This window comes from Haemaphysalis longicornis, unplaced genomic scaffold, assembly GCF_048455015.1.
Source record: "Haemaphysalis longicornis isolate Haplotype H1 unplaced genomic scaffold, Haemaphysalis longicornis Haplotype H1 scaffold_1, whole genome shotgun sequence".
NCBI lineage: Eukaryota > Metazoa > Arthropoda > Arachnida > Ixodida > Ixodidae > Haemaphysalis > Haemaphysalis longicornis.
The window spans coordinates 24,559,824-24,631,291 of record NW_027526203.1 but is presented as its reverse complement, the minus strand read 5'-3'; the positions used below and the strand labels follow the sequence as shown (position 1 = coordinate 24,631,291).

At 48.0% G+C, this 71,468-nt stretch overlaps 1 protein-coding gene and 2 long non-coding RNA genes across 3 annotated transcripts; 2 read left to right on the top strand and 1 right to left on the bottom strand.

The window, feature by feature from the left end:
• The first annotated feature begins 15,411 nt into the window (after positions 1–15,411).
• On the top strand, positions 15,412–21,353 carry LOC144175605 (uncharacterized). The gene is made up of 4 exons (XM_077704665.1): positions 15,412–15,770; positions 17,157–17,310; positions 17,398–17,514; positions 19,573–21,353. The coding sequence occupies exons 1-4, from the start codon at positions 15,652–15,654 to the stop codon at positions 20,557–20,559; spliced, it is 1,377 nt and encodes a 458-aa protein (XP_077560791.1). The 5' UTR covers positions 15,412–15,651; the 3' UTR covers positions 20,560–21,353.
• Positions 21,354–33,782: 12,429 nt separating this feature from the next.
• Positions 33,783–49,107, bottom strand: LOC144175592 (uncharacterized). Its single transcript, XR_013323660.1, has 3 exons — positions 48,997–49,107; positions 40,875–40,977; positions 33,783–33,912 (listed from the first exon to the last, which is right to left on the bottom strand). It is a non-coding gene; the product is annotated as an uncharacterized LOC144175592 (long non-coding RNA).
• Positions 49,108–49,317: 210 nt separating this feature from the next.
• On the top strand, positions 49,318–59,032 carry LOC144163395 (uncharacterized). Its single transcript, XR_013320908.1, has 3 exons — positions 49,318–49,427; positions 51,868–51,970; positions 58,904–59,032. It is a non-coding gene; the product is annotated as an uncharacterized LOC144163395 (long non-coding RNA).
• The last annotated feature ends 12,436 nt before the right edge of the window (positions 59,033–71,468 follow it).

Sequence of the window (71,468 nt, the reverse complement as noted above, 5' to 3'; positions counted from 1 at the left end):
CGGTAGTAAAGTACGCATCTGGTAATGTAATGAAGCAATATTAAATCACCCACTCTACCTAACATTGTGTCGCGACGCCTGCAGAATTACTGCGTCGACGCCCAGGTAAAGAGCCGTTGGGAGGCCAGATACTGCGTTTTCTTTTATGGATCGTGAGCACACAACAAATATCTTAGCGTTTTCTCGCGCAGGCCAGATAAGCGCCCGGCCGTGTAACTTGTAACGTCCTGCATTTCCAGACAAATGCTGGTTTCGCGGAAGTTTCACCTTTATTCATTATAATATCGTAAATGAAGATCATTGGTCAAACAAAATTTTGAGAAACTAAAAATTAGGAAAAATATAAAACAATGACGAAAAATGGCGACCTGTATAACGATTTGCATTTCCACAATAATGCAGATTTAGCTGAAATTACGCTTTTAATCGTTATCATAGCGTAGATGGAGATAATTGGTCGAACAGAATTATGAAAAACTAAAGAACAAGGACAGTAAAAAATACGGAAATGCTGAGCCTTGTTACGCCCTTCATTTACAAAAAATGCAGATTTGGCGCAAGTAAGTGATTGATAGGGTAAATGGAGATAATTGGACGGACCGGGCTTTGAAAAACCAATAAAATTGGCTCTAACAGACTTACACTCAAGAGAAGCGGCATAAAAATGCGGCGCATTGGCAGACAATTCTCGGAATTCGTGCAATTTTTTTAAGTGGCCTCGTTTCATTCGCGCTTCCGTTATTAACGAGTTATATTATTGTACGCCGAAGCGCAAGGTCGCGGTTCAGCATTTTCAATACTTTCAAGGCAGTTCACCAAAACCATAGCACTTGGGGATGAACGCACCCTAGAGCATCGAAAGTTTAAGCCGTATAAAACAATGCCACAAATAAATGGGTTGCAATGGCTGCAATTTCCCTAAATCATTTTTAATTTGTGCCCTTCTGGAACATCTTCATGACCTGTTTTTATGCAATGAGGTTTTACCTTCATAATCTCAGTATATTGCAACCTGATTTATCAGGCCTCAATGCGCATACCACGAAAAAAAACTCCCGTTATTTATAATGCCATGTTACAAGCAAAGGTGTAAAGCAAGTATCTGTATACCTAAAACCTATCCGGATGTTGAACTGATAGTTTATATTCATACAAGCTTGGGACACGAACAGAGAACTGAGTTGGGTAGGTAACTGTTAAGTATTTTGTCATTCTCGAATTCGTGAGCATGCACAAGTGTGAGATGAAAATTACAAAATGAGACCATGTCGAAGTAGCGATGTTTTCTTTTTATTTGATATCCAAAATACAAATATGAACACAAACGACTTATACTGAAATAACAAATACAAATATTAGCAGATTGCCCTTATGGAACACACAAATGAAAATATTTTTGTGCAAGAGCAAATAACGGCCTGTCAAGATAAAATTTTTGTTTTTATTTATAGAATTTTCAGCAGCTTGCTGTTTACAAAACAGGGAGGAAACTCGTCTTCTTTCAGGCTACTGACTGTATAACGCCCAACGTTTGGCCTAAAGCTGACGGGTATCTCATGTCCTTCATGCAATATAATACCAAACAAATAAAAAGTACATTCTCTGGGTTTCAATTATGGTCCAGGTACACCACTTCCGATGATGTAGATGGCCTTTGTAGAATCGCCCCAAGCAATCTTTGGGCCGGGAGCTGCTGCTTCTGGAATTTCGCACCACTGGAATCGAAACAGCGTTGTAAACATCTCAAAAACGTTGAGTCACGGGTAGCAATTTGTTGTGTTGGCATTGCGTGAAGAAACGGCAGGTGAATAAGTGACCAGGTACAAAAGGGTGGCGTTATTTATCGGTGGTAAAACAGTATAGCCTGAAGGGGCGCAGAAGTATTACCAACGCGTTAGCAGATATGCGAAAATATAAATCAGGTAAGTGCATCGCTGTAGTTTAGGCAATTATTTCTTTCTTACTGCTTGTAGATTCAAACGCACTCCAAAAGGATGTTTTCTTCATATACATAGGAAGGCCGAGCGCTTTTTCAGTGCAAAGGCGTGCGATAAAACGTTGCCATAATTTTATATGACGGAGACACGTCAATTGCACGTCGAGAAGAAAGTCTGTTCGCTGTTACATACGGAGGGTAATGTGCCCTAGTTTATTTTTATGAAACAATTGGCACCAATAGTATGGCGCAAAACATTTTATTAAAGATGGAAGAAAATTGCTAGCAATATCTTTTGATACAGCATAGGTAAACTGCGCGCACCGAGCAACAGCCAGCTCATCTGTAACAACATTAGAAGCCACAACTTCGAGCGACCTCCACGCCGGCGACGCGCCGCGTGTGCGCTGCCAATGCTATCATGTTTCTGCAAACCGCGAGTTGACACTCCAGACAGACGACAGCTGTGGCGAACACAGCAAGATCGGTGCTGGTGTTACTCATACTGCTTCATGTGAAAACTTTACCACTTAAACGCACCGTAATGAACTTTACAAATCGCCGCAGAAGCCAGACTACTCAACGCGCCAGAAAAGTCACGAGCCGAAACGATGACGCGAAAACCTAGTTATAAAAAAACGTTACATAACTTTTTGCTACGCCTACCGAAAATGGCAAGCAGTGGCCATGGAATATTGAAAAATACAAAATTCAAGCTGGGTTTTATGTGCCTTGACCTGGATAATGAAACGCATGGAAAAATGCAATTTCTTTACGACACCACGGTACTCTTTACGGCAATGGAAGTGCATCACATGTGCAAGCGTTTTCATTTTTCGCCTGGATCCCAAAACGGCCGTCGCACAGGGAAACCAAATCATCTCTATAAAGCCCTTCAAATTTACCGTACAGCCCCGGGTATCGGAGAACGGTTTTGGCGCGGGCTTCTTACGACGACTAAAAAGGCATAATTTCATGGCCTTTACTAATTGTCTGCAAACACCTATTTTTTACAGTCTGCGCCCCCCACCCCTCGGAAAAAAAAAAAAAACAAGAAGTCCAGGGATCTATCCTTTCGTGTTCAACCGGGCTATGGCCGCAATACACACACGAGCCGGCTTGAAATGTCGTCGCTGTTCGGCTTGCGTGACCGGTGGCCCTAATATTCCCATCGCATTTGCAGTTGTTTCCACTGTTGCACGAACCTCGAAGCACACATTCGATGTCAGCGGAAGCGAACGTGGTCAAGGAAACGCTCGGAACTAAGTATGAACTACACAGAGCAGGAGTCAAAGCGCGGGACCCCAACTTGCTCCGCGGTCAAATTCCTCGCACGTGCGCGATAGAGACAAATCACCGTACGACAACTCGCCGCGCGCGAACTTTTTTCCACTCCTACTGCGCATGTGCGCGCGAGACATTTTTGAAGGTTTTTCGGCTTTCGCCGCGTCGTCGGGCGCGCGTCGTCGGCCACCGCAAAAGTAGCTCGTGGGCGATTGTGTGAGGAGGAATACGCGCATGCGCCGCAAGCCACACATATCGCTCGGAGCTTCACGATTGCCCCCCTTTTTTATTTTATTTCTGGCGTCAGGCTGTCTGCTAGTTTATAGCCGTGACACTGGCCGTTGGTGCAGCATATAAGCGTGATGCAACCACCTGAGGTTTTGTCACGGAAAAGAAACCTGTCAGGGCCTCTTATATCACGGTATTGAGACTGCCCACCGCATACAACTAGGACGCCATCCGGGACGCTACTAAGAGTGTACTTCCGGAGTACAAGTACCTATTCTCGAACAGGTCGGATCAGCTGTTAAGGGAAAAGGGGTACCATTTTGAGAAACTGCCGAGGAAAGAACCAGCGGGGCTCGCTGCGAAGAGCTCGAGTAACGATAGGGTCGCCACCTCTGTGAGGAATGGCGAAACTCAGACAGAAAGCGATGATGGGGCATTTCTAGAGACTCACGACGGAGGGCAGCGTAAGTACACTGTGTGTAAGGTCCCTACGGTGAGCGGAGATGTTTCGTCGCCATGTTCAAAGTGCGCTAGATCACGGGAACCCTTGAAAACGGTTGTCGACCCGAACGCGCGCAGTTCGCGGGCAACTGAGCCGTCTTTTGAAACAGGGCAGCCTAGGTGTAGTGTGGTTCTGGAAGGAAGGAAGGAGAACGGAAACACGCTTCGGTCTTCGCGTGCCGAGGTTGTCGCTGAAAGCGCGAGGGACGACGAGGTAGTGACTGTTGGGAACTGCAAGGTGTCTAATGGGCTCGTCGTGCCCGTTTCACTCCCAGCTGATGCTCCCGTCGCTAAGCCATCATCGGCTGAGCTAGTTGAGATTCCGGTGTCGCCTGTGGCTGAACCGAAGTCGGGAACCGACCAGCCTAGAAGAGAGAACGCAAACGTGTTCCGGCGTTTGCTTGCCGAACGCGTTCGTAAAAAGGCGAGCACTGAGGAGGTAGCAAAAACTTCAGCGCGTAATTGTGGCGCGTGTTTCAGTGCGAGCAAAGCCGTGAGCTCGCATCGCGCCGAGGGAACGCCGCCTAGAAGCGGTGCGCGCATAATAAAAGCTTGTTTTTCCGGCAATTTCAGCTTTACGTTTTCGGTAGGCTGAAATCCGCAGAGTGCATTGCCAACTGTGACCGCGAAAAGCGTATGGAGGGCATCGGAAAGCATTGGGGATCATGAGGAACATGAGGGGTCATGGAAACAAAACTTTTCTTTAAATCCTTGATTACCTTACCCACCACCATTCGAGCCACAAATACATTTTTAGCTGAAAGAAAAACGCGACAAGTACTGAACACTTTAAAATTTCGCGCCACAGTCGTGTGTTATGGCCAGGAGTGACGTGATGCGGGCCAGCATTGAAAAAAAATTCCTGGGTATTTACTGCACATAATGATTCTAATCATGCGATCAAACAGAAGTGGAGTACCCAATATAATCGTGCAATAAGGGTCTTAACGATTAACTAGGTCCGTGGCCGTCAATCACACAGTTCTGTATTGTCCGAACTGGAACTGGACTGCACGCTCATGAGACAGTGGAAGAATTATGTCGAACTTAGATTTTCTTGACACCGCCACCCACACCATGTGATAGAGCGGGCCAGGTTCGCTGCGATATCGGGTGGGATCCCTAGCGCACCTACCCCCTACCAGGTGGGGGTTAACCCCCCCCCCCCCCCGAGGTTCGATACCTCAGTTAGTGTGCGCTGCCCCCGCCCCTCACCTTCCTGACTTCCTTCATTGAAAAGTTGGTAACCGTAGTCCCGGTGTGCTTCTTGACAGACAAGCGAAAGCGAAGAAAGAGACGCATACAAGGTGTAGCAGAACATACCGTGGTTGAGCTAGTATACTCTTGTTTTCCACATGCTTTCAAGTACTAGCTTGTCATATGGTGCCCCCTCATCATTTCGTACTGGCAGAAAACAGATTCCATGGATTGTCATGCCAAACGGCAAAGAAACGAAAGCGAAGAAACGATCCCAATGCGATGCTGCTAAGTGCCGCAACGCAGTTGCTTTCAAGAAACGGGAGTAGACTTAAGTGCCTCCGGGGATTGTTTTGTGTGGGATCCGGACATTTCGATGTAGGACGGACATTTCGGTTTACTGAATGTACCAGGCAATGTTTAACATTGTAGAATTAATAGTTTCATTTAGTCAGACGACACCATTTTAACAATCGAGAGTTGTGGTGGGCCGCACTGCGTGAAAACGAAAATTACACCTAGCAGGAGAATCCGTGCCTAAAACCCCGTTTTGATGGTAGAGGTAACAATTACGGAGGGTTGTTTACTTGCGTTCACGTATTTTTTATTACTTTTGATCATTCACCTGAACAGCCCCAATCCTTCAAAGTGTTCCTCAAGCACTTTGATTTCACTTTACGCTCCCCGACCCCCAAAACAGTCGCGAAAAAACAAAAAGGGAGGACACCAAGCTAGCTTTTAAGCACGTGTGCATTCCCATTTCGTGATTTTCTGTATTACCCTCGCCGTTACATTCGGTGTCGGTTCTACTTAAAAGTAATTAGCGATCGCCCTTACAGTGGCATCGCTAAGGAGCTGGGGGTGGGGGCTGGGCACTGGGTACTGGCCTCCTCGGTAGGGAGTTTATGTGGGTGCCGAAAACTAAGAAACGACGGTCGCAGCTCTCGCCACACCAGACTATTCAAATTTTCTTCCAATAATAATCCAAGAAGGCGAGGAGAATTCTGCAACCAACAATGTCCGGAGTGTCGATATGCGGGGCTTGAAGTTAAAGTTAATTGCCGATAGGGCGACCGGGGGCGAAGAAGGAGCATCCCTCGGTATGACCGCGACTGCAGCGAGCAAGCTTATTCCTCGAGGGGGTGTCGCAGGGGCCAACAAGAATGGTCATTGTGGCCTCGGGGGCCTCTTGGGCGGCTTTTTATTGAGCACAAGAGAGATTAACGTTTAAGGTACCCAAAGGCACAAAATGTTAAACTAAAACTCTCTATCGTGTCAGCTTATGTGAATGTATAGCTTTTATTGCGTGTTTGCGGTGACGCGTCGGAGACCGTCCACTCGGCCATCAGATTTGCAAGGAAAACCGAAAATAACACACTGAAAAGAAATCTGGGGGAGATAGAAATTTGAAGAAGGGGGCTGACTGCTCGGACAAACAATTACGATGAGATAAAAATAAGTGTGAAAATCTGTATTGAAGGGTTGTGTTGAAGACCTGCCTGTACAGGTGAAGTCTTGGAAGGGGGTAAGGGAACAACCAAGAGATCCAACTACGTGTGACACAATCGAGTCGTCGCAATATTTTTGAGTTACACTCTTCGTACCAACACGACGATTTTCTAGACGTGCTCGTAAAAACAAACTGGTGACGACAGCTGGTGAGAACATCCAATGCAAAACAATTTATAATAGTTTATGCATTACGGGAGCAACAACGCCTTGTTAAAAGCTGCTTTCATTAGATAGTTGGAGTGTGCTTTAATTTTTAAAAATAGTTACAGAATGCATTATACCATCGTAAACATCGGCTGATGTGCATGTGGGAAAAAAAGCGAATGTAGATTAATATATTTTAAGAATATCTGCCAAAGGATTTAATCAGTTGGCTGAATAACAGGAGTTTCCTGAACGAAGTTTCCTCAATGAGACATCAATTTAAGTATGCCATCAGTGGATTGTTTTCGTAGCTCACGTTACGCGGAAATGAAGGTGTAACAGCTGTTTCCAACAATCAAGCAGGTGATAATTCGTTTGCCTAGAAGTCCGTCCACGAAAATGTTCGCGCACCGAAATGTCTGTGCACCGAAATGTCCGTACACCGGTATGTCCGCGCACCGAAATGTACGCACCGAAACGTCCTGCACGAAACGGCCTGCACCAAAATGTCGTAGACCCGTTTTGTCTGCTTTCTGAGGGGAGATGTATGAGGTATATATGTTTGATTTGATAATTAAGTTAACTTTTGTAATTTGTTAGTTATTATATTTTTGCCCTCTTTGGTTTCTTGAAATTTAGTGCGACCAAGTACCTTCATTTACGTCATTATATCAATTAAATTTAGTACTTTTGTGCAAACGCACGGCGGTACGCGCTTGGTCCGTTTTCACCATAGTTATTATCAATTCCCACGTTTTTGGATTTTTTTTTTTAATTTCCGCATTCGTTTTCGGAGGGACGCGTAAAGATGTTGCCCGCAAAGCCCAGAATACCAGACCCTCAAGCGCATGATTCGTGTTTCACCGGATGCTGGCTGAACCGCTTGCAATTGAAAAACTATCTTCGAGCGCTTCTCGGCAGCGTGAGAAAGGCGAACGGTGGCGTCGGCTGAAAGTCTTTGCTTTAGCTTCCCTGAAGTTTATATGTTTCCTTAGCCACCATGGTCCCGGACAAAACATCCATATTTTGATTACGTAGGTTAACTTTCATAATTTTTTGCTGTATATTTGTGTTAGTTCCGATCGATCGATGAACTCCGTTTACGTTACTACCATTAAGGGGGTTAATACCGCCGATTTAGCATCTCTGTGCAAAAAAGTAAATGCAGGGCGTCGCATGAAGATGAACTTCCTTTTTTTTTTTTAATCCACGTTTCAGACGTTATTTCCCGGGACTTGTATTTTCGCCCTCGTTTTTTTTTTCTGGGGGAAGGGGGGGGGGGGGTAGAAGTCTCTCATCCCCTCTCCCTCGAATCTACCTCCTCCCCTCTTCCCCGCTCTTCCGCGCCACGCCGCCGCCGTTCCGGTGACCTCCACGCCGTTCACGCGCCGCCGCCGGAGGTGGGAACACTGGAGCGCCGCCACCAGCAATTTCTGACCGGCGCACAGGTCTACTCCCTTGACATTTTCACTCACACCCTGTGACCTGTCCTCGCAATCCATCCACCTCACACCCCATCTGCATCACTGAGCAGGAGGGGGGACGTGCTGGGCCTCTCGCCACCGGAGGTGCAGCTACTTAAATGGTTGACCGAGCCCCACCGTCGCCGTCGGCCTTCGGCCGGCGGCCACAACGCGTTTCTAAGCGAACTTGATCGAAAATAAAAGGACTTCTCTTTCTTGCCCTCAGTAGATCGCCATGCTTCACGCCGCAACAACCAATGTGGGAAAGCCAGCCTACAAAGACCAAAATTACACAGATCTTTTGAAAGTCGGCTTCACCTGTAAGAACAAATGCACTGTTAGCGGACATTATTTTAGGGGAAATATAAGCGGTCTTCTATCAAATATCGAGGGCGTTGGTTCACTTGTATGCTTTTATCATTCTTTCCCTCACTGGGATCCGTTTTCTTTTTTTCTGGGGGGGGGGGGGCGGAAAAAACTGCTCCGGAAGGAGCGTGACGCGATACCACACCCAACTGCCGTAAGGCCAGCCCTAGAACAGCTCCGCTGTTAAAGGGGCCCTAAACAGGGTTCCAAAGGTTGAGATTTTACGTGCGCAATCATTGGAGTACTATCCAAAGAACATCCTGTCGCAAAAATGATTTAAAAGCGTCCAGTATTAGCCGAGCTATCGTTCATTTAAAAGGGCCCGCAACAAGGCCTGGCGCATTCCCTCTTTAACCGCTCCTCCAAAGTACTGTGGAAGCGGAGACGCCACCGACCAGGCGCACGACCTGATCGGTGACACCTAGAGAAACAGGGTTGCGTCGAGAAGCGCGCAGCCATTGGCTCCGCTCGGCGGTACGTCACGCTTGTAGCAGACGACGGCCAAGCTCCGCCTACTACCGCTCAGCGGGGTCGGTCGGTGGCGGGCCCGCATCGAACGGCTCCTCGCGGCGGCCGTGCTCGCGTCGGCGGAAACGAGCGCAAACGAGCGTTTGAAGGCAAGATAGGGGGCTTCCTAACTGAACATGGTCGCTAACGACAATAATTGAAGATTGCCACCGACGACTATAGCGGCTCGCTTGCGGCTCGCTAGCGTTAACGTTTCGCGGTGAACTCGTCCCACCGAGGTCGGTGAAAAGGCTTAGCCTCGCCGCCGTCATCCAGACACTGCTTTGCGAGGCCGCGACGACGACGACCCCCCGCGCAATCTTTCACTGCACTATCACCCCCTTTCGCGTATTTGCAAACTGATTTTCAGCAATAGTCCCGTACTGGCGGGCGGTGACAAGTTTTAGCTGCTGCGGTGTATGCGTTATCGTGCGTACACCGCACAGTGGGCTGCTTGCCGACCGAGCAGGAAGATGCTTGCCGCGGTTGCGCGTGTAGCGGCCGTTTGTGCCCGCAGAGATTTCCCGTGTTTTTCAGCGTTATTAATACCTTGTAAACGACTACAAACTCAGCTACGCTCGTGTAACGGATGGCGACGATAAACATTCGTCCATGCCACCCGTGCAGGACGAATACGCCGTGCCGCCGGTGCAGGAGCGCTGCGCGCAACCGCGTTTCTCCCAGAGCCGGGAACGCTGACTGGCTACAGCACTTAACGGGGCCCACCAATAGCGCAGCCGTACTGTTGAGAGCTTCGTGCGTCACACGGGTGCGTCACAACCGCTCTGTTGCACGTCAGAGCGCGCAAGTGTGGCGGCAAGGAAGCGGTAGGTGAGCAAGGAAGAACGAAAGCATCTTTGTTGCGTGTTTGCGCGGCCCCTGCTTTACGCAGAGGTGTAATATTTGGTATACATTGTCGTGAAGGGGTACTCTAGCGATTGCGCGATTGAAATGGCGACCTTCAGAAACCTATTTAGGGCCCCTTTAAGAGCTACTTGCCTGACTCTGTAGCAGAGCGATAGTTCTTTTCATTGGGCCAATATTTCTGAGGGGGCGTGAACAGAAATGGACAACTTCCCGGATAACTTAGATTTGGATATTTACGTACGGCCACATGATAAAGATCACAATTCCGTTCCCGTAACTAATTTTAGGGGCTTCATTTTCTTAATGTATGATCTGTAGTTTGTGGGCATATTGGGCCTAGCTACGGGGTAGCAAACCACCCCGGCTAGCCTCGTTAGAGACGTTGAGCGCCAATTTGGGCTCGATGGTCCCTTGTGGGCCTACGTGGGGTTCAGGGTGTTCCCCCTACGCCCGGAACTGACCCATCCAAAATGCCCCAGAGAGGTACGCGGCGTCCACAAGGGAGACGCCGCGACGGGTTCGACTCACCGACACAGGTGACGACAGGCTCCAAGGGGGCCAGGACGAACCAGGGGGTTTATTGGCCGAGTGGTACAGCGCATAATAACGCCAAGGCCTGGTTAAGAACTACACTGTACCGACGCGCGCCTCAAGGCCGGGCTCTAGCGGGCCGCGACGGCTGAGGCGACACGGGGCTACCGGCGAGGTGGGGGTAGCCTACCTCGCGCGTCCGATTGGGGTCATGGGCCCCGCTCCGGACGTGTGGCGGCGAGGGTGCGATACGAGCCGCGATCCCTCGTGTTCCCTATACTCTATCCTCCATCTCCTTTCCGAGCCTCTGGAGTCAGAGAGACATCCAGAGAGCTAGCGAGAGAGCCGAGAGAGCCAGAGAGCCCGCGAAACGTGCGCGTCGCGGTTTTAAGGCGCTGAGGAGAGGAGGCAGGTTCCCGGGCGAGGAGGAGCGACAGCGGCGGCGGGACAGTCGGTGCCCGCCGGCGCGTCGGCCCGCGAGGTTGACGTCACGTGCGCGGGAAAGCGCGCTCGTTCGAACATCGCGCTCGCGGGAGGAGGAAAGGGGATCAAGCGGATCCCCACATCCCACCTCCTCAAGACCGAGCCCGGTCTGAAGGACCGGCTCGACAACAGCAGGCACAGCACATACCCTACGGGCTTACAACGGGTCCCCAGCCCAAGAAGTACGCGAATGTCCGCACGTTGGAGTCCACGCCGACACACGCCCACACTTCGAAGACACGCCGTTCCAAAGTTCGACACGACGCCAGAGTGGTCGGCCCGAGCAGGGGCCGTCTAGGTGACTCGCCAGGACACCAGGGAGCCAGGCCCAAGACCGCCAGACCGCGGGGCAGGTTCACGCCGGACGCTCGAGCAACAGGCTTGAGGGTTGAAGCTGCCAGGCGTAGCTCGACCAGCTGCAGCAGGAGAGGGCCACCAAAGGTTGGAGTGGCAGCAGCCGCAGGGTGCCGTACCGGCTGAAGGTCCCGAAGAAGCGCCCGGGGTGCGCTCCGTGGAGGCGCCAGGGAGCGGCCGCAGGGAGCGACGCCGCGCGAGGCATCGTGAGGGAGCGCCCCGAGAAAGCGCCGGAGCGCCCGAGCTGCAGAGGTGTGCCATGGCCACAGGGAGTGGCGACGTTGAAGCCGCCGGCCGATGCAGGATGGCGTGTGGCAAGGGCCGTGTGGTGCGGCAACTGAAGCTGAAGAAAACCGGGCTAGGGACCGAGCCAAGGAACAGTGCTGCAAAAAGGGAGACGAAAGGCGAAACCCAAAACTACCTGCCGGGAACAGCGATAGGGGCGTGCAAAGGCTCGGGCCGAAAAAGTGGCCGTAACGCCGGTGCCGCGAGAAACTGGGGAGAGCTAACGGCTGCGTAGTGCGTAACAGCGGTCGCACGGAAGGTAGCCGGCATTCCCCGTTTCGCTTCGTCGGCGGCCATCCTACCCCCCTTCCAAAGCGTCGCTATCGGCGACGAAGGCATGGAGGGAAGAATACTGGAACGAAGGGCGTGAGGCCCGCGTCGTTCCCTAGGCCGCCGATTGAGTGGCGTGCCCTTCTCCCGCGGTGTCTCTCCGATATCCGCCATGAGAGAGGGTCTACCTGCCGTGTCACGTGGGCTTATTGGGCCAGTTGGTGGGCCGTCGCCTGACGGGACGCGCTTCCGCCCGCCACTGAGAAGAGGGGGCAAACTCGCTGCCCCGCCGGGCGTCGCGAAGCAACCTCTCCGTGGCTGCGGCGTTGGCGCTCGCTGTCGCTCGGTAGGGTTGGTCATGGGGCGGAAACGTCGCCCCGCGCCAACGCTCCGCTCGGACGTGAGGACGCGTGATCAGGCCCGCTGAGAAAGCCAGACGGGTGAATATCGTGGTCCTTTGTCCTCCTCGCGCATGCCTAGTGCTTCCGCAGGGCGAAAATGTCGCCCATCAGGGAAGCAAACAGCGGCAGCCCGAAAGGAACCGACGGGGTGGAGTCCCCCAAGTGTACGCCGCATTTTGCCGTGGTTGCGCCTCTCGATTAGCTGCATGAAGTGGGATAACTTGCGGGATCCGGACTTCGCGCTGTGGCATGCGCGGCACGAGCGAGAAGAGAAAAGCCTCCTCGCTGTGTGCGCGGCCGGACTATTTCGCTGAGTGACACAACTTCCTAAAAGTCTTACGGTCGCTCGCTTATCCGGTCTGTCGCGAGTCGGGGAAGCTCAACGCGGCCTCCCTAGACTGCGGCAAATCGCCACCCTAGATGAGCCTCGCGGGGCATTATCGGGTTGACATTTTATCGGCAGGACTCCCATCCGCTCCTTGCAAGCACGGGTCAGAGGCAAAAAATAAAAAAACGCGCTTGCAGCAGCCTGGCTGCATAGCGCACGGGACCTACCGCAACACCAGCGGTCATTGCGGTCATCAGCCTCCGGCGACAGCGTCGCCCGCTCCATCTCGGAGCGCGACTCACACAGAGCCAAACGACGTAATATTTACATATTTACAAAGCGGACCTTACTGGTGCGTTCGGAGGAGGTTTGTTCTGCCAAAGGCGATGCCGGCGGACAACATGTGGTCCCCCGGTGCGCCTCTCGTCTGGGGATTGCCATATTCCTGGCTGCGTTCCCTTCGACGATCGCACCGACGAACACATTCGAGCACGTGGTCGTATGTTCCGTCAAGTGCGGCGCGCGTCAGGAACTCCGGGTTAGCGACGGGGGCTAATATCCGCCGCCACGTTCGCGTTTCCCTTCCTTTAGCGCAACGGCAAGAGCGAGGATAGTGGAGATCAGCTAGCTACATGCCTGGCCAGGTAGTGGAGCGGCACAACTTCGTAAAGTATTGTGGCCACTCGCCGAGCCGCCCGCGAGTCACGGAAGTATCGTATACCTTCCTCAAACTGCGGGTGCTCACCACCGTGAAACTCTGAGGGAATTTCCTTCGGTGGGATAACTTCCGGCGAGAGACATTGAGCGTGTAGCAGGTACGAATCCGAGAGATAAAAAAAAAACACGCCTGCAGCAGTACGAGCTGCAAAGCGCTCGAGGCTGACCACAATACAAGCGGTTAGCAGCCTCCGGCGACCGCGTCGCCCGCTCACACAGAGCACGACTCACACAGAGCCAGTTAAAATATTTACAACACGGATCGTTCTGATCACCGGGAACCTGCTCGTCTCTGCTGGATGCAATACCGGCTGACAATGGGTCTGCTCGGTACGCGATATCGCCCGGGAATTGCAACGTTTGCACGCTTAATGCATTCCCTTCGGGGCTCGCACCAACTGGCCGACGTTCAGCACGTGGCTACGGGACCGGTCGGGTGCTAGGCGCGTTAGGAACATTCAAGCGGCCACGGGGGCTCACGTAATGTGTCCGCCACCACGTGGTGCTACCGCTCCCATTGCGCACGGTGACGTTTTCACGGGCGCAGCTTATATGGCCAGCACGCGTGGTTCGCGTATCCGCTTAAGCCAGCTGAATGCCACGTGGTCCGTCTCCACTACGAACGAACTTTTGTCGACGAAACGGTCAAACTCGTTCAGAACGTCTGGCCCGATCTCTAAGTAGTCCGTAGCACTACGCGGCGAGCGGGCCGCCGTGCTTTGGAAACACGAGATCGTAAGGCGAGCTATGCCTGGGAAACAGAGTGCTCCCCAGTGGGCCTAGCTGTGGACTCAGCGCACCGCTTCTCACGCGCGCCGGCAAGATCGACAACAAAGCGTCGTACCAGGCCTCGCAAGCTTGGACGTTCCCTGGTTTCCCTATAGGCGGCGTAAAAATCGACGCCCCACGTGACCAATCTACAGGGCACTTTTCGACCATCAAGTCCACCAGACGGCGCAAGCGAAAGGTTACTTTTGGTATAGAATACAAAACATTCATTCCGTGACTCAAAGAGCCCACACAGTTAGCTTACAATGTGTTATTTAAAAATATTATTAACAAGTTTCACATCAAACATCCGTTGAGCAAAAATGTACGCAACTTTTTACGAACAGCCGACTGGTGCACCACCTCGTTTCTGAATTCGCAACCACAAAGCAGCCAATTCAAATTGAAACCGCTGCAACGGCCCACCGTTTCTATGTGCGCGGAGCACTGATTTCGTGACCGTTATTGCTGTTATGTGCTTTTGCGTCCATCAGTTGTTGAGAGGACTGGCAAAACACGGGAATTGAGTGCTTGTTGAGTGACAAATGTGGGAAATTCCGCATCGGAAGACAGCTGTCGAGGCCAGAATATTTGATTCTTCCAACAGAAGGTGAGTGTTATGCACTCCGCTAGAAAGACGGTGCAAACGAAACCGTTGTCGCCGTCAATACCTCATTCGTGCCCTTCATTCGAAATCTTAGCGCAAGTGAACGAGTTGTTATGGCAAAAAAAAAACTGTTGTCATAAAAGCGACGTACAATTGCAGCGATCGAAATGAAATGATGTCGTGGCCTCTGTAAACTTGCGGATGTCAATAAACGATTTGTTCTCACTTGCTGCTCACTGTGGTCTGTGCCAGTCGAGGCCATCTGATCACCTGGCGTAACATCACTTCACCAGCGCGCCGCAAGTAAACACGCGACCAGCGTGCCAGCCAGGAGCCAGCAGGAGCAGCCACGGCCGGACTCGACGCCCCTTTCGCGCGCGGGAGGAGGAGAGTCCATACCGGCCGTGGAGCAGCGAGCTGCCGCGGCCGCCGTGCGAGGGCGGCCATGTTATTAAGGAGCTCAAGCGGCCTGTGCAAAAAGCATCCGCCATGTTTACAAAGCCGTGTTTACAGCGCCATCAAGCGGGCGTACTGGGTAGTTCACGACGCCGCCACTACGCTTTTTCTGGCACTACAGGCAAAGCTAGACCTAGAGTATCGGCACTCTTTTCTCCCATTGTTCCGTGCCGCCGCCAAGATGATTGGTCACTTCGCGACACGTGACATTTGTTTACACTGCGACGGTTCATGGGCGCTGCCATTTTGTTGCTTGTGCGTTTTCAGTCGGTCAACTGTGGTAGTCCTAGCTGTTCGCCCTGTGGCTGCGCGCGACCGACGTTCCGAACGTGAACCAAACCGACCAAACCATCCCGCGCTTGGCACGCTTCGCAGCATTTTAGCTGCAGAAGTGTGTCCGGAGATGCCGTTTTGCTGCATACTCAGCTGTTACAACTCCCAGGAAGATGGAAAACGCTTCATGCGCTGCCCGCTGGGGAAAAAGGACGGCGAGCGGCTACGCGTGTGGCTGCAACTCGTCAGCCGCGATGAATTCGTGCCCACCCCGTACTCCAGGATTTGTGAGGTGAGATTGTTTGAAGTGAATTCGCGATAGTTAATAAAAGCTGGCGCCTCGTAGGCGTTGTGAGAATTCCGTGCCGAGCGCTTCGCAGCTAATGAGCTCGCGAGACCGGCCGCCGCCGCTGCGAACGTCCGACCGCGGTCTTCGGGCCGCGATATGCGTCGTGAAATTGCTGTACTCGTTCGCTCGCCAACGCGGCCCGACAACGTACGCGTCGGCCGGGTGCTGGCGGAGTTGTGCTGGAATAAAAGTAGGCAAGAGATGTGGACGCAGGAGGCGTAGTTAAACAGATGAGAATTTACAAAGTGCAGGGGGGAGAAAATAGTATGCAAGGGAAGGAAACGGTGAGAGAGTTTGGGCCACGCGCCAGCGAGCGAGTACGGCAATTTCACAATCCGGCACGCATATGACGACGCCTGTCTTAGAGTTCATAGAGGCATAGAATTCACATACGTGGAAATTGAAGGTGAAATGCGCGCATGTGGCCTCGCAGGGAATTAACATATATGTCTCAGGGTACGGGGGGGTTCACAACGCCTACGAGGCGCCTGCCAAAATAAATACCGCCATCCGTTTAAGTTATTTCGTCCCCGCCCCGGACGTTTGCATGTCGTGGGACGTTCCATCCCGTTGGGCGACTGCCATTACGAGAATCCGAAATGGTTGGATAAATTTTAATTCGGCAGTTTAACGTTCACGGAGGGGTCACGGGAATTAGTGCGGAACTTTCCAGAAGATTTTGGAAGTTTTGGTTTGATGTACACCGCGAACTGTCACGAGTGAAAGCGCTTAAACTTTACAAATCGCGCGTTGTTTCGCCATGTTCTTTCGTCCTCATTCGTTTTTTAATGTTTAGGCGCTCTCCCACTCATTTATGCGGCACCAAGTAGGCCCCACAGATGTGTTATTAATGTTACAAACGCCTTCACCCCATTCTGTTGCCAATTCTGGTATAAAGCTTGGCCTGTTCACTTTAGATAAATTCTACGAGGTTGTGCATTCTGTAGTATAACACGAAACTCTCAGAAAAAATAAGAACAAAACAAAAGCATTCTGTGTGCACTAAGTTATGCGTACACTAAAATTTTCAAAATATTTTCGCAGCCTACATTTATAATGCCACTGAGCGTTAGCATTCTGGCATGTTCTAAAATGCCTTGATCACTAATTGCGGGTATACTGCTTGCGATCTGTTGTGTGGCTTGTAAACTCGGAATTTCGACATGATGCTGCCGAATAAGGCCGTTAGACGTATTGTGGGGCGCAATTTAGCAGTTTTAATTTCATGTGAAGTTGACAGAGAGACGTTCAAGCGAGAAAGCATTCACACAATGTTCTGCATTTGATAAAACTTTTCTTGTTTGCTTATTGTATTGAATTGTTTGTTAGGACCACTTTGAAGACAGCCAATTTGAAACGGGCAGGGCTGATGGCCGAAAGCTCCTCAAGTGGAATGCTGTGCCAACAATCGAAGCCTCCAACAACCAGCAGAAACGGGCTAAGGGGAAGGTTCCGAGGAGGCCAGGCAGTGAACAAGCCCACGGTATGTCACTTAGCTGATGCAATGCTGAGCATTGTACCATGCATTATCTCGATGACATGTATGGTTTTTATTTTTTTGGCATCTCAGACACACTGGATGCCGCCGATGCACCTGCTGCCTCTGTTGCCGTTCGCCCATTCCCAGGTGAAGCACATGGAGTATGACCTCCTCCATTGGATGGCGAAGCTCAGCCAATTGAGACAGGTAAGCATATGTGTGTGTGGAAGTGAACATAGCTTCATAAGATGTTGGTACGTGTGGGCCAGTTTCAAGTTCACTACACACACAAATGGCGCCAACTCCATTTGTACGGTTGGGCAGGCACGTACAGCGCCATGGATAACGCGGCTTGCTTCATGCTATCTCAGCATCATCCCTGTGCGGGGAGTTTCTTATGTCTTGCGTTGCTTCAAACCGCTGCGGCTTGAGTTAGGAAAACGTCTCCACCCAAGGCTGCGACGATATTTTATGTGGCTCTGGCGTGTGAGATGAGGCGGTGGTTTTACATGCCACCTAGGCCTGCTGTGCGCTTTTTGAGGAGTATAAGAGACGGTGATGTGCTCTGGTGACAGTGTTCTCGGGCGTTGAATGCATGACCGTCCTTCACCTGAGCTCCCAATGAAGCTAAGCAATTTTGCAAGCAGTATGGGTGGAAGCAGTCACGAGGTATGTACAGGATGAAATTAGGCATGGCAACGACAAAGATTCAACCGAAGATTTTAATTGTTTCATTTTTTTATGTAGACGAAGCAGAAATTATAAGCAGAACAAGAGCACAATACACGCTTTGACTGCTTCAAAAATAGCCCAGAGACAATTGACAAATCATAGCGCCCTAGTTTGTCACTCCATACACCTTCGTCTCTGCGCTGTTTTTGAAATATTCAAATTGTGGTGCCGAACAAGCTTTAGTATGTTATCACGGTACACGTTTGATCATTAGACATCAGTTGAAGGTGTACCTTGCACGTGGCATTCCATGTACGTGTGTTCACCTCAAAACAACCAAACTAGTCCAGGTTAAGGCTGGGCACCTAGCCGTGCTCGTCTTGTCCGTAAAGTATGCCAGCTAGCGTAATTAGTGGAAATTTCAAGCACTCTGTTAAAGGTTCAAGCATGTGATGAGGTCTGAGGTAAAAGCTTCAATGCTGCATCGTCCCAACCTGAAATGAAACAGGTGCCACTGATTCATTACTAATTAGCCCCATCATCGGCTAATTACTAATTAGCCCCATCATTACTAATTAGCCCCATCATGCTTTTAAAACCGGGCAAAGCTCTACTTTTTACAATTATTACATTGGTCAGTTTATGCCTGTAAAGTTTTTTTCGTCATTTTTAGCTTGGGGACAGCGGTATTCGTCGTTTAAGTTGACCCACCGCTCCCTGCCGCATCGCCGGAAGAGCGAGAAACAGCGGCAGCGACCGGAAGTAGCGTCATATTCGGAAGACGGCCAGCGACGTGCGCCGCCGCTTCGCTGTGTCCCAGTTTTCTGGGCGAAGTTCCAAATTAAGCAGGCGTGTAACCTGCACTTTATTAATCATCATTGTCTAGAGTTGCTTCTGCGTCGATTTTTAACCGTAATGCTACTGCGTGATTCCCTAAAGCGGCTCCTAGATACCATGGAGATTTCCTACTCGAGCGCCCGTGGCTACTACATTGCCTTCACGAGTAGTCGCGGGGCAGGCCGTGTCGTCGGGTGCTCTGTGCTTTGTACGCGAAGCGACGGGCTCAAACAAATACGGAGGTACCCCAAGTTCCTGATCCATTATTATAAGGGAATTAGGAAATTTGTGGGACCACAGCGCTCTAGGCTTTTGTTTTCCCGATCAACGTTGTTGGCTGTGACAACAGCTTAGCTGAATAAGATTTTAAGAAGAAATCAAGCAAGCTGAAAGCATGAAGCGTTTTATGCGCGCGGAAGCGCTCCGCACACTTGCCGGTCGTGCATGCCTGTACGAGGCACAAAACGGCTAGCACCACACATGCCGCGGCAGGGACCGCCCTTCGCTGCCGTCCAGAATCAAGGCCGGCGCGAAAAGCAAGGTAAACGTGCAAGAGAGGATGATAGTGGGTGAAAAATTGTGCTACGGATTGTCATGCAAGGTGATTTCAAAAGAGGTGATCGAACGCAAGAATGAGCGCAGCAACGATCGCTAGAATGATTATCAACGTAGGGATAGTGTGTTAGTGTTTGAGCTGGGGGATTTTAGTGCAGTTTAAGCTAAACCATTTTCAAATATGTTCTGTGCATCTCGCAGGTGTCAGTCAAGCACATCAGAAAGCTGGCGGATATTGATGCCAAACGCGACCTCAAGTTGGCCCCCCACCTCAAGCCGGCCTACCTGGACCAGGACCATTTTGCCAAAATGAACGTGGCATCTGCGGTTGCTGTCCTCAACCATAGTGTTGGCGCTGCTATACGCGTACTAGTGAGTCTTGGGCGGATGGAGGAGGAGGCCCTAACCACAGCGTGGTTTGTTGAGCGGGTGTACCGGTGGTTCACCCTGATGACGTCGCGGTACATCGGCACCGCTATGAGCATGTTTAAGCCGGACGCTCATGATGAGGCAGTGGCGTTCCTCAGGGAGTTTATGGAGATTTTTGCTCATGTCTCCATAAAGAACAACCGAAGGGACCAGTTCAAGCCCGTACAAGCAGGTGTACTCATTAGTACAACAAGTGCTCTCCAAATTCAGCACCAGCTTCTGAGTGTGCACAAGTTTAAGTTCGTGCTGCTGTGCAGGCTGACGCAGGATGCCTTGGAGAATCTGTTCTCCTGCATTCGGTCGAGGCACCCGGTGCCGAGGGTACTCGAGTTCAAGCTGATGCTCCGCCTCATAATGTTGAGCCAGTTTTTTAAACCGAGTCGCAAGGGCAGCTACGACATAGACGATTCTGTGGACCTCCTCGAGTTTGTCGAGATGAAGAAGGCAGCTCAGAAGAACAGTGTGGAGGCAGCAGAAGTTGAGCTCCTAACTGACAGCCTTCTTTTCCGTGCACACAAACATGACGCTCTAACAGTTTCTCTCGCCTCACTCACAAATGCTGCCTTGGACAAATGCCAACTCGCGAACAGCTTTCCACATTGCCACGACTTGCAGAAGCGCCTAACACAGGCTTTCCTCATGCTTCGGTTGCGGATCACCCTACGAAAGCTACAGCAAGGCAAAGACTGCAAAGGCAAAATGTGGATCGAAAAGTGTTGGAATGAGGGCAGCTGTCTCTCAGATTCGTTAGTGTGTTAACTGGCAGCAGTTTGGAGAACAAAAGGCAAACTTAAAGGAGCCATGAAGAGAAAATGCAAGTTGGTTTTATTCGAAAGATTTCGTGTTTTATAGTGCCCCCAGCGCTTGTCCGGATACAAACGGTGCTTTATTCACTGAGAAATTAAACAATTTAGGTTAAAATTTTGATTTTCCCGCTCAATCGTGCGTTTTCGTGGTCCCAAGTGACATCGCAGGAACCGACCGCTCTGCAGCCTAGAGTACCTTCATTCACGCATCCGCCGTACAGGGTAGAGACACGTAACGCTGGCGCCGCCATGTTCTGTTGCTCGCTCGCCGCCGAAGCAAGTCATTGTGTCAAAACCGTGCTAAAATTATCGCCGCAACGCGGTTTACTGAAGAAGTTTGAATCATATTGTCTGTTTCGCGTTGCTAGGTCTCGTGGGAAACGAAAAGAATAACGCGTTGAGCCCGTTGGCCCAATTGCGGCGGCACGGGACCGTTCAAAAATTGTCTCCACCCTGTACAGCGGTGTTGGTTTGTTCCCGCGTTTCTTTACGTTCCGTAACCTAGATGGCGCCACCATACCGTGGCAAGCGTTTGGTTTGTTTTTGCCCGCATTTAAACCTGGCTTGTTTTTGTTCTGGGAGAAAATATTCGTTCCCTGAAACAGTGCTCGCTCGACAAATGGGGTCACGTAAGACACCGTTGCTTGCGTCAATCGGCCAGTGTCGTCTGCGACAACCCCAAGCCCCGTAGTGCTGTGCAGCTAAACCAAAGCATGCTGTGCGCAGTACGAACAGCAGAACGCATCAGTACTTCTTTGTTTACATGTGCTTTCGTAACTTCCACTGTTTGTCCCATCATTCTTATTGCTTTGTAAAGAATGTGCCCTAAATTTAAGCGCAAATTGCTCGTTCGTCTAGTTTGTAAGCTCTACCTAATTTGCGTCTGCTTCTGCCAGCCTCCGCCAATCGCAGAGCTTAGCCCATGTGACATCACAGGTTCTGTTGCGGGAAATGAGCTGGTGGGTCGCATGACCATTCCCGTTTTTCCTAATTATGTAGCTTATTTGAGCGAAGTTTACGTTAAAAGTGGTGTCAGTATGATTCTAACGAGACAATCTTTTGAATGAACCAAACTTGTGTTTTCTCTTCATGGCTCCTTTAACCCCTTAAGGGCTCATTAAACAAATATATTATGCACCAATATGGCCAAATTTTTTAATGATGTGATATGCTTCAGAAACGTGTTCAAAACACAAAAATATTTGCGAAAATTGTTTATAGTCGATAATCATGTTTAATTGGTCATTCTTTACCCCATATAATACCCTATATTTGGGGCATTTCTGGTGTATTCACAAATTAATTTCTGCAACTCCAGAAAGCACGGGTCGGGTTTGAATTGCCTTGCAGAAAACAAACAATTTCTTGATAGTTCACTTGAAGCTAGTTGAGGCTACCATCCGTGTGGTAGCGTTCAAAGCACGGCACTGCGCAGAGAGCCTTCTCGCACCACCTGCACCAGGTCCTGGTTTCCTTGCGGATGTTCTTGCCATTTACATCTCGCTTCATGTAGCAGACTACGCAGCGGCGTGTCGGTTCTTGCTTCTTCTCTGTTGGTGGTATGTGCGATGGAAAGTGGCGCTCACCAAACCGTTTTGCGTTCAGGGGGCGCCCTGGCCGTCCTTTCTTCTTGGTGCCGCTGTTGGGAGAGTACTTCGTGATGATCTCATCAATAAGCCGTAGCCTATACTCCAGATGAGATGCTCGGCCTCCTCCTTTCTGGTACAGAACGAATGAATTGTAGGTCGCCTCATCCAAGAGGTGTTGGAAGATCTTCTTGTAGGAGATCTTTTTTCGTTTCCGTGGCACTGAGTAGCTCGCCAGCATCTGATCTGCTCTGTCAACTCCTCCCATTGTATGGTTATAATCAAGTATAACTTCTGGCTTCAGGGTTTCCTTGCCCCTTTTGTCAATGAATCGCGCCATTTCAGCACTATGTACTGTAGATAGAACCGTCACCAGTTTTTTGTCCATCCACTGGACAGCCAAGCACTTGCCCCTTTGAAAGGCAACCATCTCGCCTTTCTTGAGCTTTGCCTTGGCGAAACCAGGCGGAAGGTCTTTGCGAGTGGCTCGCGTCGTGCCATAGATGTCAGTTGATCTCTTCAAAAGAAAGTCAACCAGTTCTGGTGAGGTGTAGAAGTTGTCAGTTGTGACGCAGTAGCCTTTGTCTAGCAGGGGCTCCAGAAGCTTCAAAACAACTTTCGTCGCCATTCCGAAGGTTGCTGCTTCTTCTGACGAGATCTCAATGTTCGTTTCTTTCCCTGTATAAATTACAGAGTTCCATATGTACCCACTTGAAGATTCGCACAGCAAAAATGACTTTATGCCAAACCTCGCTCTCTTCAGGGGCATAAACTGCTTCCAGCTGAGCCGGCCTTTGAAGAGCAGCAAGCTCTCGTCGACACTGACGTCCCGCTCCGGCACATACAATGTCCGGTATTTTTCAAGAAGTGCTTGATAAACCGGCCAGATTTTCCTCAGATGAGGTTGAGGGTGTCCTTCACAATTTTCGATTGTCGTGTTGTCGACAAAGTGCAACATTCTCATTATTAGTTCGAAGCGGTTTCTGGACATTATCTCGCCAAAGACCGGAGTCTCAACCAGCCGATTCCTAGACCAGTACATCCTTTCATTTGGTTTTTGCACAATGCCTTGCAGCAACAGGAGGCTCAGAGAAACGCGAAGTTCTTCTCGCGTAAGTGCATACCATTTTCGGAAGCGAGAATGTTGTCCCAGCTTGCTAGAATTCAGAAGCTGAGAAGCGTACCGGTTTGTCTCCACGACGATAACATCAAGCAGCTCATCATCAAAGTAAGCTTCAAAGAGCTCAAGTGGTTGAGGGGGAGAGCTTACTGTGATCTTCAGTCCCGTGAAACCCCTGAAATCAAACCGTGGAGGTCTGGCTGGGATGTTGTCGAGGTCTATGCGAAACCATTCACGGGAGCTCGCCATGGTATCATCGCTACTGTCTTCTCCTTCAGAGTCACTGTCCGTAAAAACGTCATCACTGTCTTCTTCACTTGAAGAATAAAACACTGCGGTGGCATCCTTATCACTCTCGCTTTCATCGTCTGAAGAAGGAAGATTCTCCGCATCAGAACGCCGCACGGATGAGGCCATGTTTGTAAAACGCGCGGGAAACAAGCGCACACATTCCGCCATCTAGTGTGCAAACTATAATTTAATACCACCGCCAATGACGGAACTTGTGGTGTTTAAACATAGATGGCAGCACAGGTTCTGTAAATCCCCGTTTGACGACCCGGGCTCGTCAAAAGCCTGTAGGAGCATTGCGGAAAACTCATGACGACCACAGCTCGTCATAAGCAAAATAGTGGCAACTGCTCTTGACGAGCGCAGGTCGTCATAATAGGATGAGGGTCATTCCACGCGAAACGTCCCAGGCCAAAAATCGACCATCGCCAATTTCATTGAAAAAATTTGTGCTAGGTGCCGATGAAGTGTAGGAGGTCGGCACGGAGTATTTCCCTTGAAAAAAATTTTTCCGTCGTGGGAGCGCTCCTTGAAATTTCTGCAAACACGCAAAATGTGGTTGGAGATAATAAATTTTAAATAAATAGTGAAACTATGTGTAATGACAAATATTATTTTGGATCATTCCCCTTGCATTGTTCTTTGATGTGGGACTGTGTCTGAAGCTGTGTAAGTATTTTTGGCGTTGTATTGGCTAAGTAAAAACACAAAAAATGGCACGTTTTTAGGAATTTTTCGCAAAGGCACCGTGAAAGTTTCACCCAAAATATTTCTATCGTGCATTGATGTGGCCTTTGAGTGTCGAGTAAAAATAATTTAAGCCGATTACAGAGCGTACTTTTCAAGCAAATTGCTTACAAAAATGCAAGAAAATGAGTTTTTGCCGAACTTCACACCTTAAAAAAGCCCCAAGGCCCTCGAGGTAAAATTACACGAGATGGCTCATTATACGCACCAGCACCTTGCCTTTTAATTTAGAAAATTTGATTCGAGTAAATTTTGTTTGGGGCGAGAAAAAAATTTTTAAAGTTCACAATCAGCCGCACTTGTGTCCACTTTGGAACTGCGCCCCCAACTCGGAACGTGTTCGTGCCGCCACCCCTTTTTGTGGCAGGCATGTGCACACGTGGCTCGATACTGAATGAACATTGGTTGTGTCGCTTGACAACACAAAAAATACACCGTAAACAACATGCTCCACTCTGCCATTTTTGTGGCGGGAGCTACACTACACTATCTCGGCAAGTCTTCGCGGGATGACCAGTTTTGACATTGAGCGCTAGAGGTCAACCCCCTTCCGCAAGTGCCCATCACGGAGCAGCAGACTTAGGGTAGGGACTGATAGACGGCAGGGGACAGATAGGCGAGGAGGGAACGGGAATGTGCAAGCAAGCCGCCGCCGCCACCGCAGTGATAAGCGCGCCACACGAATGGAGGCCAGCAGGCCACGTGCGGCGCAGAGCCGTGTGCGATGAAGGAAGATGAAAATCCAGCTGTGGTCACTCATAAAGTGGCCAGGCTTAAACGACGCCGTGAGGTGGAAAACAGGAAACACGCTACTGTTGCTTACAGCTTCGCTACTTTCAAGTCTTGCGTGTTAGTGTTCGTTTCCGTCATTTTTATTTTTGGGTCTTCGTACAGTGAACACAGCAAGTGAGTGTTTTGTAGTGGCAGTTATCAGCGAGCTGGACCTAATCTGTCTGATGCGGAGGAAGAACGATTGCAGAGTAATTTTGCCTGCGCACCACACTTCGCATAGCCCCAGAAAATTCAACGCACAATATTTCTCACTGCAAACATACCATTTCTTGCCACTTGTTTCTTTTGCCTACGGTTTTTTTTTGTTGTTGTTGTTCACAGATATTCAAAGCTTCATCAGGTGAATAATCACCGTCAACGAAGTTTGCCTTGTTCTTTTTTTTTACCTTCATTTCTTTCTAGCTTGATTAGGATGCAATGGTAAAAAAAAGTGTTGAAAGAGTAGCTGGTCTGAAGTGATGAAATTGTCGCGCTCCTTTGACTGGGATTGCCACCAAGTTGTGCCCTTGTTTCTTGTATTTTAGAACTTGGAACCATTATTCCTTTGATATTGTTTTAGCCCAGGCATACAGGTCCTTTCGGCTCTCAATTTGATCTTGAGAAGGTGTCTGGAGAAATGCTCTTTCCGTCAGACGTTTAAGTGCGCCGCCAACGCCGTGACATCCACTTTTGCCGTGTAAAGTGGCAAAGAAATTCTATTATGCCGACAGTTTATGGCCATACTTGTGTAGAAGAGACTCCCGAAGTTACTTTTTTTTCTTGTATTGCGAAGAAGCTCCGTCAAAGAAATAATAAAGTTCTTCATTTAGTTGAGGCTGATTTTGTTTCTGTATTCCGAGCACTGCGCTCTTAAATATGTAAACTGCAATGAAGGGAAGTGACTGGGCAAAGACTTTCAAATAAAAAAGTGGCAGAGTGGAGTATGTTGTTTACGGTGTATTTTTTGTGTTGTCAAGCGACACAACCAATGTTCATTCAGTATCGAGCCACGTGTGCACATGCCTGCCACAAAAAGGGGTGGCGGCACGAACGCGTTCCGAGTTGGGGGCGCAGTTCTAAAGTGGACACAAGTGCGGCTGATTGCGAACTTTAAAAATTTTTTTCTCGCCCCAAACAAAATTTACCCGAATCAAATTTTCTAAATTAAAAGGCAAGGTGCTGGTGCGTATAATGAGCCATCTCGTGTAATTTTACCTCGAGGGCCTTGGGGCTTTTTTAAGGTGTGAAGTTCGGCAAAAACTCATTTTCTTGCATTTTTGTAAGCAATTTGCTTGAAAAGTACGCTCTGTAATCGGCTTAAATTATTTTTACTCGACACTCAAAGGCCACATCAATGCACGATAGAAATATTTTGGGTGAAACTTTCACCGTGCCTTTGCGAAAAATTCCTAAAAACGTGCCATTTTTTGTGTTTTTACTTAGCCAATACAACGCCAAAAATACTTACACAGCTTCAGACACAGTCCCACATCAAAGAACAATGCAAGGGGAATGATCCAAAATAATATTTGTCATTACACATAGTTTCACTATTTATTTAAAATTTATTATCTCCAACCACATTTTGCGTGTTTTCGGAAATTTCAAGGAGCGCTCCCACGACCGGAAATTTTTTTTCAAGGGAAATACTCCGTGCCGACCTCCTACACTTCATCGGCACCTAGCACAAATTTTTTCAATGAAATTGGCGATGGTCGATTTTTGGGCTGGGACGTTTCGCGTGGAATGACCCATGATTGATTGATTGTGTGATTTTACGCATCGAAGCTGCACCCGGGCTATGGCACCGTAGTGAAGGGCTCCGGATTAATTTTGACCACCTGGGGTAAACTTCGTGTGCCAAAATCTCGAACACACGGATATTTTCTCTTTTCGTCGCAGCCAGAAATCAAACCCAAATCCTTGGGATCAGCAACGCAACGCCTTAGCCACTCAGCCACCGCGGCAAGTCAGTTCAGGATGAATTTAGGAAACCTCACGATCTTCAGTGTGCATTGGGATCTCATACACTTAGGAGCTTATGTTTGTCACCTCCTGCGGAAAGACAGCTGCTGTGGCCGGAGTATTGAACCTGCTATGTCGTGCTCAGCTGCACAATGTCTTAGCTCCCCCGGCTCAGTGCCATGAGTTGAAGGAAGAGGAATGCAACGAGCAGTGTGCCCGGGAAAATGACAGGGTTCATGTGATGGGGAGAGTGAGAAGTGCAGCAAAGACAAGTGCCACAAGAAGACTGCTCGAGAGTGGCGATGTGTGATGAGGAGAGTGACAACTGCGACGAAGACCAGTGCAATGAGTGGCGTATGGGCTTGAGAGTGACCACGCGTGGACAAGGTGTGTGGTGGGTAGTGTGATGGGGAGTGACAAGCGTGACGAAAAAGAGTGCAAACAAGTAGTATGGGCTTGGGAGTGACCATGCGTGTGGACCAGATGTGTGGTGGTGAGCAACAAACATGACGAAAAGGAGTGCAAACAGAGAGCATGGGCTCGGGAGCGACCATCTGTGTGATGAAAAGGATTAGTGCGAGGGCATGAGTGAGTGATTGTTTGTTAATGTCGACAGGGAAGGTATCTTTGCGATAAGCAAACAAAGCTCTCGCACAGCACAGGGTTTGAAGCCGTTTCATCACACTGCTATACAAGTCACTGTTATTTGTTGCATGCATAATCTGATCTTGGTTCTTGACGTTAGGACTCAGAGGCTCCTCTCAATGTTGAACTTTTCCATCACTTCTTTTCGCGATTCTCCTACTTTCACGCCTTCAATACTTTTACCTTCGCTGCCAAGTCCTCATTCGTACTTCGTCGTTTTGGCTGGTGTGGGAGAAGCCATTGCAATGCCGCTTGCGCGCATGTGACGCGCACAAACACAGTGTGAAGATTGACTGGACAGTGTTCGACACAAGGGCAAAAAAAGAGACAACTCCTTGGTTGTCTGCATTGTTCGCTAGATTGATGGCCACAGGTGGGCATTCTGCCTTTCACTTGGTTGTATAGCAATGCCGTGCGGTGTTTTTTTTTTTGTTTGTTTGTTCTTTTGAGATGCACACAAGCTCGTTCATTTCCCATTCCAATCTCGAAGTTTTTTAGGTGCGCCTTTGATTTCTGCTGCGAATCCGAATTAGCTGAAGCGTAAAGAATTGACGTTTCTGCTTATTAAAGTTGCGTAAATACAGTGAGAGTGGTTGAAACACGGCCAGACTACAATTTGCGCTAGTAATCCTGCAATGTTTACAAATTGCTTCAGTGTCTCTTTAATGTTCACATGTTTGTTGCTCGAATACAGGGGCTGGAAAAGCCCATTCTACTGCTGCGAAATGGCTGGGGCCAATTTCCTCATGGAAATGATGTAGTTGTGTAGTGCCGCAATTCGAAATCGATTGCCAACTTCATTTCTTCTAGCACTTCCGTACATGTACCTGTGTGACGTATATTCACTTCACAATAATCACTTTTCAAACAGTGCAGAAACTCTGTTTTTGTCAATTTTTTTAAGTTACAATAATTACGTTCTTGGAAAGGTTTGTTTTTATAGTTCAGTAGCAATGTGACTTCACTGTGAAGTAATGTGATTTCATCCTCGGGGTAATAGTTTTCAAGTGTGACATAATCAGCTTTGCACATAGATGCACATACAAAATTCTTCCTTGTGTTACTTTGGCCAAGTACTGATATGCTACCAAATGCATAGTCACTGTGTACAGAATATTTGTTGGATAAATGCGTTGTGTGTGTGTGTGTGCAAGTCATGGGGTCTTTGCATTCTACTTTTTGTACCAGTTTTGTGTTAAGTTATGCAATAAAACAGCAGAGTTTTTCTGTTTATATGGCAATCACTTTGTTTTCTTTCAGGGGAAAGTGTGGTTTTTTCTGCTGCTATGATAGTTTTTGTGATCTCGAGGCATTCTTCTTTTCATTGCGATAGTATGCCGTTTGGCATAAGTCGTCTTCGGAATCGGCCTCATTGTCCTCGGAAAGGCTTGCTAGAGTTCATAATGAATTTTTCCAGATTTTTTTGAACTGCGATTGGTTGTGTTCTTTTTTTGAGGCCGTTGTCTTCAATAAATATTTATTTTACATTCAGTTGTTCTTTTTTGCCCGCTCTGCTTTCATATGCTCATCGTTGATATCCTTCTGATAGTATTTTGATTTTCAGCAGTGAAAGAATACTCCCAGAATATGTGAGGCATTTCTGCACTCCATTAACTGGAGCTAAAAATGACCTGGGCGTTAGTGCTGAACGGGCTGAAGTGTTAAAAACTTTTCGAGCCAAATGAGAGTTCAAGCATCGTTCTGCATCACCTAGGTAGTAACGTCCATTATCAGAAAAAGAGGTGGCTGCATTACTGAATTTTTCTTAGCCGCTAAATGATAGCCGCTCACTAAAGTTCACTGAATTCAGTGCGTACAAAAACCAGCACTTATATGGGGGTTTTGTGATCAGGTAGGGTTTACTGGTGAGTTTTATTTCCTGAAAGCATCCATTTTGGCACTTGATGACTGAGTTGCATTTTCTTTGCAAAGGAAACTTGACAAATGAAACATGTTCAAGTCCTTTGAATTCAATTCATCGAAATTTAGCCGCTAGTGGTGTCACAAACTTTATATAGTGGTACTAGCTAGTGACACTAGTACAACCAGGAATGCATTTACCATGTTTAACAGGCCCTCAGAATAAATGCATACACAGACTGCAGCTAGTTAAGATACCATGCGAATCGCCATCCTGTTCCAGAAGGAAAGAGGAGGCTGTGAGGGGATAAGAGAAGAATCTTAGGTATGTCCTCTAAGTTGCAGACTAGAAAAACGTTACCAAGCTATACTAAATTATGTTTATGAGTTTCTGATATGGCTAACCGAAATTTAACCTGCGCTTGTCGCAAACAGCGCGCATTGCTGAGTAAAAGCCAGCGTTACTGCATAAGGTTATTTAGTGACTAGCAAGAGTAGGGATTGTGCCCGGAATACATACCTGCTGATGCAATTCGCAGTTTCGCCCGAAAAAAAAAAAAAAATCCAAAGCATGGGGCGGGTTCAGCTCGTCTTTTGTGTTCTTGATAATTTTAATGCCTGCTTCTTGAAAGTGATTTCCCAGGTGACTGGCAGAATCAGCGGAAAACTTGCTTTTCGGAAATCAACCGGAAAATTAGCTACATGCGCACAAACTGACGCTGCAAATCGAATGGTGACGTACACGGGCTAAGTTGCTAATATTTGGGCTTGCGGATCGTTATCGCTCGCCTCCAAGTTAAACGGTCGTTTAGGTGGATCACTCGTCATTGCACCGAGCGTTATTTTATCTTAGGCGCGGTTGCCTTTGCCGAAATAACCGTTTTTCGCTAATTCGCAGCGCCCGTATGCGACATTTCTGCCGCAAAAGTTCGGAGAAACCGGGCAGAAAAAGGGTTACTGTGAGCTACTACAAATGCTTGCGCGGTGTTGGCACTCTGTTACTATAAATTATTTGCAGTGCACTTGAAAGATTCTGCACAGGCGAAAAGCGAAAGCGACCGTGCGTTCTAGATTTCGGCGCACGTCAAAGATCCCCCAGGCTTTCAAGGTTAATCTGGAGCCCTACACTACGACGCGCCTCTTCGCCTGTCTAGCGTCGGCGTGTTAAATGAAAAAAATTGTGCGTATGAAGTATTATTTTGAGACCATTAGCTAGTAGCTTCTGACTTCGAGGCACCACCGCCGGCTGCACGGCCCCGCCAGCCCGGCCATGTTGTTTACAAGCGACCCGGTCAAAGTTAGCGGCGAGAAGGTAGAAGAGACAATCTGGCAACATTGATAAGCACCAAAATGGCCACCGCTGCTCACTTGCGTGCCTCAGTGACGGTACTCTAACCTTATTTAGTGACTCTAGAAAATGGTGTTATTTAGTGACTCTAGCTAGACCTTTGCTTCTCTAAAATCCTCCCTGTTCTGTGGTCGTACAATGCCTGCGCGGGGATGTGCTATGCGGTCCCGGCCGTGTCGTGGGAGCAAAATGCGCTCTTTTGCGACAGGGCCTTGGCGTCCGCGCGTGCGATGATGCACTCGGTAGGACGAATGCGCATTGTCGTCGTCGGAGTAGGAGGCTCCCCGACGAGGCGCAAGAGGCTCCTTGGCGAGACGCAAACTTGGCCACAAAGGCCGTTCAGCGTCTGCACGTGGAGATACATTGGCCGCAGGCTAACGTCGTCCGAGCAAAAGGTGTTCTCGTTTCCGACGTAGCGAGCGTATGGCTCTGCTCCAGGTTCAAATCGTTCGCAGGCTCAGGATCGCCACTACGTTGAGTCGTACAGAACACATGAGATGCTGGCGCGGGTCCGGCGATAATTGCCTCGGTTTGCGGGCAGTCGCGGGAGCACGTTACGACGAAAAGCGTCGTGCTCCCAAAAGCCAAATGCTGGCGCGGGTTGGGCTATAACTGCCTCGGTTCGCGGACAGCGGTGAGCGGTGGGAGCGCGTACGCCGAAGCGTCGTGCTCGGAAGCCGAACCGCTCACCTCACAGGAAATCGCACATGGGCTAAGGCCAACAAAGGGGCCTGTGCCGTCGCAGTGTCGATACCGTGTTGGGCGCCAATGTGGGCATATTGGGCCTAGCTACGGGGTAGCAAACCACCCCGGCTAGCCTCGTTAGAGACGTTGAGCGCCAATTTGGGCTCGATGGTCCCTTGTGGGCCTACGTGGGGTTCAGGGTGTTCCCCCTACGCCCGGAACTGACCCATCCAAAATGCCCCAGAGAGGTACGCGGCGTCCACAAGGGAGACGCCGCGACGGGTTCGACTCACCGACACAGGTGACGACAGGCTCCAAGGGGGCCAGGACGAACCAGGGGGTTTATTGGCCGAGTGGTACAGCGCATAATAACGCCAAGGCCTGGTTAAGAACTACACTGTACCGACGCGCGCCTCAAGGCCGGGCTCTAGCGGGCCGCGACGGCTGAGGCGACACGGGGCTACCGGCGAGGTGGGGGTAGCCTACCTCGCGCGTCCGATTGGGGTCATGGGCCCCGCTCCGGACGTGTGGCGGCGAGGGTGCGATACGAGCCGCGATCCCTCGTGTTCCCTATACTCTATCCTCCATCTCCTTTCCGAGCCCCTGGAGCCAGAGAGACATCCAGAGAGCTAGCGAGAGAGCCGAGAGAGCCAGAGAGCCCGCGAAACGTGCGCGTCGCGGTTTTAAGGCGCTGAGGAGAGGAGGCAGGTTCCCGGGCGAGGAGGAGCGACAGCGGCGGCGGGACAGTCGGTGCCCGCCGGCGCGGCGTATTCCGGTTTCGGCGACGCATCACCCATGAAAGGGAGAAAAGGAGGAGTGCGAGAGGGAAAGGCGAAGGGTTGCGGGGCTGTTCTGCCGGCGCACACACTCCCCGCTCTTGGGCCGGCGGACGGCCGGCAGTGAATACTGAAGCGTACGCCCTTTTCGCTTGCGCCAACCGGCAAGTGTTTCAATTGCGCGTTGGATTTCGCCTTCTGGGACGGCTGCGCTGTGATTCAACCACACTCCTAGATCTGGATATTTTAACGAAGTTAAAAGTGCTTCAACTGTGTCTGTGTTGGATTTCGCGTCCGCTTGTGATACCCACCGCTGTGCATTTCGAAGTGCTTCAACCGGGTCGTTTGATTAAGTTTTACGCTGCAACAGTGTTCTAGGTAATATTACCTAAATACTTTGTAATCCGTGCTGTTTTGCAATCGCAGTGTCGCATTCGCAAATCGTCGCGTGAACGGTTGCTACGCAAGCGTGCATCCACACTTCACCCTGTGATCGGCCGCCGCTGTGAAAGTCAACCTTTATTATGAATGAATTCCTGGAGTGTGACAAATAGAAATTTAGCCTAATGCCCCATAAAGTTGGGCCTAAGTCACGCTGGGAATACGCGATAAGTACAATCACTTGTAGCCCACCTTGAACATGTTGGTACACAGATTTTCTGACGATTGCTTTCAACCTTGTCACGATGGTTGCACTTTGTGCCCTGCTGCTTTTTATGCGATCGCACAAACAACCGGGTTGCTTGTTTTGTTTTTTTCTTTATCGTATCTAGCGCTCCGCCCATACGAAACGGCAGTTGGCACTAAAGTTTTGCCCAGGCAGAATTAGAACTGTAAAATACTCCTGCTCTGATCTTCGCCTCTTAGATTTAGACACGCAGGACTACCTTTGCACCGGCTCCTCTTCGCGATCGTGTGTTCACGGGTCTTTTTCTTTTTTCCTTGCAAGCCCCAATAGCACCCACATTTATTTGCGAGTTGGACTATGAAGCCTCTACTGATGACTTACGTTTGTCCACACACACTGACCAAAACAAGCTACAAGGGGCTTTGGTATCCAGTATTCTTACGCTGGAGCATGCTTCAAGGCATGTGATCACAAAAGCACTTAAGTTTACAGCAAATACAGGTTCTCAAATTGACTGAAAAACTGAAACATAACATTAAGCCTTATAAATATTTACCTAGTATGTGTGCTAGTTCTGCATCAATTGCTAAAAAAAAACAAAAAAACCCGCAACACATGCTAATGAACTGATCATGAAAAAGTGACGTAGTGAATAGTAAATCTGTTTGCTGAAAACAATTTTTTAATAAAACTACAGATTTGAATATAGATTTACATGTTGCAATGTATGGGCATATGAAACAGCAGAAACCAAGTCCCAAAGCTCGAAAATTCTTTATTAAATGCTTTATATCCTCAAATATACATACAACATTTTACGTGCCCATCACAGTTTAGGCCAGGAACATCTTGGCTCATAACTTTCCACAATTTCTCAGTCAGCACCTGCAACACCAAAAGAAACAAATAAACGCTTCCTTTTACAACCACACCGCAAACGTCAAGTGAATCTAAATTCACAATTGATGGTGTATTTTGTCCCATATATGGCTACATTAATATGTACACAAAAGTTAGTTTAGCCTGCTTTTGAACTATTCTAACTGCTTATTCTGAATTTTTTTTCTACGTGACACCAGAGATCCTTTGCTGATGCAGTCTTGTGTCTAAAACCTGCTTTAGTCCCTTCACACCAAACGGTATTTTTGACTTTTTTGAGAATTTGTACAAGGCCAAATAATGGCTTACACTAGTAGGATTAAAGTTCTGAGCTAGACTGCTTTGATATCTGATCTCGTTAACAAACTGCACTGCCTTTCCCAATAGCTAAGCAGGTGCTTACAGTGTATCCGACAGAACAGCTGTCACGCAATGGCCATCAGGACAACTGGGTCGGTTTATCAGTCAGGAATTATATGAGGGGGCACTAGGCTGAGCCCCGCTCATCGCACCACTGCTGCAAAAACAAAGTTGAAAAAGATTCTATTTCGGGGGTTGTAGGTGCCGAGGCCACTCTTGGGCTATGAAGCGTGACACAGTGCTAGGTTCAATTCACGTTAATCCTGACATTTGGCTATCTTAACTAGCACTGAAATCTCCACACACGGGCGTTTTCGATTATTTTTGCCTTCACTAAAAAAAAAAGGAAAAGAAAAAAGTCCTTGGGCTCAGCTGCACAATGCTTTAGGAACTGCGGCTGCTGCTCAGGCACAAGTTGGAGCCATTACTTGACTAGGCACAAATCCTCAAGAGTTGAAAACTGATTTCAGCGCAAAGCGGCAAAACAGCACTTTATTAAAAACAAGAGAAGTGGGAAAGACCTTATAACAACACGCGCTAAAGAACGACCGCTTTGAATAAACACAGTGTCACTTTGTAAATCGTCAATGCCTGGATAGCATATCCTCCATGCGCAAGTATACTTAGTTGCTCCTTTATACCAACAACGATGGCCAGAAGAAGTCAGGCTGCTGCCTTGCACGCCTTGTACTTGCTGCTTCGCCTTAATATTACCATAAGTTAGGAGCCATGTACCTTAAATACCCATCTGTTTGATGCTTTGAACGTGCCATGTAGGTGTTGTCGTGCAGTAATCCTCATTGGACGACGAGAACGAATGCAAATTAAATGACTCATGAGCGAAAAATGACGTTACCAAAGTTGATCAGTTCGCTACTCTGGCACCGCTTTACCATTGAGCCAATGCTGTGGACTTGTTTGTAAACAACCTGTAATTTCTCCGCGCCACGTAACATCATTGATAGTGGTTGCGGACTGAAGTAGCATAGAAAACCGGGCTAGTTGGTGCAGATTCATCTTCGCAGCGCACAAATAACGGGACAAAAAGGAGGATAACACTGGACAACCACTGAACCAAACTGAATTTTTATTGAAGAGACAAATATAAAGCCACGGAAGGTATAAAAAAAAGATAAAAACATGACACATGAACCCACTATAAGCAACTGTACAGACAAACGCTCTCAAGTACTGCTCTCTTCAAGATACGCCAATTCTGCATCTAAAAGTGCTAAAGACGAGCGCTAACACACGAGTCAGACATTTTTCGAATTTTATGTGCTTCCACTATACTTCCCTCACCTTTTGTTCATCGTGCGAGAACAGTACCGTTGTATCATGAAGGAAAAGCGTACAACCACAATCACTGCAATGGGTGGGAAGAGGGCCAGAAGGCACTCAGTGAACTAGCCAACATCAAAGCGACCACAATTGAAAGGAATGCAATAAACCACATTTAATCTACAAGGAACAAACTGTTTCTCATGTTTCACACCACAGCTGTTTGCTCGGCCCTTATTACTAATATTCTTTTCGATGGCGGGACAGCTGCAGTTTAACTTAATTTTGGCTGAAAACACCACATTGATGTTATATCTGCTCCCCACTACTTTCAAGCGGTGAGATACATCGTGCAGGTACGAGATTACAACTATCTTTTCCTTCACAACATCACAAGCAGGAGACAAGTTTTCTTCACCAAATCCAACAACTGAAGATGGGCCGACCCAAAGACTTCGTCACCGTAGCCAGCATTTTTGGGTTCAACAAACTGTTCACCAAAGCTAGACTCAATTAGATGAAAACAAGACTGAAAACAAAACCAGATGTCTGACCTGAGGCAGTTGACAACAATCCCATATTTTACAATCCTAGAACATGCTGATGAAGAGTTCAGTAAAGGCTTCTTCTTGAAGATCGTGGGCTATAGAGCCAACATACATGATTCTGCTCGAATTTTAACAACAGGTCCAAAAACTGGATTGTTCTTTGGTTTAGCGCCTTGGACATAAAGGTCAGCCTAAATGCGTGACGTTTGAATGCTTTTAAAATGTCCACCATTTTTCTTGTACGGTCATAGTTTCCACAAAGTACTAGGTAATCGTCAACATACCCGAAAGTTTTAATTGCCAAACCCTCCAAGTCACGTTCCAATACACGGTCAACATGAGCCAAGAAATTTCACTAACAAGGTGAGGAACTTTAGAACGTCTACAGATTCCAGATCTCTGCACATAGACACTGTCACACCATCCTACAATAGTTGATGCTAAGTAGAAACGCAGAAGCTCCAAAAAGGATTCCCCGGAAATCCCGCAACTTTGCATAAACTTAACCTTGCCGTTCTAGACGGTGACACATTCTTTCACAGAGACCAAAACTTGTTCATGCGGAAGGGAGTAGAAAAGGATTTCAGCGTCAATGCTGAAAGCAGAGCACCAGCCTGGATTACTGCGCGCACAGTAACCTCATTTGCGCGCTGTGAAGATGAAGAGGCTTGCGCAGCGTGCCCTATCCTGGTCCTCTTGCACTGCAACATCTGCTACCTCAAGCACGAAGCTGCGCAGTGGACGCCAGGTCGGCACAGAAATTTTGGCACTCGATGGAGCCCTCTGGCTGACTATGCCACTTAAGGTCGTCTCCCATCCCTGCGACCGCAGCACCTTCTGCGGCACTGACGTTGATGACTGGATAAGCACCTACGAGAGTGTGAGCGCTCATAACAGATGGGATGCAACCTTGGGGCTGGCCAACGTAATATTTTACCTCAAGGGCCCAGCCAGACTATTGTTGGTTTGAGACACACGAAGCAGACCTGACAAGCTGGGAAACCTGCAAATTGACATTACGTGAGCTGTTCGGAAAGCTTGTTGGCCACCAACTAGCCGCGAAGGAACTTTCTTCCCATGCCAAAACCTCGATGGAGTCATCCGTCGCCTATATTCAGGATGGTGTTGCTCTGTGTCACAAGATAGATGCTGACACGTCAGAAACTGGCAAAGTAGGCCATGTGCAGAAAGGAATTGCTGATGGCGCTTCAACCTGCTCGTTTATAACGACTGCACCAGCACAGACGACATCATTACAGAGTGCAGACCGTTTAAACATCTTGAAAAGGGCCTCGCATTCTCTGGAAAATGTTTCTTTGGTTATCAACGTAACTAGTTGATGCATTTCTTTTTGTCATTCCCCCCCACTGTAATGCCAAAAGGCGCTGTGGGTACCAAATAAAGAAAGAAAGAAACAAGCGAAAGCTCACTGTATTGCCCCACAGTTCACTCGACTGCCTAACACGGCTCCCACATCCTATTACGAGTATACCACTGCACTGGAATGTGCCCTTCTTTGTTCGACAACTTAATTAAAATAGTACGGCGTGAGCTGGAGGCTACGGCTACGGCTGCCCTACTAGCCCCGACCCGTGAATGAACGTCACCTTCCATCTCCCTAACCCATGCGATATACAGCAAGAGCTCGCAAGCCACACCATTCCACGCATTTGCTCTGTAGCTCACCCGAAAAACGCTTTCACTGTTCCTCGTGTCTTAACTGGTCCCCACCAATATGCCCCACGCCATTTTCAGACACAAAATTCCGAAGAGTGGAGTACTCCTGAAAACAAGCCAATATGCTTCCACTGCTGTCACAGTGGGCATGTAGCCCGCTACAGCTTTCGACATTGCCAGGCTAAGCCTTCGCCTCATCAGACGACTAATCAATGCAGCTCAAGGAGGTAATACTGCACCTGTGACCTGGACGACAGATCCTCTATTAACCAAGGAGTCTAAGCCCAATTTACTAGACGTTACTGTTGATGGTGTTGCAGCCCAGGCTCTCACTGACACAAATGCTCACATCTCTGTAATCAGTTTAACCCTTCGCTGGCATCATCGCAAAGTTCTGACGCCACCCATGCAAACATTTGTTCGAGTTGCCAATGAGAGCACACCTTCAATTGCCGGAATGCGTACCGCCTGAATATGGATTGCCGACCACGATAGTGTCGTTCTCTTCACCGTCCTTGAAAAATGCCCCCATGACATTATCTTCGGCGTCGATTTTTTCTCGAACCGCTCTCATTGACTGTTCTGCGGGACTTCTCTCTTTTGAATTTCCTCCTGCCAAAAATGCTCAAAAGCACCGTTCTCGTTCCACAGATTATGTCCATTTGCTGTCAAATGCTGTAACATACATGCCCCTTTGATCAAGCCCACCTGTTTCTCACAGTTATTTCTCACCAGATTGTTCGACAAGCCGAGCGGAAGCTACTACAAGCACGTATCCTTGAGTGCCGCCAGAAGCTACAAGCTTGGGAGAAGCAAACCTTCTTTGCACGCCGGCAACTTGAGAATCTTATTCCTGAGGACTTCCCAGATGTGCAGCTGCACGCAAACTTCACAGCTAGCATGGGAGAAGGCCGTCATAAAACGTCGCAAGAGAGGAAACTGCAAGCACTCCACCCGGACGTGCCACAATGCACCCAAGAGGTCATCAACGTATCTCCGTACACACCGAACGAAGAGGAGGCTAAGGTTTTGTCCTGTGGTTTGAATTTTAACACGGAAGCACCCCCGGAGCCAGGAAAGGTGATTTGTGCGGTCGAACGCACGGTCGGTCAGCTTCCGTCTGAAGTACGGCAAGAAGCCAGCACCCGTGCTATTGGTGTGCTCTCTGGTTTGCGAAGACATTGTGCAAGACTGCATTTATTGGTAGCGGAGAGGCAAGCCATCAGGAGCCTGCGGAATAACAGCAGTATCGCAATCCTTCCTGCTGACAAAGGCAATGCCACGGTCTTGCTAGATAGCAGTGACTACCACAAGAAGATGTTGGCCCTTCTCGAAGACCAGCAGACATACGCTCCTCTAGCCCGTGACCCAACTAGCAAGTTACAGTCCAAGCTTCAAGAACTGCTAACCAGGCTTTTCTTCAAGCTAGTCCCTCCGCACCACAAGGGCCTCTACGACAGGTTACTGTGCACGAACGGTTCAGCCCCGGCAATCTACGGTCTGCCTAAAATCCACAAGCCTGCCGTTCCTCTTCGGCCTATCATCGACTTCTCGAGGTCACCGCTCTACCGACTATCAGGCTACCTTCACCAAGTGTTGAGCCCTCTAGCCGGTAAGACGCCCACGCATGTTGGAAACTCGTCCTCTTTTGTTTCGAAGCTGAAGGACGTAACTCTAACTGAAGACGACGTCATGGTTTCGTTCGACGTCAAGTCTCTTTTCACTAGTGTCCCAGTGGATCTGGCAGTAGCCATGTGCGAAGAAGCACTAAACGCGGACATTAGTCTTCCCGATCGCACTCCCTTTGACGTCCCCGAGCTCTGTGAGTTGCTTATGTTTTGTCTGAGCAACACCTATTTTTCTTACGGGGGGAAGCCTCTATCAGCAGACCCATGGCACGGCGATGGGTGCGTCCATATCACTTACTACGGCCAATCTAGTTATGGAGGCTTTAGAGGGGAAGGTAGTGGCAACCTTCACACCGGCACCGAGGTTTTTTTGCCGCTATGTCGACGACTCTTTTTGTATTTTAAAAAAGAAGATGTCCCATGTCCTCTGGACAGCCTCAACGCCCAGAATGTGCATATACAGTTCACCGTGGAGTTCGAGCAAGGCAACATGCTTCCCTTTTTTGGATGTTGTTCGCCGCAATGCGGGCGCTCTCTCCTTCTCAGTGTACAGGAAGCCCACACACATGGGTCGTTACCTCAGCTTTGAATCTTGCCACCCTCGCGGCCACAAGACATCCATTGTGTCGTCCTTGATAAAGCGCACCGTATGCATCTGCTCAGATGACAGTGCACTGAAACGTGAATTAGGAACGATCCGCCGCGAACTAATCGCCAATGGCTACCCTAAGCGACTCATTTGCCAAACCAAGAATAAGATACTACAGCCAAGAATGGCCAACAACAGGACATTACGAGCACGCGCAGCCATCCCCTACATCCCAGGAATAGGCGAAGCACTGTCGCACGTCTTTTCAAAATACGACATGCGCATTGCCCATGTACCGACCAGCGAGCTCCGCGACGACTGAAAGAGCACCAACGTGATGTAAGAAATCATAATCACATGACGAATGCCATTGCCATTGCGGAGCACGCGCACAAACATTCCCACAAGATTGACTGGGAGAACACCGCAATTTTAGCTAAGGAAAAGAACACATCATCTTGGCGTCTGCTAGAGTCACTGTTTATCCAATCAACGCCAGCCACAATGAACCGGACGTATGGGACTTTGCCTCCCATCTACGCATGCTCTCTACGTCATGTGCTGCCTATATAATTGACGACGACGGCTTCTCTTACGTAGTGAACAAGGAACCCTTATGTGGTTCCGAAACGTCAATATATTTTTGTTCTTGGTTAGTGTTCGCTTTTCTTTTGCAAGTTATTATATGGTCTTCCCTATTACAGACGCGCTGCTTCTGTGAAACGTCACTCTGCCACACATCATCATTACTGTGGTAGAGAACCAAACCTGCCTTCCCTTTCAGTTTTTCAACTTCAGTTTCACACCTCAAGCCCTTCCCAAGGGGATTTCGCTTGCAATGCTGTGCCCTTTCTGCCATGAATGCTAGCACCCCTGCAGATTTACCTCCTGCAGTGCAGGCGTCCCATCAAGCACCATCAATCAAGGCAGTGGCTGCTTCAGACCTCCCACCGGATCATACCGCCGATCTCCCTCGTCTTCTGGATTCCTGCAAGGACATCTTCGACTTAGACAACCATCCACCAACCCAAACTTCTGCAGTCACCCATCATATCAACACCAACGATGCTTCACTAGTGTATAGGTGGCCCTATTGCGTATCACTTGCTGAACAACTCGTCATCCAAAAGGTAAAAAAAAAAATTGCTCAGTAAGGATACAGTCGAACCATCTTCCAGTCTGTGGGTGTCTCCAGTCGTGTTGGTCAGAGAAAAAGATGGGACGTAGTGCTTCTAGATGGATTATGCAAACTTTACTATTATGAAGGAAGGCCTTATACAGTGGGATCTCATTGATACAATTCTGCATAATACGTTTTTCTTTTCATTCCAAGCCAAAATCCCTTAGAAATAATGCATTTTCGTGCATTTGATACGATCACATTTTTGCTAAAAATTGGATGGCACGACCACGAAAGTGAACCTTGACCATTTTGAGAAACCTTACATTTATTCTTCGGTATACTAGCTCAAACCCCATGTCAACAACCCATGACCTGCATGGCAGCGCCGATTCTGCGACAAAAACACTGCTGCCGGCGTGGGCGCTCTGTTCAATGAGGATGATATGTGAGGCGAGGCACTGTGCCATCTAGTGAAACATATCATAATCACAGAGTTTCTCAGTTTGATCATAATCGAGGAAGAAGGTTCCAATGCTCTTGGCAGGCGGCGACTTCCCTCCCCACCTTCTCGCCATGCTCTGTGCTTCCCGCTCCGTTCTTTGTTCTTTTTCTGCGCTGTTCCTGTGTTCGGTGGTGTTGCTTATGAGGCTATTTTTGTTCTTGTTCTATTTGACTAGTCTTGTTCTCCTTAGGCTGCCTTGTTGCTGTGCGGGGTGTGCTCCCAGGCTTGTGGCAATGTCGAGGAAACGGAAGGCACTCAGTATAAAAAGAAAAATTGGAAATTGTACAGAAATTGGAAGAAAACCCGAAGAGGAAATGCGTGGATTTGGCACACAAGCTCGGTTTGCCAGTGTCAGCGCTCAACACTATTCCCGGTCAGCAAGAGGAACTTCAAAAGAATCTGCAAGTTTCCGGCCCTGATGCGAAACAAGCACAAGGTGCGAAGCATGACCAAATGGAAGACATCCTGCTCACATGGTGGGAGGAAGTTAGAGCGGCAGGATGAACGCCGATAGGTCAGTACTACGCGAAAAAGTTGACAACACTGCGCTCTCCTTGGGCATTGAGGACTCCAAAGCGTCTGGTGGCTGGCTTCACCAATTCAAGGCACAACGTGAAGTGTCATACAGAACAGCATCCGCCCAAGTGAAAAATACCAGCAGCTTTTTTTTTTTTATTTTTACATTTCCGGAGAATTTTCTCCCAGACTTCGAAAAGAAAGTGCAGCACAAATTTACCAGCTACTCCACTGTTGCTCAATAAAATTGAGTTGCTGACGGAGAATGCAGATTTTTCTCCTTTTTTTTAACAAACTCTTTGGATAATACGATTTTCACATAATGCTTTTTATTTCCTGGTTCCCCTGAAAAACGTATCAACGAGATTTCACTGTACATGATACAGACAAGATGTGGCTGGCAACTTGTAAAGGGAGGTAACTTCGTGCAACCAAAGCCTGATTAGTCATGCTAATTCCTCCTATATTTCAATAGGACGATGCTATGTGTACTACGTAGTGAAGTCCCATCGGAAATTGCTATACGCACTACCCATATAGCGCCATCTATGGGTGCTGTCAGAAACACTTTTTTTTATGTTTTTTAACGTACGTGGTCCCAAGAGTTCGGCCGGTCGACATTTCATTTCATTTCATTTCATTTTATTACCTTAAAGACCCCATTGAAGGGGTATTATATAAGGGGTGGGTACATACATGGAAACGTGAAAGCCATATTTTATTACAATGCAAGGTAATTTGTTACGGTGTTCAAAAAGGTTGAAGGACAGGTTGTGGCGGTGATTTCATTAGAAAGGCCGTTCCAGTCCGTTGCTGCACGAAAAAAGAATGAGGACGAAAATGCGACGGTGCGCGCACGCGGACGCGCAACTTGTTGCGGGTGACCGGTGCGATGGGAGATATGCGTGCCGGTGGGAGAATGTATGGTGGCCTGCCGAGTGAGCTGTAAAAAAACTTGTGAAAAAGGCAGACTAGAAATGCGGCGACGAGATGCAAGCAATGATAGGCCAGATTCTGTTTTCAGTGCCGATATGCTGACGTCGTAAGAGTACTTGGAGTGAATAAATCGTGTGGCTCGATTTTGAAGCGACTCGAGTTGATTCATGAGATATGCCTGATGTGGGTTCCAAATGGCGGATGCGTATTCTAATTTCGTCCTTACCAGAGATTGATAAGCTAGTAATTTGACATTGTTAGGGACGTGACGCAAATGGCGTTTTAAGAACCCGAGTGTTTTGTTAGCAGATGCAATGATGTGCGTAATGTGCGCTGCCCAAGTCAAATCGCTACAAAGGGTTACGCCAAGATATTTATAGGAAGGAACTTGTTCGAGGTTTGTGTCAGCAATTTGGTACTGGAATACAATAGGATTTCGACGGCGGTGGAAGGACACAGTTTTACATTTGTTAGGGTTTAGTTCCATTAGCCAAAGGTTACACCATTCTTGCGAGCTTCGCAAGTCAGTTTGAAGAGACGTGTTATCGGAAACGGTGTTTATTTTGCGATAAATAACGCAGTCGTCTGCAAACATGCGTATGTTAGAGGATACATGAATTGGTAGGTCATTAATGTAGATCAAGAACAGAAGTGGGCCTAGGACGGACCCTTGAGGGACACCTGAGTTTACCGGGTAGAGTTAGAGATTTCATTGTTGACGGAAACTGATTGCGAACGGTTAGTTAAGAATTCTTTAATCCATGCCAATATGGCGGCATTTAAATGTAACGCGGCAAGTTTTAGTAGTAGACGCTCATGAGGAACTTTGTCAAATGCTTTTGCGAAATCGATGAAGATGGCGTCAGTCTGGAGGTTAGAGTCGAGGTTAACATGCAGGTCGTGAACAAACATAGCTAGTTGCGTTTCATACGAAAACCCTTTCCTAAAGCCATGCTGCGCTGGATGAAAAAAATGGTTCGAATCAAGGAAGTCCATGATGTGTGTGTAGATGACATGCTCAAGGATTTTGCAGGGTACGCTGGTTAATGAAATGGGATGATAGTTTAATGGGGAGTGTTTGTTACCTGATTTGTGGACCAGGTAACCTGATTGTGGACCGTGGACCTGATTTGTGGACATGGCTGCTTTTCGTCGCTTTTGACCGATCCATGGATGGATCGATCCCACCAATCTTGTTGCGACAAATCACGGTAATAAAGCGCAAGTCTTGAGTCGTGGGCCGGGCTGATGTACACGATTCGCGCCAGGGCCGTCAAGCTGGCGTGGCAACTTTCCGATCGCGCCGTCAACACACCGCAGTGGTTCGAAGACGGCTTGCCCAATCCGAAGGTAGGTATTTCGGGCCTCGTTGGTTTGTCCCGTAACGCTTGCTTTACTGATGTTGAAGTAGGAGACCCGCACCGACCACCGAGCTTGTGTTTCCGTCACCAGCCTTTCCAGCCGATGCGTGAGCATGCATGCGTTGTCGCGTGGTTCCTTAACAGCCGGCCCGTGCAACTGAACGGTGCGAACGCGTATTGTATGCCTTCAGCGCGTTTCCCCTCGCCTTGTTAAATGTCGTTGCATGCATTGTTACAAGCGGGATGACGCATAAGGACAAGCACTTTTTTAATCAACAAGTGTGAAGCTATTAGTAATGATAGAGGGGGGGAGTCAGTGCTGATGCTTGGATCCGCTTCCTAGTGCCGCTTCTCAAGGCCAAAACATCGTTCGAAGTTGTAGTGAAAGTTGTGGAACAGACCATGAAGGCACCCGTGCCCTTTTTCTTATCGTTTCTCTTTGAATCAGTCTCGTATTTATGCATTGAGAACTAATTCGGCCAGCGGCACACTTTATTGGTTCCTTATGCATGGGCGTCAGCAGGATCGTATTTATGCATTGAGAACTAATTCGGCCAGCGGCACACTTTATTGGTTCCTTATGCATGGGCGTCAGCAGGATTTTATCTTGAGGGGGCCGGCAAATCCAGTTTCACGAAGGAAGAGGCAGAGGGCATGGGGGAAGGTGCAAGTGCTGGGGTAGCTGGGGGAGGGGGGGGGGGCAACACGTTCCCATTCTGCAGTAAGATTCTAATCTTGTACATTGCTATTTTGAATCAGAAGTGGTTTTCTTTGGGTGGCAATTACTTTTTCCTAAAAAAATGTAGTTCTTACTGTAAACAGCACCAGCTATAGGCAGCAAAAAAGGATATCAGTTCTAACTGCGGAGGAAAAAGGTTTACGTCAATTTATAAGGCTGTGTCAAAGACTACGACAGCTTCTGTATGTGGTGTGGTTCCAGTTGGGCTAACAAGTGATTTGCAAAAAAATTGGACACCGCTCTGCACCATCTGCCCCAATTTTCTGTAACTGGCAATAAAAACTGGCTGCTTCAAAATAATAATAAAGAAATTTCTTAGCCACATTTACATTCAGGCAAAAAGTATTGTGCAGCCATTTCATGTAATAAGAGTTGGAATAGGTTTTTCACGAAAGTTGGTTTCAAGAATTGAAATTGGGCCAGTAGAACAAAAAATAACACAAAATGAAGAAGGTCCTGGGTTTTGCCAGGTATATTTTTTGCTCTTTTTCTATCATGTATAGAAGGAACACAGCCGTACTGCTAATTATATTGCACCTTTGCTTATACAGGTCACCCAGAAAGGACAACACCAACTGAAGCTGAGGATATGGTGTAATAAAAAATTACTTTATATTGTAAAACAATGGCAGTGTTGATGTCTTCTTGAAAGTGTAAGAAACAACAGCCTTTCTTGGACCTTCTGCATGGAGAATTATTTTTGGATAACCTGAAAATAATGTGAAATAGTTAACTCGTTTCTTCTTGTCTTCTTTTTCTTGTAGGGTGGAGGGTGCTTCTATTTTTTTCAGGCTGTTTTGAGTTGACTGTTTTTCACGATTGGTTCAGTTATTTAAGCATTCTGGAGTAGATTCTCATTACAACTGAGCAGACGTCGCCTGACGTTTACCATGCTAAGCGTCACACGTGCACCCTGCATGCTCACCATGAGCACGGACGAGTTGCAGTGTATGAATGAAGGTAGCACAGAATTCTTTTATCAGCATGTAACCACCTAAGAGTCACATACTGGAGCAAAATCATGGGCATCTTATGTGCATAGAAATAATAGCAGTTGCCCTGCCAGTTGGAAAAACATACAATAACAACGCAGATGCTAATCAGTATAATTCCGTCTGCTTAGAAATGGCCTCTTTCCTGTGCTTTCTAGTTTATAAACGTGACATGACGCTTGGCTGCAGCAGCTCTGATAAACTAGAAAGTGTCAACAATGAAGAGATGGGCATTGCTTCCACATAATTTACAGAGATAATTTTTTTTTACCATTCGCGATGTGAAATTTCCTAGGCGAGTCTTTGGATCTTGGTAAGAAACTGTTACAATGCACAAAATAAAACGTGGTGGACAAATGGCACTGCTAGCAGTGACATTATGTACGTGAAAGAATGCAAGATCTTACATCTTGCATCTTCCTGTTTCCTTTTCCTGTGTCTGCATGTTGAAAGCGCCTTTATTTACCAAAAGAAGGCCGAGTGGGAGGAGGGGTGTGAAACTTTTAAAGGTCACATTGTAAAAGAATGTGTCCTAAGCGTTTCTTAAACACTATGGATGAGCTGCTTTACATCAGAAGCGTTTCTTACTATCACATTTAGCCCCGGTGAGTTTCTTGCACAGCTTAACCGCCATGCGGAAAAGCCAACTTTAACAGCTCGAGGCAAGGTGTACAAACACATATGAGCACAGGTGCATGTTCTTCCGTTTGTACTCAGGAGTTCCTGTAGAACATGCTTTAGTTAACTGCTGCGTAGTCAATCAAAACTGGTGTTTTGTGCGCCGCCGAAACCACAACGCGCTAAGAGGCACGGGGCAGCGTTGTAGACACGTATCTCACTCAGGGATCTTTAGTGTTGATCGAAACATCGGGTACACGCAGTAATTTTTCGCCTTCATCGTAAATTCAACGCAGCCTTGGCTGCCGGGAATCGAACCCGAGACATTGTACCCCCTGCAGCCATGAGAGACCATGCGAGATCTGAGCAATCTGGCGCCTGATAAATCTTATTAAGGCGAATAAAGCCGCCGTGGGATATTATTTAGAGAGTTTGCAATACCCAGGAATGAACAGCTTCGGGCTACACATACTTGCTTACACAAAACTCTAAAATAAAATAAACAAAAAATGACGCGGCCGGCCCGACCCAACATACGATATGTTGATCAACACCGTATTAACCGTATGTTGTGCACTGGCTGCCCGCGTAATTTCTATTCCTGCCTCGATTAAAAGCTCAAACGCGTCGTAAACGTCCCTGTGGGCAGCCATAATCTATTTCGCGCCCATGACTGCAGCAGACTGCAGCGCAAACTTTGCCGTGACCGAAAAGGTACAGTCGCGTGCGATATGAAGGTAATCGCGCGAGCGTCGACCGACCACGACGATAACGCCCCCACGCGGCTTGTTTTACTGTGCCTGGTTCCTGGCTTACGCATTCTTCTCTCCCTCGGTCGCTGTTTATTCCAGCAGCCATCACCCCAGCAGCAAAATCAATAACCCCTTCCTCTTTTTTTTATCGCGCACGCAGCGATGACGTCGCACTCGTGGTATTATACAGCAGTTGTCCAAAGGGTGCGCAGAAACGCATTCTCGGGAAATACTGGACATCTATAACAATGGGTGATATTGTTGCTCACGATAACCAAGAAGAAAACGCACATGTGATTGCAACCACACAAGATCACCACAAAGCGGAAAGGGTGGTTTACTAGCCGCGGGAGTGATCACTGCTTGATGGAACAGCGACCGAGAGAGAGGAGAATGCATAAACTGGGTCCCAGTCGCTCCGAAAAAGGCCGCGCGGGGGCGTTATCGCCTTTATCGGTCGAAGCTCGCGCGATTACCTTCAAATCGCACGCGACTGTACGTTGCCGTTCGTACGGAGGTCGCGTCAGCCCGCCACCAAGCAAGCTCGGGAGTGTTTCTTACAGCTCCTCATAGATGGCGCTATATGGGTAGTGCGTATAGCAATTTCCGGTGGGACTTCACTACGTAGTACATATAGCATTGTCCATTTCAATATGGTCTAACAACAGCTACACCACTTCGGCAGAGCCAGTGGGGAACATTTCAACACTACTGTCACTGTGTACTGCAGAACGAACATCCATCCCGCATTTAAAAACCCTGCATACGAAGCGGCATCGCGCAAAGTTGTTCTATGACCACTGAATGTCCTCGCTGAATGTCAAGGAAGCGTCCTCACCGACGCGCTTTGGCGTCGTCTATCAGCGGATTCGTATGTATACAAGCTTTTACAGCAAGAACGGTAAATATATTACTACGCCCTTCATGCACAAGTCAGCAAAATGCGATTACTTCGCCGCGTTCGCACTATTGATCCGCACAGTAGAGAACACAGTCGTAGCATACTAGCAGGAATGAACGCATCGTACGGCTTCTTCCGCGTTTCGTCACCCCGTGACTACAGTTTACATCAACACCAATTTATAAGGCACGCCCTTAAAGAGCTTACACTCTAAAAAGCGCTACAACCTTTCTGGTAACCTTGAGTGAATGTAAAAGCGTAGCCACCGCGCACATCACGTCGTAGCTAGCGCCGACTTCAATGCGAACGCGGTCGTCGACGCGGCTACGTGAACGTACCGCTGACAGCCTCAAGGAAAGTGTATTTGGGGGCTCTAGAACAACGTATTTAAGTTTAGCCCATGTTTGCGAATAACAAATGATTCCTTGAGTGCTTTACTTACATTGTCATTCAGAATGTGCCTAGCCAGTTATGTCCAACATACGGAGAGCGCACGGCGTTTGCAGTACACGGACAGGTATATAATTACCCGTCCCTCTTGATACCAGCCCTTAAAAAATATCTTACCTTTCGTTTATGACGCAAAATGATGCCGAGGAGAAAGCAGCAGGTTTCGTTATCTACAAAAAATCGATGCTGGCTTGCGCTTTGAAACTCGTACGCAACAGGCAAGTGGCTTCGGCTTGACGTGGCTTGGCCAGTGTTGCTTTTGCCTTGTGCAAACTTATTTCAACTAAAAAACTCTGTCACACAACCGGCTAAATACAGCCGCTCGTGATCTGTTATTTGCGGAGGTAACAGAGTATAAAAGTTGTGCAACAGAGGAGTTTAGTCGATTTAATTTTGCGGAAGGCAAAAGCAACACTGGTCAAGCCACGTCAAGCCGAAGCCACTTCCCTGTTGTGTACGAGTTTCAAAGCGCAAGCCAGCATCGATTTCTTGTAGATAACGAAACCTGCTGCTTCCTCCTCTGCATCTTTTTGCGTCATAAACGAAAGGTAAGATATTTTTTAAGGGCTGGTATCAAGAGGGACGGGTAATTATATACCTGTCCGTGTACTGCAAACGCCGTGCGCTCTCCGTATGTTGGACATAACTGGCTAGGCACATTCTGAATGACAATGTAAGTAAAGCACTCAAGGAATCATTTGTTATTCGCAAACATGGGCTAAACTTAAATACGTTGTTCTAGAGCCCCCAAATACACTTTCCTTGAGGCTGTCAGCGGTACGTTCACGTAGCCGCGTCGACGACCGCGTTCGCATTGAAGTCGGCGCTAGCTACGACGTGATGTGCGCGGTGGCTACGCTTTTACATTCACTCAAGGTTACCAGAAAGGTTGTAGCGCTTTTTAGAGTGTAAGCTCTTTAAGGGCGTGTGTTATAAATTGGTGTTGATGTAAACTGTAGTCACGGGGTGACGAAACGCGGAAGAAGCCGTACGATGCGTTCATTCCTGCTAGTATGCTACGACTGTGTTCTCTACTGTGCGGATCAATAGTGCGAACGCGGCGAAGTAATCGCATTTTGCCGACTTGTGCATGAAGGGCGTAGTAATATATTTACTGTTCTTGCTGTAAAAGCTTGTATACATACGAATCCGCTGATAGACGACGCCAAAGCGCGTCGGTGAGGACGCTTCCTTGACATTCAGCGAGGACATTCAGTGGCCATAGAACAACTTTGCGCGATGCCGCTTCGTATGCAGGGTTTTTAAATGCGGGATGGATGTTCGTTCTGCAGTACACAGTGACAGTAGTGTTGAAATGTTCCCCACTGGCTCTGCCGAAGTGGTGTAGCTGGTGTTTAACCATATTGAAATATAGGAGGAATTAGCATGACTAATCAGGCTTTGGTTGCACGAAGTTACCTCCCTTTACAAGTTGCCAGCCACATCTTGTCTGTATCATGTACAGTGAAATCTCGTTGAAACGTTTTTCATGGGAACCGGGAAATAAAAAGCATTATGTGAAAATCGTATTATCCAAAGAGTTGTTAAAAAAAAGAGAAAAAATCTGCATTCTCCGTCAGCAACTCAATTTTATTGAGCAACAGTGGAGTAGCGGGTAAATTTGTGCTGCACTTTCTTTTCGAAGTCTGGGAGAAAATTCTCTGGAAATGTAAAAATAAAAAAAAAAAAAGCTGCTGGTATTTTTCACTTGGGCGGATGCTGTTCTGTATGACACTTCACGTTGTGCCTTGAATTGGTGAAGCCAGCCACCAGACGCTTTGGAGTCCTCAATGCCCAAGGAGAGCGCAGTGTTGTCAACTTTTTCGCGTAGTACTGACCTATCGGCGTTCATCCTGCCGCTCTAACTTCCTCCCACCATGTGAGCAGGATGTCTTCCATTTGGTCATGCTTCGCACCTTGTGCTTCTTTCGCATCAGGGCCGGAAACTTGCAGATTCTTTTGAAGTTCCTCTTGCTGACAAGGAATAGTGTTGAGCGTTGACACTGGCAAACCGAGCTTGTGTGCCAAATCCACGCATTTCCCCTTCGGGTCTTCTTCTAATTTCTGTGCAATTTCCACTTTTTCTTTTTATACTGAGTGCCTTCCGTTTCCTCGACATTGCCACAAGCCTGGCAGCGCACCCCGCACAGCAACAAGGCAGCCTAAGGAGAACAAGACTGGTCAAATAGAACAAGAACAAAAATAGCCTCATAAGCAACACCACCGAACACAGGAACAGCGCAGAAAGAGAACAAAGAACGGAGCGGGAAGCACAGAGCATGGCGAGAAGGTGGGGAGGGAAGTCGCCGCCTGCCAAGAGCATTGGAACCTTCTTCCTCGATTGTGATCAAACTGAGAAACTCTGTGATTATGATATGTTTCACTAGATGGCACAGTGCCTCGCCTCACATATCATCCTCATTGAACAGAGCGCCCACGCCGGCAGCAGTGTTTTTGTCGCAGAACCGGCGCTGCCATGCAGGTCATGGGTTGTTAACATGGGGTTTGAGCTAGTATACCGAAGAATAAATGTAAGGTTTCTAAAAATGGTCAAGGTTCACTTTCGTGGTCGTGCCATCCAATTTTTAGCAAAAATGTGATCGTATCAAATGCATGAAAATGCATTATTTCTAAGGGATTTTGGCTTGGAATGAAAAGAAAAACGTATTATGCAGAATTGTATCAATGAAATCCCACTGTATAAGGCCTTCCTTCATAATAGTTAAGTTTGCATAATCCATCTAGAAGCACTACGTCCCATCTTTTTCTCTGACCAACACGACTGAAGACACCCACAGACTGGAAGATGGTTCGACTGTATCCTTACTGAGCAATTTTTTTTTTACCTTTTGGATGACGAGTTGTTCAGCAAGTGATACGCAATAGGGCCACCTGTACACTAGCGAAGCATCGTTGGTGTTGATATGATGGGTGACTGCAGAAGTTTGGGTTGGTGGATGGTTGTCTAAGTCGAAGATGTCCTTGCAGGAATCCAGAAGATGAGGGAGATCGGCGGTATGATCCGGTGGGAGGTCTGAAGCAGCCACTGCCTTCATTGATGGTGCTTGATGGGACGCCTGCACTGCAGGAGGTAAATGTGCAGGGGTGCTAGCATTCATGGCAGAAAGGGCACAGCATTGCAAGCGAAATCCCCTTGGGAAGGACTTGAGGTGTGAAACTGAAGTTGAAAAACTGAAAGGGAAGGCAGGTTTGGTTCTCTACCACAGTAATGATGATGTGTGGCAGAGTGACGTTTCACAGAAGCAGTGTGTCTGTAATAGGGAAGACCATATAATAAGTTTCGGAACCACATACGGGTCCCTTGTTCACTACGTAAGACAAGCCGTCGTCGTCAATTATATAGGCAGCACATGACGTAGAGAGCATGCGTAGATGGGAGGCAAAGTCCCATCCGTCCGGTTCATTGCGACTGGCGTTGATTGGATAAAAAGTGACTCTAGCAGACGCCAAGATGATGTGTTCTTTTCCTTAGCTAAAATTGCGGTGTTCTCCCAGTCAATCTTGTGGGAATGTTTGTGCGCGTGCTCCGCAATGGCAATGGCATTCGTCATGTGATTATGATTTCTTACATCACGTTGGTGCTCTTTCAGTCGTCGCGGAGCTCGCTGGTCGGTACATGGGCAATGCGCATGTCGTATTTTTAAAAGACGTGCGACAATGCTTCGCTTATTCCTGGGATGTAGGGGATGGCTGCGCGTGCTCGTAATGTCCTGTTGTTGGCCATTCTTGGCGGTAGTACCTTATTCTTGGTTCGGCAAATAAGTCGCTTAGGATTGGCGATTAGTTCGCGGCGAATCGTTCCTAATTCACGTTTCAGGGCACTGTCATCTGAGCAGATGCGTACGGCGCGCTTTATCAAGGACGACACAACGGATGTCTTGTGGCCGAGAGGGTGGCAAGATTCAAAACTGGGGTAACGACCCGTGTGTGTGGGCTTCCTGTACACTGAGAAGGAGAGAGCGCCCGCATTGCGGCGAACAAGAACATCCAAAAAAGGGAAGCATGTTGTCTTGCTCGAACTCCACGGTGAACTGTATATGCACATTCTGGGCGTTGAGGCTGTCCAGAAGACATGGGACATCTTGCTTTTTTAAAATACAAACACAGTCGTCAACGTAGCGGCAGAAAAACCTCAGTGTGAAGGTTGCCAATACGTTCCCCTCTAAAGCCTCCATAACTAGATTGGCCGTAGTAACTGATATGGACGCACCCATCGCCGTGCCATGGGTCTGCTGATAAGGGCTTCCCCCGTAAGAAAAATAGGTGTTGCTCAGACAAAACATAAGCAACTCACAGAGCTCGGGGACGTCAAAGGGAGTGCGATCGGGAAGACTAATGTCCGCGTTTAGTGCTTCTTCGCACATGGCTACTGCCAGATCCACTGGGACACTAGTGAAAAGAGACTTGACGTCGAACGAAACCATGACGTCGTCTTCAGTTAGAGTTACGTCCTTCAGCTTCGAAACAAAAGAGGACGAGTTTCCAACATGCGTGGGCGTCTTACCGGCTAGAGGGCTCAACACTTGGTGAAGGTAGCCTGATAGTCGGTAGAGCGGTGACCTCGAGAAGTCGATGATAGGCCGAAGAGGAACGGCAGGCTTGTGGATTTTAGGCAGACCGTAGATTGCCGGGGCTGAACCGTTCGTGCACAGTAACCTGTAGTAGAGGCCCTTGTGGTGCGGAGGGACTAGCTTGAAAAGCCTGGTTAGCAGTTCTTGAAGCTTGGACTGTAACCTGCTAGTTGGGTCACGGGCTAGAGGAGCGTATGTCTGCTGGTCTTCGAGAAGGGCCAACATCTTCTTGTGGTAGTCACTGCTATCTAGCAAGACCGTGGCATTGCCTTTGTCAGCAGGAAGGATTGCGATACTGCTGTTATTCCGCAGGCTCCTGATGGCTTGCCTCTCCGCTACCAATAAATGCAGTCTTGCACAATGTCTTCGCAAACCAGAGAGCACACCAATAGCACGGGTGCTGGCTTCTTGCCGTACTTCAGAGGGAAGCTGACCGACCGCGCGTTCGACCGCACAAATCACCTTTCCTGGCTCCGGGGGTGCTTCCGTGTTAAAATTCACACCACGGGACAAAACCTTAGCCTCCTCTTCGTCCGGTGTGTACGGAGATAGGTTGATGACCTCTTGGGTGCATTGTGGCACATCTGGCTGGAGTGCTTGCAGTTTCCTCTCTTGCGACGTTCTATGACGACCTTCTCCCATGCTAGCTGTGCAGTTTGCGTGCAGCTGCACATCTGGGAAGTCCTCAGGAATAAGATTCTCAAGTTGCCGGCGTGCAAAGAAGGTTTGCTTCTCCAAAGCTCGTAGCTTCTGGCGGCACTCAAGGATACGTGCTTGTAGTAGCTTCCGCTCGGCTTGTCGAACAATCTGGTGAGAAATAACTGTGAGAAACGGGTGGGCTTGATCACAGGGGCATGTATGTTACAGCATTTGACAGCAAATGGACATAATCTGTGGAACGAGAACGGTGCTTTTGAGCATTTTTGGCAGAAGGAAATTCAAAAGAGAGAAGTCCCGCAGAACAGTCACTGAGAGCGGTTCGAGAAAAAATCGACGCCGAGGATAATGTCATGGGGGCATTTTTCAAGGACGGTGAAGAGAGCAACACTATCGTGGTCGGCAATCCATATTCAGGCGGTACGCATTCCGGCAATTGAAGGTGTGCTCTTAATGGCAACTCGAACAAATGTTTGCATGGGTAGCGTCAGAACTATGCGAAGATGCCAGCGAAGGGTTAAGCTGATTACAGAGATGTGAGCATTTGTGTCAGTGAGAGCCTGGGCTGCAACACCATCAACAGTAACGTCTAGTAAACTGGGCTTAGACTCCTTGGTTAATAGAGGATCTGTCGTCCAGGTCACAGGTGCAGTATTACCTCCTTGAGCTGCATTGATTAGTCGTCTGATGAGGCGAAGGCTTAGCCTGGCAATGTCGAAAGCTGTAGCGGGTCACATGCCCACTGTGACACCAGTGGAAGCATATTGGCATGTTTTCAGGAGTACTCCACTCTTCGGAATTTTGTGTCTGAAAATGGCGTGGGGCATATTGGTGGGGACCAGTTAAGACACGAGGAACAGTGAAAGCGTTTTTCGGGTGAGCTACAGAGCAAATGCGTGGAATGGTGTGGCTTGCGAGCTCTTGCTGTATATCGCATGGATTAGGGAGATAGAAGGTGACGTTCATTCACGGGTCGGGGCTAGTAGGGCAGCCGTAGCCTCCAGCTCATGGCGTACTATTTTCATTAAGTCGTCGAACAAAGAAGGGCACATTCAAGTGGAGTGGTATTCTCGTAATAGGATGTGGGACCCGCGTTAGGCAGTCGAGTGAACTGTGGGGCAATACAGTGAGCTTTCGCTTGTTTCTTTCTTACTTTATTTGGTACCCACAGCGCCTGTTGGCATTACAGTGGGGGGGAATGACAAAAAGAAATGCATCAACTAGTTACGTTAATAACCAAAGAAACATTTTCCAGAGAATGCGAGGCCCTTTTCAAGATGTTTAAACGGTCTGCACTCTGTAATGATGTCGTCTGTGCTGGTGCAGTCCTTATAAACGAGCAGGTTGAAGCGCCATCAGCAATTCCTTTCTGCGCATGGCCTACTTTGCCAGTTTCTGACGTGTCGGCATCTATCTTGTGACACAGAGCAACACCATCCTGAATATAGGCGACGGATGACTCCATCGAGGTTTTGGCATGGGAAGAAAGTTCCTTCGCGGCTAGTTGGTGGCCAACAAGCTTTCCGAACAGCTCACGTAATGTCAATTTGCAGGTTTCCCAGCTTGTTAGGTCTGCTTCGTGTCTCTCAAACCAACAATAGTCTGGCTGGGCCCTTGAGGTAAAATATTATGTTGGCCAGCCCCAAGGTTGCATCCCATCTGTTATGAGCGCTCGCACTCTCGTAGGTGCTTATCCAGTCATCAACGTCAGTGCCGCAGAAGGTGCTGCGGTCGCAGGAATGGGAGACGACCATAAGTGGCATAGTCGGCCAGAGGGCTCCATCGAGTGCCAAAATTTCTGTGCCGACCTGGCGTCCACTGCGCAGCTCCGTGTTTGAGGTAGCAGATGTTGCAATGCAAGAGGACCAGGATAGGGCACGCTGCGCAAGCCTCTTCATCTTCACAGCACACAAATGAGGTTACTGTGCGTGCAGTAATCCAGGCTGGTGCTCTGCTTTCAGCATTGACGCTGGAAACCTTTTCTACTCCCTTCCGCATGAACAAGTTTTGGTCTCTGTGAAAGAGTGTATCACCGTCTACAACGGCGAGGTTAAGTTTATGCAAAGTTGCGGGATTTCTGTGGAATCCTTTTTGGAGCTTCTGCGTTTCTACTTAGCATCAACTATTGTAGGATGGTGTGACAGAGTCTTTGTGCAGAGATCTGGAATCTGTAGACGTTCTAAAGTTCTTCACCTTGTTAGTGACATTTTCTTGGCTCATGTTGACCGTGTATTGGAACGTGACTTGGAGGGTTTGGCAATTAGAATTTTCATGTATGTTGACGATTACCTAGTACTTTGTGGAAACTATGATCCTACAAGAAAAATGGTAGACATTTTAAAAGCATTCAAACGTCACACATTTAGGCTGACCTTCATGTCCAAGGCGCTGAACGAAAGAACAATCCAGTTTTTGGACCTGTTGTTAAAATTCAAAGAGAATCATGTATGTTGGCTCTATAGTCGCGATCGAAGAAGCCTTTACTGAACTCTTCATCAGCACGTTCTAGGATTGCAAAATATGGGATTGTTGTCAACTGCCTCAGGTCAGCCATCTGGTTTTGTTTTCAGTCTTGTTTTCACCTAATTGAGTCTAGCTTTGGTGAACAGTTAGTTGGACCCCAAAATGCTGGCTACGGTGACGGAGTCATTGGGTCGGCCTGTCTTCAGTTGTTGGATTTGGTGAAGAAAACTTGTCTCCTGCTTGTGATGTTGTGAAGGAAAAGATAGTTGTAATCTCGTACCTGCACGATGTATCTCACCGCTTGAAAGTAGTGGGGAGCAGATATAACATCAATGTGGTGTTTTCAGCCAAAATTAAGTTAAATTGCAGCTGTCCCGCCATCGAAAAGAATATTAGTAATAAGGGCCGAGCAAACAGCTGTGGTGTGAAACATGAGAAACAGTTTGTTCCTTGTAGATTAAATGTGGTTTATTGCATTCCTTTCAATTGTGGTCGCTTTGATGTTGGCTAGTTCACTGAGTGCCTTCTGGCCCTCTTCCCACCCATTGCAAAGATTGTGGTTGTACGCTTTACCTTCATGATATAACGGTATTGTTCTCGCACGATGAACAAAAGGTGAGGGAAGTATAGTGGAAGCACATAAAATTCGAAAAATGTCTGACTCGTGTGTTAGCGCTCGTCTTTAGCACTTTTAGGTGCAGAATTGGCGTATCTTGAAGAGAGCAGTACTTGAGAGCGTTTGTCTGTACAGTTGCTTATAGTGGGTTTATGTGTCATGTTTTTATCTTTTTTTTATACCTTCGATGGCTTTATATTTGTCTCTTCAATAAAAATTCGGTTTTGACCGTCAGTGGTTGTCCAGTGTTATCCTCCTTTTTGTCCCGTTATTTGTGCGCTGCGAAGATTGATCTACACCAACTAGCCCGGTTTTCTACGCTACTTCAGTCCGCAACCACTATCAATGATGTTACGGTTGTTTACAATTTACAATGTTGTTACAAATTATCAATGATGTTACGGTTGTTTACAAAATTACAGGTTGTTTATAAACAAGTCCACAGCATTGGCTCAATGGTAAAGCGGTGCCAGAGTAGCGAACTGATCAACTTGGGTAACGTCATTTTTCGCTCGCGAGTCATTTAATTTGCATTCGTTCTCGTCGTCCAATGAGCATTACTGCACGGCAACACCTACATGGCACGTTCAAAGCATCAAACAGATGGGTGTTTCAGATACTTGGCTCCTAACTTATGGTAATATTAAGGCGAAGCAGCAAGTGCAAGGCAGCAGCCTGACTTCTTCTGGCCATCGTTGTCGGTCTAAAGGAGCAACTAAGTATACTTGTGCATGGAGGATATGCTATCCAGGCATTGACGATTTACAAAGTGACACTGTGTTTATTCAAACAGGTCGTTCTTTAGCGCGTGTTGTTATAAGGTCTTTCCCACTTCTCTTGTTTTTAATAAAGTGCTGTTTTGGCGCGTTGCGCTGAAATCAGTTTTCAACTCTTGAGGATTTGTGCCTAGTCAAGTAATGGCTCCAAGTTGTGCCTGAGCAGCAGCCGCAGTTCCTAAAGCATTGTGCAGCTGAGCCCAAGGACTGCTTTCTTTTCCTTTTTTTTTTAGTGAAGGCAAAAAAAATCGAAAACGCCCGTGTGTGGAGATTTCAGTGCGAGTTAAGATAGCCAAATGTCAGGATTAACGTGAATCGAACCTAGCACTGTGTCACGCTTCATAGCCCAAGAGTGGCCTCGGCACCTACAACCCCCGAAGTAGAATCTTTTTCAACTTTGTTTTTGCAGCAGTGGTGCGATGAGCGGGGCTCAGCCTAGTGCCCCCTCATATAATTCCTGACTGATAAACCGACCCAGTTGTCCTGATGGCCATTGCGTGACAGCTGTTCTGTCGGATACACTGTAAGCACCTGCTTAGCTATTGGGAAAGGCAGTGCAGTTTGTTAACGAGATCAGATATCAAAGCAGTCTAGCTCAGAACTTTAATCCTACTAGTGTAAGCCATTATTTGGCCTTGTACAAATTCTCAAAAAAGTCAAAAATACCGTTTGGTGTGAAGGGACTAAAGCAGGTTTTAGACACAAGACTGCATCAGCAACGGATCTCTGGTGTCACGTAGAAACAAAATTCAGAATAAGCAGTTAGAATAGTTCAAAAGCAGGCTAAACTAACTTTTGTGTACATATTAATGTAGCCATATATGGGACAAAATACACCATCAATTGTGAATTTAGATTCACTTGACGTTTGCGGTGTGGTTGTAAAAGGAAGCGTTTATTTGTTTCTTTTGGTGTTGCAGGTGCTGACTGAGAAATTGTGGAAAGTTATGAGCCAAGATGTTCCTGGCCTAAACTGTGATGGGCACGTAAAATGTTGTATGTATATTTGAGTATATAAAGCATTTAATAAAGAATTTTCGAGCTTTGGGACTTGGTTTCTGCTGTTTCATATGCCCATACATTGCAACATGTAAATCTATATTCAAATCTGTAGTTTTATTAAAAAATTGTTTTCAGCAAACAGATTTACTATTCACTACGTCACTTTTTCATGATCAGTTCATTAGCATGTGTTGCGGGTTTTTTTGTTTTTTTTTAGCAATTGATGCAGAACTAGCACACATACTAGGTAAATATTTATAGGCTGCGTCTGCTGCATAAGGCTTAATGTTATGTTTCAGTTTTTCAGTCAATTTGAGAACCTGTATTTGCTGTAAACTTAAGTGCTTTTGTGATCACATGCCATGAAGCATGCTCCAGCGTAAGAATACTGGATAGCAAAGCCCCTTGTAGCTTGTTTTGGTCAGTGTGTGTGGACAAACGTAAGTCATCAGTAGAGGCTTCATAGTCCAACTCGCAAATAAATGTCGGTGCTAGCACCATTGGGGCTTGCAAGGAAAAAAGAAAAAGACCCGTGAACACACGATCGCGAAGAGGAGCCGGTGCAAAGGTAGTCCTGCGTGTCTAAATCTAAGAGGCGAAGATCAGAGCAGGAGTATTTTACAGTTCTAATTCTGCCTGGGCAAAACTTTAGTGCCAACTGCCGTTTCGTATGGGCGGAGCGCTAGATACGATAAAGAAAAAAACAAAACAAGCAACCAGGTTGTTTGTGCGATCGCATAAAAAGCAGCAGGGCACAAAGTGCAACCATCGTGACAAGGTTGAAAGCAATCGTCAGAAAATCTGAGTACCAACATGTTCAAGGTGGGCTACAAGTGGTTATACTTATCGCGTATTCCCAGCGTGACTTAGGCCCAACTTTATGGGGCATTAGGCTAAATTTCTATTTGTCACACTCCAGGAATTCATTCATAATAAAGGTTGACTTTCACAGCGGCGGCCGATCACAGGGTGAACTGTGGATGCACGCTTGCGTAGCAACCGTTCACGCGACGATTAGCGAACGCTACACTGCGATTGCAAAACAGCACGGATTACAAAAAATTTAGGTAATATTACCTAGAACACTGTTGCAGCGTAAAACCTAATCAAATGACCCGGTTGAATTACTTCTAAATGCACAGCGGTGGGTATCACAAGCGGACGCGAAATCCAACACAGACACAGTTGAAGCACTTTTAACTTCGTTAAAATATACAGATCTAGGAGTGTGGTTGAATAACAGCGCAGCCATCCCAGAAGGCGAAATCCAACGCGCGAATGAAACACTTGCCACTTCACATGGAGGAAAGAAATGGGTATTCACTGCCGGCCGGCCGACGGGCGAAGAGCGGGGAGTGTGTGCGCTGGCAGAACAGCCCCGCAACCCTTCGCCTTTCCCTCTCGCACTCCTCCTTTTCTCCCTTTCGTGGGTGATGCATTGCCGAAACCGGAATACGCGTCGGCCCGCGAGGTTGACGTCACGTGCGCGGGAAAGCGCGCTCGTTCGAACATCGCGCTCGCGGGAGGAGGAAAGGAAATCAAGCGGATCCCCACAAGTTTTAGGGGTTCGGCATATATATTATTTTTGCTTTCAACATTTTTGGTCATTATTTTTGCGCACCGACACGAGTTCATTACGTCAAAGTGGAGTTTACAAGCACCAATCCTATCTCTTCTTGTACTGCCCTCTGTTTTATCCCCTGAACCCAATCTTCCATTGCAGGATAGCAAACCGGGTTCTCCACCCTGTTAACCTCCCGGCCTCTCCATCCTTTCTTTCTCCTCTCCTCCACGACGCCACCTAGAAGCAGAGGCCAGCTTTTGTAAGAGCCCTTGTTTGTCACCGTCCGCCTTCCTTGCGCATGGAAATCTTTGCCGCCTGTATGACTCCCTTTCATCTCTAGGACATCGTCTTCTGTGGGTGGTGCTTCAGTGGCTCAGCATGGGGTCTTATAAACGATTTACGACCCAATCCTTCAAGCTTACGGAACTTGAGCGGGCCACTTTGAAGCCGGTTTTGGGGTGATAGCTTCATATACCATGGCTGCATATGTAAAGGGTGGCATAGTGCAGCTCCTTTTTTTATAACGTCTTTATTTCTGGTTTGTACAGGTTATAAACCTTGCGACAGAAATGGGGAATTTATGGTGGAGGGGGAGGAGGGGGGGCGCTGTCCCCGTCTTCGAGGTGGGGTCGTCCCAACGTCGGCTCTGCAAAGAAACGGCCGGGTCCTCTCTCGTCCTTAAAATATTGAAGAAAGGCCCGCCAGAGCCGGAATGCGTCCGATGGTCCAACGTGCGATGGTGGATTGATCCACGCCTGGAGGGTTCCAAGTCGGCGTACGCCGAGAGACTGAAGTGCAGTCTCCCGAACCACGGTAAAGGCAGGGCAATGCCACAAAAGATGTTCAGTCGCGCCTCTTGCGGGGCATAACGGGCACTGGGGGGTCACGTATGACCGCGGGTTGATGAGGTGTAGCCGTGCTGGGGACAGAAGTTGGCCAGTCTGGGCTCGGTGAAGAATTACAGTTTCTATCCTTCAAAGGGTGCTGGGTGGTCGCCGATATTTTGCCTCGGGGTTCGCCAAGTGCCGGAGAATGCTGCGGCGATAGCATTGAGCACGATGCCATGTCTCGACCTTATCCATTAGAGGCGATGGTAGGTGTGTAACATCGGCCATGGCCGAAGAAGTGGAAACGACAGCGCATCCAGGCTAAGGTGCGGAAAGAGCTGCAGCGCGCGCTACCTGGTGTGCCTTTTCGTCCCCAGTAATTCACTCATGCGCAGGAATCCATTTGATGGCTAAGTTGTGGCCTTCCTCCCGTAGGCGACGGGCTTCTTTCCGAATTGTGTTAAGAACGGAGTAGTCCGCTCCACCTGCACGGCAGGTGGTGTACGCTGCTTGCGAGTCGGTTTAAATATAATAGGTGCGAGATGACGGATCCCGTCTTTCCACTATTCGAGTATCGGCAAGGCGTATGGCGATGAGCTCAAGATTGGTGACCGAGGGGCAAGGAGCTAAAACAGCGCCACTCGTGCATAAAGGAGCTGCACTAAGGCGTGCAGCTCCTTTATGCACGTGTGGCGCTGTTTTAGCTCCTTGCCCCTCCCACAATCTGTTGGAAGCACGCAATGCGCAAGCGTTCTCTGCCCCGTTGAAGCCTTCTCGACGGAAATGAGGCGGCACATGCCGCTGCCCGAGTACACACCCTCCAGGCATTTCCGAAGAGTGCCAAGACACGGAGAAGTCCCCCCAAATACTGAATGGCTACGCAGACATTCTCTCTGGGTTCAGACACGAGCGTCAACGGTTCCCTCCACCCAACTCCTACCTTTCCTGAGCCGAAGCGACCACACTCCGCCGGCTACAGACCAACTCCTACCCGCACTTTACCCTCCTCCACCATATCTACCCCACCCAGTTTTTTTGTACCTGCCACTTTTGCCCCCCAACCAGGCACCCGGTATCATCTGGTCTGGGAGTGCCAACAATACCCATCCCTCACACCCAATCCCCGTACCACGTACGAGCAGAGGTTGACCGGCTGTCCAGCTCGGACCTCTCGACCCAGCGCATGCTGATAGAGAGGGCACGAGCAGCCAGCCAGGACCAGGGCATCCCGGACTAGCGGACGCCCCCACCGGTGCTCTCACAATCCTGCACCATTACGCTCCGAATTAAAGATGTTTATTCTCTCCCTCTGACGGCCGAAGATTGCGAGGGATTCTGTTTTGTGAGGTGGGACGGACTGGCCGAGGTCGGGGAGGACCTTTTCGAGTCTTGTCACTGCGCACTGGAGGTCGGTAATCATGACGTCTTGATTTGGGTATTGGGCTGATTCGGTCCATATAGTATCGCCAGCGTAGATGATAAAGCGGGCTGTGGACCCAGTGGTGCTCCGTCTTGCTATTTTGGTCATGGCTAAGTTAAAAAGAGTTGGGCCAAGTATGGAGCCTTGTGGTACACCCCTGTCAAGGTGAAAGACTAAGGGAGACCAGCCGGGGTAGGTTCCGTGTAATTGAATGGGGCGAGCTTCAAGGAAGTTTCGAATCCAGGTTTGAGCTTTCTGGCTGGGAAATACCTTAGCAAGTTCTTCAAGGATTTCTTGTTGGCTAACGCATTCGAAGGTTTTCTCTAAGTCTAGTGTGAGAAGGTAGTCGGGGGGGGGGGGGGGGGGGTTGTCGGGAGTATTCAGGTTAATCACCCGTCTGAGAAGCCAGAGGCTGGTAGCGGTGCTGAGGTTACGGCGAAAACCAGTTTGTGAGGGGTGCAAATAGGGCCTTACGAGTTCAAGATAGTGGGCGATTCGGTTATGGATGAGCCCGTCTATTAGCTTGCAGATAACAGGAATAAGGGATATCGGTCGGAGATGCGAGAAGTCGTTGGGTGTTTGTTGCTTCTTGTTTTGTTTTGGTATTGGAAATATAAGCGACAGTTTCAGGTGGTTGGGGATGAGTCCGGTTTCCCACGAGTGACTGAGCTGTTCGAAGAGGTGTAGCTGGGCGGGTTTAGGTAGATTGCGTAGGTGAATCCATTGAATTACATCGTGGCCAGGGGCGGATTTGGGCCTTCCTTGACGGAGCGCTGTTGTGACGACAGCAAACGAGACTGGGATTTCAAGTTCGGCACTGGGTCGTGTATCGTTACATTTGGTAGTGGTTGAGACGGAGTAAGTGAAGCGTGAGGAGAAAAGCTGCGAAGTAGAGTTTCTTCAATTTTGGAGTAATTCTTGCTTGTGAGCATTAGAGTTGCTGTGAGGCGGCATTTTTTGTCCCCAAGGCTTCGATGAAGTTTCCACAAAGAACTGAGTCCAGGGAGACTGCCGACGTCGTTGCATAGTGCCGCCCAGTTGTCGGCGGCCAGTTCTTTTGGTAAGCCGTGATCGTTCTGTACTGGTCACGTATGCGACATAGCAGCGAATGTCTTCTGCATGAAGTACGATAGAGTAGCGTGAAGTTGGCCAAGTGGTTGTCAAAAGGAGGGGAAGTTTCGTCACAAGTTATGGTCTCTGGTGAGGCGAAGTACGTGTACCGAATGATGCCAATCAATTCCTCCAGTGACGACGGGGGATCGTATTGTAGAATTTTCTCTCCGACAGTGGCCATGAAAGCGAGTAGTCTGTCGGTCTCGTATGCGTTTTCCTCGAAGAGTTGGGAGTATAGGAAGATGATCACTACCCCAACTAGTGGAATAGAGGGCCCAGGTCTTCACAAGACCCGGGGAAGAGCATGTTAAGTCAGGGGTGGTGTCGGTATGATTGGGATGGAGGGCGATCCGAGTGAAATAGGTGGTATCATTGATGAGATGAACGTTGGGGTAGAGTCGAGGAGGCATTTAGCCCTACCGGAGTTTGCGCGCGCGGGATAGCCCCAGGTAGTGTGGGGGGCGTTAAAATTCCCTCTGATGAGAATGGGGGTGGAAGGGTATTCATTTCTGATACGTTGGAGCCATGAGAAAGCATCTGAGCATGTTTGATATCTGGAACGGTAGTAGGCGGAGACGACGATGAACTTTTGGGCCCTGGGAGGATGGGCGATGATTGCGACAACTTCGTAGAGGGGGGAGGTAGAAAGCGGCAAAGGCCACTGAGTAGCTGAGATGGAAGAGTCAAGCAGGATAGCTGTATGGCCAGGAACTTGGGAGTTGCGTGGAATATAAGGATTGATGAAGACGTTGTATCCTGGCAGCTGAGGGTTGGTGAGGGTTTCTTGAAGTAGGAGGGCGATTGGTTTGATATATTTTACTTTGGCTGCGATTATTGTTTTGGCGGTCGAAAAGCTTCTGCAGTTATACTGAAGAATCGTGGGAGGGTTAGAGGTCATGGTAAGTCGTGATGGGACTTTGCGAGGGGGTTCAGGTATGGGTTCCGAAGGTCGGACGTTGGTGATGACTTGATGGAGGAGGTCTCGGATTTGATGGAGCTGTCCATCGAAATACTCCTGCATACGACGACCACCATCCATGCGGGCGAGGCGTTCCCGATGTATTTCGGGTCGAATAGTTTGAAGCGTTTGTGTTAGTTGGGGATCATTTTTTGGTTAATAATTGGTGGTTTTCTTGTAACTGGGGCTGCGGTTGTGGCGGGTGGCTGAGTACCAGATCGCTTTGATTGAGACGTAAACGATGTCTTCGTTTTAGTTGACTGGGCTCGCTTGAGGTCTACAATTTCTGCTTTGAGATTCAGATTTTCAACGCGGAGAGCATTTAACTGGTTTAGGATTTCGGTGAATTGGGGACTTTTGTCCGTTGTTTTGGAAGAAGTTTTGGAATCGTTTTCAGGAATATTTTTTTTGAAATGGTCAGCCCATGAGATGCCTTGAGCTTTGTCTTTGTTGCGAAAGTTCGAGCCTGTTGTGGGGATGCGGCCAGGAAATGTGGGATTCAGCGAGATGTGGCCAAATTCATCACAAACGACGCAATATAGGGATGGTCCACAGTCATCCTCTCATCGGGATGAGTTTTGCCACAGGAGCGGCAGACGGTTTGGCAAGGGCAATACTTGGACAGGTGGCCTATATTGTCGCAGTTGTAACATACCATGCGGCGGGTTTGGTAGGTGGACACTTTTACTATGGCCATGTAGTATTTGATCACTTTTGGAGGCGTAGGTGAGTCGAAAGTAATAACGGTTTTATTAGTGCGGCCAAGACAGTGGCAGTAGAGGATGTGTGCTTGCTCAGAACGAAGCCACTTTTTGATTTCATCGTTGGATTCGTCAGTTTCTTATACATCAATGACTCCACGTGAAGAGTTGGGGTGGTAAAGAGAAGGTTTGATCTCGACGGGCAGCGTGAAGGTTGCTCCGGCATGGGGGAATCGTAGTTGTGTTACCGTGAGCAGTCCCTGCATGTGTGCTTCATGATAAGTGGGGATGTGGAGGCAGTTTCCGAGGGTATCATATCTGTGGGAGGCGAGCTCACCTAGATGTGACTGGGTGCCAGTGTTGCCGATTAGGTGAGCGAGGGCGTGTTTAGGGATGTTGTTGTTACTAAATTTGGAGAGTGGCCTTTGTACGAGCAAAAGGCGTGGTCTACTCACTCGGTCTGTTTTCTTGATCGGGCGTTGTGCGGCAGAGCTGCGCAGCCACGTTATGGACGTGCGGCGGGGATCTTGATTTTGAGGTTCCCTAATGGCTGGGGTTCCATGGTTGACTTCAGCGGTATCTGCTGCGGTGTATTGTATATTTATGTTTTGGGGGCTTGAGGGACGGCTCCGGATGCTCACGGTGACTGATGTGGAGGGGTGGCTAGGCGGTGCAGGAGGTATGTGTTCGGACGCTAGAGGAGTGGTCGACGCTTCTTCAGATGCTGGCAGTGGGTGGACGCCTTGCTGCAGAAGTTGTACGTCCCATGCTGTGTGGGGGTCTTGAGGCGGCACCCGTTGATTCGAGTAAGGCATGCAGCAGCGGCGGGCGAAGCAACGGCGGCGGTGCCGACGACGACATGCCGCCCGAAGGGAGGAAGAGCGAGGTCTTTTTGTTGCTTGGAACAACTTGTGTGTCCTCTGTCAAAAACATGAAACTACAGAACATGTGTTGATAGAGTGTTGGGATGCCATTTCTTTTGGGACGTCCTGATGAGAACCCTACAGGAGGAGTATCCGGTGAAACCCTATGAAATCAGGTTCCTCAGTGTAAATAATGAAGATGATGTACCGCATGATATGATTATGCTTTTAGCATTGTATAGCATCTGGCGTTCTCAAATGGCGGTGCGCCATGCGGATGTCAATGCGCAAACCGTGAACGCATATTTCAGGGAAAAAGTGAAATATTTATGGGAATTCTACAGAGTGGAAAATCCTCACGCCGAAATCCTGCCAGTACTTCAAAAATTGCCAACATTTGACGTTTTTAGTAGTTTTCCGCTAACCAAAACATGGTAGGCGCTTTTTATTACATAATTGACTTGTAAAAATGTAAAGAAAGAAAATAAATACAAAAAAAGACCTAATGGCACAGTTGGTAGAGTGTTTCACGCCTCTCGTTGCGGCCAGAGTGATCGTGGGCTAGAAACATAGCGCCACCGCGCCAATGAAACTTTTTCTGGTGATGTCATTTCTGTGACGAATACGACGTCGGTTAGGTTTGTGTACCCGGGCACAAAACACTTTCGTGTTTAAAAAACGCCAGCGCTAAAGTTAAACTTCTCAGGCAAAAGATACAAAAGACACCCTGCTTGGGACAGGCATCCGCGGCCGCCGCATTCTCTCGAAGCTATGATGGATAATTGTGTGACCAAACCTTCAGAGACAACTTGCAGATCCCGCCACGGCTGCTTCGAGTCGATGACAAAGAGCTGTGGGAAGTCTACAGTGCTGAGGATGACTCTGCATTCACCACTCGCCGCGAAAAAAGACGATGACCTCTTAGGAGGATATGGCGACGATCACTAGCGCCACAACTACGCAAATAAACAATGATACTTAAATTTAACTATGTGTCCGGTAATGCTCACTTACAACAGCTTCCCCATTCAAGTCATCGCGTGAGTGCAAGCTTCCCTGAATTTTTTTTTTTTGCTAAAGTCCCCGCACCCGCGGAGGACGCTCGGTGGCCGCCGCTTTTCTTGGTATGTTTTCCGGCAACAGCAAACTTAGCATAGTAACAACAGATCCGCTGTCAAAAACTGCAATGTGCTCTCCAGCTAAATAAAAGCCGAATAACCATCGAATGCCACTGTTGAGGGAACGCGTAACTGGAACTGCGAAGTGGAGAATGTCGGTTGGGGAACAGTAGTAGTACATAACGGGCATTACAGCAAAAGGAAAAGGGAAAAGAGTGGTGGTGAAGCGTCCCTAGTCCAGGATGCCTCTTGACCGGGCCGACTCGATGGCTGTCTGGCGGGCCAAGAAAAGTAAAGAAAAATTTCTCCTCGCACTGCAGTCTGCGTACGGGCTTTGAAGCGGAAAGCTTGGATATTATTTATCAACAAATTCTTCGCCGCAGCATCGTACTTGCGCCGCTTTCTTCATTTCGTTTGCTTGTCTTTCGACACAGATACTTCAAATGGCACGTTTTATTGCATCGTGTTTGCGTCTTTTTCTTCGCTCTATTGCTCAGTCTTACAGCGCAAATTACGTCAGCTAGCACGTGGCACACGCCACAGCTTACCTACACTCACGGTTCTGCGCGGCTAGGGCGCACCTGTTCTGCTCACGTGCCAGAATGTTCAGAAGTCTCGGCTCCTGAACTATTCTACAACTTATATGTTTCCCATTCAAAGTTTTGCGAGGTGGGTGTGCCATACAGTAAGAAAAAGCAACTACAACAACTTTTCTTCTAACGCTCGAAACGTGCTTGGAAAGGGATAAACTGCAAGCCCTGCATGGGGAACTCGCTTCCTCAGTGTGGAGTTCCCGCTTTGAGCCCATGCCCAGAGATAATCGATTTCTTCCCTTTGAATATGGAAATCTTGGACTTTCTCTTCCGTTTAACCAACACGTTTCTCGCTCTCTTTTGTTCAGAAATATGTACCACCCGTTCTTACAAGTAGTGCTTCTCCGTCGGTTGGGTGCAGATTTCCCGTAGTTTTTTGCTCCTGTAGGACACATGGTGGGTAGAGCTCCCTGGGTATGTCTAAAGAAATAGTGGAGAAATTTATTTTGTGAAAGTGCGTTTCTCACCTGCACTACTTGTTTGGCCTCTCCAGGAAGCAGATAGCCGGTGCATTACTGGAAAATTTGTTCCCTATACCTATGTATTGTCAGCCATACTTGAATGTTAGAGATGACACCGTTTTATCACCCGTCAGACGTATGTGCATTGAGCCTTCTGCGAAGACATTCCTCTTTAAATTGCGTAAGTCAACCTTCCAGTTAAAACGTGGCTACGTTCTAAGAGATATTTCCTACCACGATCCGTGAGATGTCGCTTATGTAGCCAACGTGAAACTGTACGCCATTGTTTTGAGATGCGTAGAGAAGCAGTGAAGCAACTCCACACAACCCTCTCCGAGGAACAAACGGAGTCCAGCTGCGTTAGCTCCGGTGGCAGTCTAGTCTATGTTTCGATTGTATGGGGAAGAAAAGAGTATTTAAAGATGTCTGTCCCACATGATCTGATCGGGACTGCTGTGTCTTACTGGGTGTGATGACGTTTTCTAGATGTAACGTTCTGTTTTGATATTAAAGGACTTGGTATAAAACAGGTGGAGGAATTTCAGTCTTGCAATCGCTTCCGTTCGGAGAGCGTTGGCAAGTTTAGTTTAGTTAGCATAGCAGTGACAGAATCTGTTCGACTCTATTTCGAAAGAATAAACCGCGCGGCTTTCCTCTACATTATTTCAAGTTTGTTGATTTGGTTCTTTTCGAAAAGACCGAACAACACTAGCATATTCTAACATAGGACATGCAAGAGAGCTAGGCTGTCACTTTCAAATTTGGGTAAGTACCGTTTAGATTGCTTCTTAAGAACGAAAGATATTTTCGGCGGAACTACACAGGTTGTTAATGTAAAGTTTCCAGTTTAAATCTTGCTGTATAGTTACGCCAAGGTATTTAATGTACCTGGTTTTTGATAGACGTTTACCGTTTAGGTGGTAGTTGAAAGCAAGGATTCTTTTCTTGGTATTATTGTGTAGACTGTTTTATCGTAGTTTATTTCCATTTCCCATTTTTCGCACAAATCGCTAACAGCCTTTACGGCTGAGTTCAGTGCTATCTGATCCTCGTGAGAAGAAATATTAGAATACAGGAGGCATTCATCTGAGAATGAACTCAGTGTAACACCCTTCTGGAGTGCTTCTGTTATGTATTTGATGTAACAGAAGAACAAAACAGGGCTCAGGACCGATCCCTGTGATACGGTGGCTCGATGGAGTCGTTTCCGTCGAGCGGCCGTGCCTGTGTTACGCCTGAAGTTACAGGCCGTATTTCTGATCTTGCTCCTTTAAATTCTACCAATTGTTTTCTATCAGAGACACAGGCTTTAACCAACTTTGCCACGTTATTCTTAACGCCGTAATTGAATAATTTTGTCAGAAGTTGGGAGTATGAGACGCGGTCGAATGCTTTTGATAGGTCTAGACATATGGCCTCTATTTGCGACCGTTCGTCTATTGCTTTTGCCAGATCGTAAATTGTTTCTGTAAGTTGTGTAAGTTTCAAAATCCGTGCTGAGACGGGCTCAAAGTATTAACGCTTTCATGATATTCAAACAATTTCTTAGATAAACTATGCTCCAGAATTTTTCAACACGTACAGGTGATCGATAAGGGTCTGCAGTTCTCGACCTTATGTTTGTCACCGGATTTGTGGATACGTACCACTTTTGCCATCAACCAATCTTGAGGCAGACTATGGTGTTCTAGCGATGCTATAAATATAACTAACAGATATTTTGAGGCCCATTCTCCATAGCCTCTTAAAAATTCATTGGAATGCCATCCGTGCCAGCTGACGTTTTAGTATCTAGGTTGAGCACTAGTGAAAAGATCCCTTCTTCGGTTATAAACATGTCATTCAATGCATTCGGTGCACAATTTCTCGGCCAAACGATATCTTCACTCACCTGTCTGATGCAGTAAACACAGAGTCAAAAAACTTGCTGAACTTGTAAGCAACTTCTGAATTGTCCGAAATAACATCTCCGGAGTCAGAGTCAATTGTGCAGTTTGTGTCGTTGTTGGATCTGCCTAAGTGACGCCGAAATCGCTGCGGGCACTCTTTCATGAACCCGGCTTATGCCTGTAATACTTTTCCTTTGTGGCCTTTAACGTATGTCGTAATATCCGAGAGAGGTGCGAGACCTAAGATTGGTTTTTATTTTTTGCTTTTGCGTTTCAGCTGTCGTTTCAATTGGATGATTTCTCGATTCAGCAATGGATTTTGTTTCTTCACTGTTTTCACGCCTAAAGCGACCACCAGCGACGCAATTGGCGCACTTCCGCTTTTGTACTTGCTGGCTGGTCTCGTGGCTTCACGGCGTTTTATTTTAAGCCATTGAAGGAAGGTCATTGCTTTGGTCGCCCCACAATTCCGCAAGACAACCTCCCAGAATTCTTAGAAAATTTTACTAGTCGTGGTGGAAAAAGACCGCGCACAGGTGCCACTTCAAACTACTTTCAAACTACGTGAAGATAGTAAGAACCACGCAGTCAAGAACCAATCCCACATTCTACCCGATGACGTATTCACAGAGCCGACACTTACGAACAATCAAGGATATATTTGCATGCAGTATTTGGAAGCTTCAAACCTTCGTCGTACTATGAAAAACATTTGATAACGTTTACAAATGAGAATTTTAGGCTAGGATGTGCGTCCAGTTCTTTGGCCTCCTAACCATCACATTGGCTATCGTTGCAGTCTCAAGCACCTCTGGTTCGCCATTCGTGGCCATCGCGAGCACTCTAGGTACCCGTAGACGTTGGCGTCGGGCGTGGCACGGCGCGTCGGCGTAGGACTGACGTGTATCCACAATCCCCTTGTCAAGGATGCCTCCTACGGAGTCTGGGGAGTCAATGTGGATTATGTGCTTGTGAA

Excerpts from the sequence above, each read along its gene's own strand:
- LOC144175605 (XM_077704665.1), top strand. The coding sequence starts at position 15,652 with ATGGAAAACGCTTCATGCGCTGCCCGCTGGGGAAAAAGGACGGCGAGC. Across the intron at positions 15,771-17,156 it reads CGTACTCCAGGATTTGTGAG|GACCACTTTGAAGACAGCCA; the intron begins GTGAGATTGTTT and ends ATTGTTTGTTAG. Across the intron at positions 17,515-19,572 it reads AGCTCAGCCAATTGAGACAG|GTGTCAGTCAAGCACATCAG; the intron begins GTAAGCATATGT and ends TGCATCTCGCAG.